This window comes from Haliotis asinina, chromosome 8 (genome assembly GCF_037392515.1).
Source record: "Haliotis asinina isolate JCU_RB_2024 chromosome 8, JCU_Hal_asi_v2, whole genome shotgun sequence".
NCBI classification, from domain to species: Eukaryota; Metazoa; Mollusca; class Gastropoda; order Lepetellida; family Haliotidae; genus Haliotis; species Haliotis asinina.
Window position 1 is genome coordinate 65,492,464 of NC_090287.1, and position 57,063 is coordinate 65,549,526.

The 57,063-nt window shown below is 42.1% G+C and overlaps 2 protein-coding genes across 2 annotated transcripts; one reads left to right on the forward strand and one right to left on the reverse strand.

Annotated features, from left to right (window-relative positions):
• Positions 1-5,564: 5,564 nt before the first annotated feature.
• Positions 5,565-37,711, reverse strand: LOC137293525 (stress-induced-phosphoprotein 1-like). The gene is made up of 13 exons (XM_067824125.1): positions 37,611-37,711; positions 28,831-29,040; positions 27,025-27,166; positions 26,505-26,655; positions 25,956-26,130; positions 25,033-25,159; positions 23,968-24,070; positions 22,803-22,923; positions 19,925-20,021; positions 19,209-19,370; positions 7,466-7,569; positions 6,663-6,826; positions 5,565-6,345 (listed from the first exon to the last, which is right to left on the reverse strand). Exons 1-13 carry the CDS (start codon positions 37,632-37,634, stop codon positions 6,273-6,275), a joined length of 1,653 nt encoding a protein of 550 aa, XP_067680226.1. The 5' UTR covers positions 37,635-37,711; the 3' UTR covers positions 5,565-6,272.
• A 3,330-nt stretch (positions 37,712-41,041) lies between these two features.
• LOC137294358 (uncharacterized) lies at positions 41,042-52,729 on the forward strand. Its single transcript, XM_067825363.1, has 3 exons — positions 41,042-41,558; positions 49,895-50,041; positions 50,730-52,729. Exons 1-3 carry the CDS (start codon positions 41,333-41,335, stop codon positions 50,876-50,878), a joined length of 522 nt encoding a protein of 173 aa, XP_067681464.1. The 5' UTR covers positions 41,042-41,332; the 3' UTR covers positions 50,879-52,729.
• Positions 52,730-57,063: the final 4,334 nt, after the last annotated feature.

A 57,063-nucleotide genomic window follows, 5' to 3' on the forward strand; every position in this document is an offset into this window, starting at 1 on the left:
TCAATCCGAACATAGTGGAACACTGGAATCCATTGAAATTCCGTTCATTAAAGATGTAATATCAGTACTCACCCAATGATTAACCTCCCTTGAGCCCCTGCATTTGCAGCGCAAACCAGTCACATGACGTCATGTCATGTTCCTCACTCTCTCCTAATACCTGCCAGGTACCCGGATTTGCAGGGAGAACCAGTGTGTCATGAGAGGACAGGACGGAGGGGTTGACATCATGAGTCAGGATATGTAAGCATAAAATATCAATTTTAATCAGAAAATTACGTGTTTTCCCTTATCCTGACTCAAGCTTATTATGCTTGCCAGAATCCGATGGAATCGTTGGTGGGTCATGCCACATCCTGGATTCTTTGGTTGTAGTGTATTTTACATCCTGTAACGCCCCATGGGAACTTGAAACGGCACTGTAGATTTGCAGACTTTTAACTTACGTTCTTGTATCTTGGGTGGACCACAATTGTCAAAACCATTTCCAAAAGTTTATCTATGACATCCTTCTGTGGTTTTAAGATACACTAGTGTCCTACTAGTTGTCTTATTGCAACTTCATCGATTGAATGAATGCAAGCGACATCTTCGGTGGCAATATCTCTGAGGTAGTCGCTGGTAAACATGGAATCAGATCTCCAAAAACAGCCCTCCACTATAGTTGATATGAGCAGTTTCCATGCAAAGCAAGTGTTGAGGCTAGGTCTCGTACTTCATGTGGGTTGGAGGCTTGTGGTGGCCCAAGCCCTGCTGCCTTGCAGACTATTATTTGTGAAAAAATAGTTCTCATCCATACTGAAATAGTATTCCTTGAAACTGAGGGTGTCTGAACTGATAGCGGGATAAATAGGCGCTTGAATTTCTCCTTGTTTTAGTCCGTTGCAGGTAGATTTTCAATGCCCTGAAGGGATACAAGGACAAATCTTGTGTATCATATCCTAAAGTTGTAATCTCCTCCTGGGTGTCACGTCTTGGGCTGACGTCAGTAGACCGAGTAAACACTACCAACTGAAAAGTGTCAACGGAGAGAGTATTGCTTGCCCTATGATGTCTTGTATTTTGTTCCAACAGTGAACAGATCTGCCCTGCTTCGTGATTATCATCGTCAGGAAGCCACTACAACAATACCATTGCCTACCAGAAGCCTTGATATGAATCCTCAAACCTTGCCTCCTCAAAGGGGTTAGTACAGCCGAAATATCTGGTCTTTCTTTTGAGTCAGCAATGCAGACAAGATCATGCGATCTTCCTTGGAGGTTGAGTCCTTGAATTGTGAGATTACTGTTTCGTTGATGGCTCTAGATCGTGCAAGTAAAACACAACGAGATTGGAAGAGGATTCTAATTCCAAACCATTAGCAATCCAAGACGGCATCCTCTTCATCTTCATAACATTAGCATGTATAAGCGATCCCAATAAGCATCTCTATATGAGTCCATATATACATATGGAAATTAATTAAGCAACACCAAATTCAAAGACACATAAAAACTTAACAAAGTTTAACGAAGTAATTTTGATGATTGATTATTCAATTTTGATGTATTGACATACAGCATGAGCTTTTCATGGGTTGATATGACGCGCGTGAAGCTTGCACAGCGCACGTGCATTGCTTTAACCTCAACTTTCGAAAAATGCACTTTTTCCCTGGGGTGTTTACAAGCGCAGGTTGTCGATTGCATTCGGTTTTTCATTCATTTCAATGTCATGGCACGTAGGAAATTATCAGAGGCCACTCGTTGGCAAATAATCGGCATGAGGAATGCTGGTATGTCTCTAAGACAAATCGGGACTCAAATCGGACGACATCATTCCATAATTTCAAAACTTTTGAAAAAATACCGGGCCACTAATGAAGTTAAAGACCTGCCTAGACCAGGAAGACCCAGGAAGACCACAGTCCGGGAGGACAGAGCTTTACTGAGACTTGTACGGCGCAGGTCCTTCGACTCGAGCTCTCGGTTGAGACAGGAGTGGCTTCCAGGGAGACCCATCTCGAACAGGACTGTTCGGAATCGTCTGAAAGCTGCAGGATACCGGGCAAGGAGGCCAATCAAGCGACCCAGACTGTCTCCAGCCCATAAGGCAGCCCGACTGGCCTGGTGTAATGACCGTTTGCACTGGAACATTGCCTCTTGGAGGAAGGTCCATTTCTCAGATGAGAGCCGGTTCTTGCTGCACATGGTGGACGGTCGTACTCGGGTCTGGAGGCAGAGGAACACAGCAATGGCTCCACGGAACATCCAGGAGACTGTGGCCTTTGGGGGAGGTTCCGTTATGGTATGGGGGTGCATTTCCATGAACTGCAAGTTGGATATCATTACCATCCGTGGCAACCTTAACGGTGTTCGTTACCAACAGGAGGTTCTTGACAGGGCTGTGGTACCTCATTTTGAGAACCATCCTCTGGCAACGAGACCCATATTTATGGACGACAATGCTAGACCTCACAGGGCGCATGCTGTAAATGATTTTTTGCGGCAAAATGCAATTGACAGAATTCCATGGCCTGCCATGAGCCCTGACCTCAACCCCATTGAACATTTGTGGGACTTTATTGGCCGTCGTGTGAGGCAGAGAGACCCACCAGTCCATAATCTCAACGAATTGACGGCTGCCCTGCATGAGGAGTGGAACAGGATCCCCCAGAATCAGATCCGGAGACTCATCCAAGGAATGAGGAGGCGTCTGGAATCGGTGGTGCGTGCGCAGGGAGGACACACTAGATATTGATGAAAGTCGGTGTGCAGACTCTCAGATGACTGTTCTTTCTTTCCATGTGACATTTGTGTTAATACACCTGACAACAACGTCTGTGGATGAATAGTAAATTGTGTCCATTTTTTCATGAATTTAAGACAGTTTTAAGAATTTGGATTTCGTTGCAATAAAGCAAAGTCTTGATACTTTTTCCCTTTAAGTTGTTTGTCAGAGATCGTCTGTTGAATAAAAAAGTGTCAAACTATATCAACCCGGCATATTTTGATTGTCAGAACACTTCAAAGTTGCTCCAATAGAAAAAATTGGGGTGTTGCTTGATTAATTTCCAGGTGTATACCTTCGCGCAGTGAATCCTGCAAGGAGAGGTCACTGCGATGATTCCTGCTTCCAGAGTTATGATGATCCTCCAAGTCCGAGGCCGATGAAGACCCACGTTTACGGTGACTTGCACTGTATCTACATGGGGAGTCGCTACCACTGCACTGTCTGGAGGTGGTTGATTCTCCCTCACAAGTACACTGAAAATTCTGCTGTCCTGCAATGCAGACTTGGACTGGATACGAGGGGATGTCAATAAGTTTTGAGCCTTGCATAGAAAAACACAAACTATTGATATGAACCACATTTATTTTTCAACATAGTCCCCTTGTGAGTCAAGACACTTGTTCCACCTTTTCTGTCAGGCGCTGATGCCATCTCTGTAGAAGGCGCCTCAAACCAAACCTCAGTAGCAGCAATAAGCTCATTATCATCCTGAAATCTACGACCACGCAAGTGTTTCTTGGGATTTGGGAACATATGGTAATCACTTGGTGCCAGGTCTGGAGAGTAGGGGGAATGCAGCAAGATTTCGTACCTGCATTCCTGGACAGCAGCGGCTGCAAGGTGTGTACTGGAGCATTGTCTTGATGTAGAAGAATACCACGTCTGATCTTGCCCCGCCCGCTTCTCCTTGATTAACTGTCGCACTTGCCTCAACAAGTTAGCGAAATATTCCCCATTCATTGTTCTTCCTTTTGGTAAGTAATCTATGTGGATGATGTGCCTTTGCTATCCCAGATTACTGTCGCCATTACCTTCAGCACTGATCTGGAGGCTTTGAACTTTTTGGTCCTGGGAGAAGTGACATGTTTCCATTCCATGGATTCTTGTTTGCTCTCAGGATCATAGCGGTGGATCCAGGTTTCATCACAGGTTACTAGCCTAAAGTGAAAATCTTCTGGATTCTTGTATCTGGTTAGCATGGAGTTGCTTATGGTGACCCTTGTTTGCTTCATGTCATCTGTAAGCGTTCTTGGCACCCATCTTGCACACACCTTAGACATGAAGAGATGTTCATGAAGAATTGTCTCGCTGGATCCGTGTGAAATGCCTGTGGTCTCCTCTAACTCGTGGAGGGGGGGGGGGGGGGTCCTCTTTCTCTCAATGTGAGCTGTTCAATAACTTCTGAGAGTAGGATACCAAAACTTATATATCACATCAGCTACACCCCAAGATTCAACGTCGTACCATAGGCTGTGACACCTGGGTATGAAAAAGGCTCCAAACTTATTGACATCCCCTCGTATGTGGCTTACTGCGCAGGTCTTCATGATCCTGAAGGTGAGCTGATCGGCTGTCCATAGCATATTCATACAGGACCCCATGACTACTGCAATCTTGGTCCAGTTGCTCCCACGTAATTGTAGATAGGAAGGGTTGCTGGCATTGAAGTGGAGCTCTGGCGGCCTTTTCTTCCGCAAAGCGTTGACTATCATAGACATCATCTTCTCTGTTAACTGCTGCATAAACAGACCCTGGTCGAATCTCTGAGCTGAAATTAACCATTGAGATGAAGGGGATGACAAACATCATGTCTGTGACAGTTGAAACTGATGCTGTCGCACTAGCAGTCAGAACAGGTTGACTGAAAACTGGAACCTTTGGCAGGAGGATGGGGATTCATCAGAAAATGTCTGCTTCATGTGACAGGAGTATCTCTGAAAAAAAGGACCTCGACTTCTGTGAAGCTTCTGTGAAGCTGACAATTTCCCAAGCAATGATGTAGACGGGTGCTTCTTCGTCTGTGGTGACGGAGACTCGGAAGACGATGATCTCTTTTAATTGGAGACGGTAGACGTCACTGCACCAGATGACTGCCCTGGCAGACACTGGGTGATTTACTTGAACTGCAGCATCAGTCCACAGGTGGTAACGTGTGCTTTTTAAGAATTTACGCTTGACATGACTTGGTTATGCCTTCTATTATAATCCTTTGCGTGCCTAAGAACAGCAAACATTTAACCACTGAAATGTTGAATAGTTAAATTTTGACAAAGGATACGTGAGTTGCAAGAGCAAACGTTAAAAGTTACAAAGGTAAACAAATTATGTACAATTTGGTAATTTTGTTACATGATGGAAATATCCAGATGAAAAACTGAATACAGGTGTTATTTAGTTGATTATAAGGCTGAAAGTAGTAAAGGACATGTGCCGTATTGAGATCCTCACGTCCGTCCTCTAGGGCGAATAAGGAGAGTGAAGAGCATGGAATGTCATATGACTGGTATGCACGCCAAATGCTCAGACAAAAGGTTACTCATTGGGTGGGTACTGATTTTACATCCGGTTAAAAGAATGGAACTTCAAGGGATTCAAGTGTTCCACTATGTTCGGATAGGAGACAAGCATAATAAGCATGAGTCAGCAAAAGGAAAACAAATATCTTTAATATACGTTTGTCGACAATTACTGAATGCACCAGATAATGAAACAATCAGCAATGATGGCATGAAGAGTAGCTATTCCACACTCATAGCATACTTCCGACATAGTAAAAGGAAAACAAACACAAATTTCAAGATTGATGATGTCCTCGTTTATACAGCATGGTTTCTGAAACAGCAGACTTTGTGCAAAAGGTTGTTTCAATATTCCTGCAGGCAGAAGCCAAGGTATTCACTTACATATTAGGCATGACAAATATAATCGTATTTGATACAGGAAATAATACACAAGACTTAATCCCCTCCAGACCGGCACAAGATGGTACTAACCCAAAATGAAGTTTTCCATGTACATGACAAGATGAACTGCAGAAGCATCGTTGAAGAGTAGCTGGTGGGAAGGTTCCCTGGGAAGGTTGTCTGCCCCAGGCCATGTGACAGCATGTCCAGCTGCCCTACGTCAAATGTCACCTCATGTCCAATTACGAAACAATATTGTACCAGAGTGTCTTCAATGATGAACTGATTGCTTTATTTTACAACATGAAAGCAAGAAATAACAAGTACAATCAAGTATGCTAAAACATAACTTAAAACAAATAACTGATTCATAGTTCCAATTTTCAGGCATGAACAAGCAGCACACATTTCCAAGAGCAATGTAACTGGCACTGATCAAGGCAGTTTTACCACTCTCCAGTCTTCCTATATACATACACATGCACTATCAAAGGCCTGTTGCGCATCAGAGACATGAAGATGATAATGAACTGAGCTCAACGAGCACAGCACCCCCTGGAGGGCATGATGGAAGTGGCAGTCATGTTAAGGCCATCCTTAGTGTATGGCAATAATACCAACTTCCATCAACTTCTGAATCTTAGCAGCAATCTGGGGGTTCTTCAGGTGCCTGAAACAACAACGTCAAAACATGCTTTTACACTCTTCAAAATGTTCTAGACACTGAAAATAATTGACATTGATAGGTTACTCTCAAGCAAAAACATCATCTCGCAGGTTCTGTTACTAATGTACCTGCTAATGAATAAGACACTGATATCATCCCTATAAACACTGATATCGCCACTAGGGACTGATACAATCACTAGAGACGCTGATATCATCATAGAGACTCAGATTATGGTCACTTGTTGGAACTTGTTGATAGCCACAGCACATGCAAACACAGGACTAAGTGACAGGATTAACTGACAATGGATCACTTACTCTCGGACTGCGTTGGGGTCTTTGGTCATCTGCTGCAGGATCATCTGCATGGCTGGATCCTGCAGGATCTGCTGTACCTCAGGGTCACTCATTGCACGCTTCTTCACTGCCTCGGGGTCGCTGTTCTCGGCAGTTACTGACTTCTTGTAGCCGTCAAGTGCTTCCTGGTATAAATACAGAATTGCACAATAGACTTATGCCAAACAGTGTAAGTCCAGGCCGACTCAGCCTGGTCAGAGTGTAGTGTTGTTTAATGCCACACTTGGGCATATTCCTGCTATATGGCAGCAATCTGTAAATACTCACGTCCGGACCAGGCATTCCAGTGAGCAGCATAAGAGCATTATTCTACACAGATGGGGTACTCTGTCAAAGAGCCTACAACCAGATCCCATTAGTCACCTCTTACGACAAGCATGGGATACTGAAGATGAATTTTAACGCCAGTTCTGAACGGGTCTTGTTTGGAATCGCCAACAACACGAGAGTGTTCTGAATATGACTGCATCCTGGCCAATCCACTGGTTGACAACTGGAGCATTTTGGATACAACCTCATCCATGAACTATGTCATTCATTCTGACCACCTAATGTGTTACATGATTTTTACAAGATGCTTCCTGTCATGGGTTCCTGAAGACCAACTGCTGTGTGGATCCCTATACTCGCCATTGACTGACTGCACTTCAAACATGTGTGACTGGAAGACCATCATAAATGCAAATATGTCAAACATCTTGGACCTTATGTCATCCATCACTGACACTGTCAAATATAGCTGACTGTAAGTCAAAACATGGCACCTGACAGCTGGGGTCAATGTCCAGAGCCTTCTGGTACCACACGGAGGCCTTGGTCGGTTCCTTCATTGCCAGCAGATTAGCTCCCTTACGTAGATAGCCTTTAACTAAAACAGAGAACTCGGAATCAGAGACAGCCTACAGGAGACATTGGATACTTTCAAGCCATCTAATTAAATCAGATCTTTTTGTTTACTACAATTACACAAATAATACCCATGTGGGGAATCTAACCCAGGTCTTTAGCGTGACAAGCGAAGGCTTTAACCACTAGGCTACCCCACTGCCCCATCTTACTCAAAGATAAAGCATCCCATTACCAAGTTATGTATCTGTTTCAAATAACTATTTCAGTTCCAGACTACACTTTGAAACAAAAATCAATTTTCTGAATAAAATTGATATTTTATACTTATCCTATCTTATGCCTATTTTGCCTATCTCTGTGTATAGATAGTGGAACACTTGAAATCCCTTGAAGTTCCCTTCTAACTGAAGCGGACGTACAATACACTCACCCATCGGAAGCCTCCCTTTCCCGCCAATACGATTACATGACCACCCATGCTTGCCACTCTATCCGAATCTCATAATTTACTGGGAATTCAGCGGGGCGGTTGGGAGGGCTTGACGCCATGAGTCAGGATAAGTATAAAACATCAGTTTTTTTCAGAGAACTACATATTTTCCCTTATCCTGACTGCATACAAGTACATCCAGAAAATGCCCCTTCACGATCTGTAACGGGTCCTGTTCTTCCAATATTCATCTGTGTGATGGAGGGAGGTATCACATCCAGTCGAACTTGTGTTCTCTTGAAACATTCACTGACAGGTATGTGATGATGTATAGATCATATAGTGTCTATAGCAACTGTATGCCTAGATTTCCAATTAAGATCAGTCCTGACCCTTCTTCATGTACAAGTATCTTCATTGAAAGTACGTGAAACTCAGCGCCTTTGTGAAACTGTTAGTTGTAGTGCCATAAGTTGCCAGTGATATCCTCCGTGGGTGATGCCCCATAATTAGTGGTTGGCAAACACCATATTTGATTTCCAAAAGCAGATCTATATTATAGTTGTTACTGAGCAGTTACCATGTAGAGCCAGTGTCGACGGCAAGGCTCTCACTTCATGTGAATTGGAAGCTTTGTAGGTCCAAAGTATAATGGCTCTCATCCAGACGGAGGCAATGTTGCAGGATACTTCCATAGGTGTCTCAGTGGGTAAGGGATGAACAGGCGCTTGAAACATTGTCTTTATGTCTAAGTACAATGGAGATATATTTTCAACACCCTGACTGGGCATAATGATAACTCCTGTGTATCATGTGGCCTGAGGACTGTAGATAATGACGGGATGTGGAACTGTCAGTCTGGTTGTCCAGGCAGTTGGTTTTGGGTGATAAAATCCCATCTCAATCCTAGATGTACATTCTCACGATGATTGGAGTCGGATTGTGTGTGAATGAAGTCCAGAGCATGTATTTCTGACATCTGTGCCACTGTTGCTAGGGTGAGAATAATTTTCTGCGTGAATAATTCAAGCGATATCTTTTCTAGTGGCTAGAAGACATCACTTGTGAGGTGTTGTAGTATGCCATTCAGATACCAAGCTGGAGCCTTAAATCTGTGTTGTTAAGTCTTCCGGCTTGAACAAGCTTAGTAAGGTGAGCAGTTCAGGTGCTTTAGTCAGTTTTATCCCTGTTTTGATGGTGATAACAGAGATGAGTGCCGCCAAGTATTTATACTTTCAGTCCCCTGATATGTCGTAGATGACATAAGTAGTCTGCTACTTGAGGACATGTGGCCTTCTTGTTGCCAACCGTATCCATATATCATTGTATAAGGTCTAGACCTACGTAGAGCTAGGCTGACTGCTTTCGCCGTTCTAGTTGCACATCAGTCTCAGTAAACTTATCCTCAGAACTTTTCGTTAGACTCCACCACTGAGTCTAACAAAACCTTATGGGAGGTTGCGTCAGGTAACCTTTGAGATTGACCAATGAGAACACAGCTTACCAAATCGCAAAAGTGGACATTCGCACATACCTTTTTAACTTTTTATCTCGAAAAGGTTCATATCCGAACGATTCAGAATGCTATTTAGTGTACAATCCCTTCCAGGTGATGCACACAGCACACGTTACAACCATGACAACGGTGAGTAAACAGTCCCGGAAAATAGTGTTTTTGGCAATATTCAAGGATGTCATCTTACAGAAATATTGGCTAATGGTAACCATGTCAACAGAACCCCCAAAGCGTATATACAGCTGGTCAAATAACTGTGTTATATACAGATTTTTGTTTGTGGAGAGATCTGTGTCGGTAACCTGAATATTTTGAAAGTTCCACCGATCCCTAAATAGTAGCCGTTGTTTGATTGGTTCAATCTATTTAACCGTCTCGCGTTTGATTGGACGCTTATAAGTAGCTCAAAGGTTACCTGACATGACCTTCTACTAGGTTTTGTTAGACTCAGTGGTGGAGTGTAACGGAATACACTGAGACTAAGTTTACTTAGACTGAGTTGAAAATCCTCAATGTTTTAAGCACGCCTTGATACAATCCACATGTGAAGTTGGAATGATGCTGGATTGCCATGTACTTGTATGGCGCGCAGATGGGTGAGTAGGTTCGTCCACTCTGGTAGTTGCAGTGTTGGTTGTCCTAGTTCCCCGATGAGTACTGGGAGTAAATCTCTTACTGGCCAGTAAGGCATGGCTAAAATCAGTTATATCAGAATAATCTGTTTTATCTTCCCAATGACTTTCGGTAGTAGTACTGGAGGGGGAACACATAAGCATTCAGCCCTTCCCACGAGATGCTGACAAAGTCTGTTGCCCACGCTAACGGATCCAGTACTGGAGATACAAATGTTGGTATCTGTTTGCTGAACCTTGTGGCAAATAGGTCACAAGGATGTGACAAGCCATCATGTGCAGGACAATGTCGAAGACTTGAAATGTACCAGTGTGTGAAATCGAGGTAAAAAGGTGCTGCAAAGCCTACACTGCGAAGGCCAGATAATCTGCTGGACAGATGAGATGCCGCAGTTGTGGTAGATGGATCATTCTGAACCTTTCTGGTTTCAGTATATAATCTCTGTTGAACTCCTCCATGTTGTATATAAGTCAAAACTTCTCCCTGGAGTTTTTCTTGGGTACCAGACGTCGATTAAGATGTAATTTTTTGATTGCGCCTCTCTCTAGCAGAGATGATATGGCGTTGACTAACTTGTCGCATTGATCCCTGGCGAGCATAAGAGTGCTGGGTCTCTTGTGAGCCTGGTGTTGCCTGTAGAGGGATCTTGTAGCTGAAGGCCAGAATGTGTTGTTGCTGATACTTGGTCACCATCTGAAAGGTTGTAGACAAAGCTTTCATGATTGCAGATATCGGTGCAATAGGCGGAAACGTCAAAGTGTCAATGCCCTCATAACACATCTTGTAAGTGTGAGCTTCGATGGAGTCCTTCAATGGAGAGGCTAAGTCAATCGGTTTGTCATCCATGACGTGATCTCTGAGTCTGAGTAGAGGGCTTCCTCTGCAGATGGAGATCGATGTCCATCTCCATCCTCCCGCAAGTGCACTTGTGAGTGGGAACCAATGTCCATGTCATAGTATTTCTCGTGTCTATATGTATCCCTGGAATGACTATCATTCTGTAAATGCCTTCCCTCACATCTGCGAGAATCTGTATTTGATGAAGACGACGAAAGATGACGACGTCTCGGACAAACAGGGGATGTAGATAGAGAATGTTTACGGATGTAATGAGATCTATGACTTCGAGTACTCTGTGAGTTGAGATGGAATGAGCATCATCCACACTGTGATGTGAAGAAACAGCCAGTGGCAATGGTTTCCACAAACGGGAGCGTGCTTACAATGCCGCCTCTTCATCCGACAGACCTAATACAGTCAGTGAACTGTCACAAAAGGCGACTGTACTTGTAGCTGCTGACTGGCGTTTCCCTTCCTCTTCAAAATGGCGATCCATCAGGTTCATCATGTGAGCGGTCAACTGTTGCATGAAGAGGATGGTGTTTGGTGCTGCTTGTGGTGCGCTTGATTCACAGAAGCACCTGACGTGTTGAGGGTAGATGTCATAGATGTCTGTGTAGACGATAGTCTCTCTGAAGGATGCAGGATAGTTGTCGAAGTTGTAGTTGAAGGTCAAGTAGACACTGATCATGACAGCTGACGATCTGTACCTCAGGAAGTAGTGGTGGAGGTTAGTAGTAGATGTGATATTCATCAGGAGGGACTATCTCATTGCTGAAGGACTCTGTAGAAGCTGTGGAGTGTAGTTTCAATGCAGATCTAGCAGTTGACGACTTAGTCTTAGACGATGACTTCAACTTCTTAGGTTGAGATGGCACATCGAAGTCTCACTGGCATCTCCATCATTAAGATGATGACTACAAAAATACTAGGGTGACATAATCCCCTGCCACAAATTATCATTTCGTGCTGAAACCTTCAAAGTGTCACAGTGACCTTGAAATCGACCTATGGGCCCTACACCATCTGTAGATGAAGCCTGGTGTCACATATGAAGAAAATCCAGTGACCAGTTTTGAGATATCTTGCTTACAAGCTTAACACGTAGGTGAACATGCAAACCATCAAATTGTCGGTGTGACTTTGAAAATGATGTGAAGGTCGCCAAAATCAACTGGATCCTATGCCCTACCTTGATGTGAAATATGAAAAAAATCCAGCCACCGGTTCTCGAGATATCTTGTTGACAAGGGTAAAACGTTAAAGTCCCCTTGTGACCTTGAAATGAAGGTCAAGGTCACCAAACCCTGACCAATACCTTTCTCATATTGTGATGAACCTAGGTACCAAATATGAAAAGAATGTAGGCAACCATTCTTTACTTATTCCATTTTGTAAGTACATATGGACAGGGTCTAATACTATATCCCCACTTCGCGCAAAATGCGTGGCACGGGATAATAATGCAAATTCTGAATCCGATAAATTCTTGCAAAGTTCACGGCAAACAGTGGAAGGACAAACAGGTTTGCATGAAGGATGTAATACATGCGGATCAATCGCCGACAGCCATAGTTTACACCAGGAGCACAATTTCATCAATTAAGACTAAGTCAAAGTTGAAGAAAACATGTCCATAACACATGAAAAATTTATGTTTTACATAATGACAATAATAATTACAATCCACAGTCCAAATACAACACAGTTTACATTATAGGACCAAAATATAAGCAAAAACTTAATGATGTATCAGAACCCAAGTATGCCTCCAACTGTCCCTGTCGGGTAATGAAGCAAAGAGTGACAAGCATGGTTGGCACTTTAATTAGAAGGGAACTTAAAGGGATTTCAAGTGTTCCACTATCATCGCATAGAGAGTGAGTGAGTGAGTGAGTTAAAATTTAATGTCACATCGGCAATATTTCAGCCATATCGTGACGGGAACGGAACATTAAAATGGAATATATGAGTATTATAACAATCAGTCGACGAAGGACAGTAAAAAACTAGAACATCACAGAAATGAATGTAAAACTAGTAGCTATGCCTAAAACAATTTATCTATAGAGGACAATACAATATAAAACCGGGCTATAGATTGCCAACAACTGAAGGTAGATCACCATTCTAGGGACCATGGGGACTTACAGTACTTTTGCTACCTGCATGGACCCTAGCTGGATTTACATCATCCCCTCAGCCGTCAGCAATTTCGGAAATCTAGCCATACAATAAAAATACACTTATACTACCATTAAAAACGTGGAAATTTAGAATTTACTTTGCATGTTTGTGGACTTATGTACCCTCTCAGGAGGACAATAATTTTACAATACTTCAACCCCATTTGAGGGTACAGCCACCAACAATTCAAGTTACTAATTCAAACTACCAGTCATTAAAATACATCTATTTACAGAAACATATTATTCAAAATTCAACCAAAAAATCAATTTCTTTTAAAAAACCTATAATTAAATGAGAATTAACGCTGGTAAAAAGATCCTTAATTGTTTTAACTGTAAAATACTTATCCCTTGTGATGGAGAATTCAACACAGTCAAGCAGAATATGCTTGACCGTGACTCTCTCATCACAAGGGATACAAAATGGAGGATCTTCACCTTTTAACAGGTACGCATGAGTGTATCTAGTGTGGCCAACACGACATCGTCGCAAAATAACCTCTTCAAATCTGGACTGACAACCCAAGTGGGTATAACCAATGTAAGGTTTTGTCTCATGTAATTTATTGATACCCACTTGGGTGTCCCACTTCTTTTGCATCAGATCACGGATATAAGATCTAATGGTGGCTTTGTAATCACTATAAGGAATAAGAAGTGGTGTCACAGATTTGTTGAGTGCTGCTTTAGCAGCAAGGTCAGCCAGTGTGTTACCAGAAATGCCTGCATGACTGGGTAACCAACAAAAGACGATGTTGTATTGGCCAGTAGCAAGATCATTATACAATTCAATAATTTCTATTAAAAGTGGATGTTTGCAAGAAATATTTTTAATAGCCTGAAGGCAAGAAAGAGAATCGGAATAGATTATATATTGTTTACGTTTCGGGTGTCTTTGAATATATTTGAGAGCTGTTAATATGGCGTTAGCTTCAGCTGTAAAAATAGAACTATTATCTGGTAATCTAGAAGATATTGTTCTGGATCCAATGACAGTGGCACAAGCCACTGCGCCACCGTCCTTGGACCCATCTGTAAATAAAGGTTTGTAATTGCTATATTTATGCTTTAATTGATGATATTCTTGTTTATATTGTAAGTCATTTGTTTCTGATTTTTTAAAAAATGTTAATGTTAGGTCAACTTGTGGCCTAACCAACTGCCAAGGAGGAGAAGAAAGAAGACGGGAAGGCAATATACTTTCCAGCTCAATACCGGCAGAAGAAATAAATGGTTTAATTCTGTGCCCAAGAGGTGGAACAAGAGAAGACTTTTTGTTATACAAATCTTCATAAAGGGGATTGAACACACAGTTATAGGCAGGGTTAGATTCATCAGAATATAATTTAGTAGTGTATTGTAAAGACAATTTTATACGACGTTGAGTAAGAGATGGTTCATCGGCCTCAACGTAGAGACTATCAATAGGTGAAGTTCTGAAAGACCCAAGGCAAAGTCTTAAGCCTTGATGGTGGACAGAATCAAGAAGTTTAAGGTTGCTGTTGCAGGCTCCACCATATACGATGGAACCATAATCGAGTTTCGAACGTATGAGTGATCGATACAGGTGTAAGAGGGTTGCTTGATCTCCTCCCCACTTTGTGTTGGAAACAACTTTCAACAAGTCAAGAGCCTTCAAGCATTTAGTTTTAAGGGACTTGATATGAGGCAGAAATGTTAAATGGGAGTCAAAGATTAGGCCCAAGAACTTGGCCTCCTTTACAACTTTGATGGGAGTGCCATCTAGAGATAGTTCAGGGTCCTTATGTGGTTTATATTTTCTGCAAAAATGTATACAGTTAGTTTTGGATTTAGAAAATTTAAAGCTGTTTTCAAGACACCATTTATTTATTTTGTTTAAACACAACTGCAGTTGTCGTTCAATAGTATGCATATTTTTCCCACGACAAGAAATATTAAAATCATCCACAAATAATGATCCATCAATTGAATCGTTTAAAACTTTTGATAAACTGTTTATCTTTATGCTAAAAAGTGTGACAGACAAAATACTGCCTTGTGGAACACCCTGATCCTGATTGTAATGATCAGACAGGGTAGAACCCACTCGAACTTGAAACTGTCTGTCCTTTAAAAAATTTGCTATAAATTGAGGTAAACGACCTCGCAAGCCGTAGTCATGTAGGTCTCTTAAAATACCATATTTCCAGGTTGTGTCATATGCTTTTTCTAGATCAAAAAAGATAGACACAGTATGTTGTTTATTAATTAGTGCATTTTTAACAAATGATTCTAAACGCACTAAGTGATCGACAGTACTTCTGTTTTTACGGAAACCACACTGTATATCAGTTATAAGGTTATTTGTTTCCAAGTACCAAACTAGTCGATTGTTTATCATGCGTTCCATGGTCTTGCAAACACAGCTAGTTAATGAAATCGGACGATAATTGGATGGATCCGTATGATCACGTCCAGGTTTAGGTATGGGTACTACTATGGCGTCACGCCATGAGGGAGGAAAGTTACCCGATGTCCAAATATCATCAAAAATATTGAGAAGAGTTTCTAGGCAGGATTCTGGTAAGTGCTTCAGGAGTTGATAATGTATGTTATCAACTCCAGTAGCAGTGTCATGAGCTTGATCAAGAGCAGTATGGAGTTCATGAATAGAAAACGTTTCATTATAATCTTCCCCATTATCAGAATTGAAATTAATAGTTTTCTTTTCTTGTTGTTTTTGATATTGCTGGAATTTTGGTACATAATTTGAAGAGGAAGAGTGTTTAGCAAGGGTTTCACCTAGTTTATTAGCAATATCTGATTTATCAGTAAGCAATTGATCTCCATGTTTGAGATGATGGACAGTAGATTTAGTACCTTTACCTTTGATTTTCTGGATCATGTTCCATACCTTGGACATGGGTGTCCGAGAATTTATTTTGGACACATAATTTTGCCAAGATTGGCGTATGTTTTGTTTAAAAGTACGCCGCGCTTTAGCATTTAAAATTTTAAATTTATTTAAATTATGTACCATAGGATGGCGACGGAAATAATGTTCTGCCTTTTTCCTTGCCTTCCTAGCTTGTTTGCACTCATCGTTGAACCATGGTTTTCTTATGTGTGGAACTACAGAGGAATTTGGTATACACTCATCAGCTATGGAATTCAGTTCATCAGTAAAACATTTAATAGCATCAGGAACGTCAATAAAAAGTTCGGGTTTAAGTTTTTCAGCACACAGTGTTTCATATAAAGTCCAGTTAGCCTTTGTAAAATTCCGCCTTGATGATGGAGGAACATCAGATGGAGTTACAGCTTTTAATATAGTAGGAAAATGGTCACTTCCACAGAGGTCATCGTGGACTGACCATTCAAATTCATTTAATAGTTCTGAATTTGTAAGTGACAAGTCGAGAGCAGAATAAGTCCCTGTACCAGGGTGTAAATATGTGTTGGAACCATCATTATAAATACATAAATCATTGTCAGAACAAAAGTCCTCCAACAATTTACCTCTAGTGTTTGTATTTACACTACCCCAGAGTGGGTTGTGGCCATTTAAATCTCCCATTATAATACAGGGCTTTGGGAGCTGATCATATAGAGCTTGAAGATCGGTTTTGGCAAAAGCCGAAGATGGTGAAATATAAAGAGAGCATAGCGTAAACGCTACATGTAAAATAATTCTCACTGCAACAGCCTGCATATTAGTATTAAGTGAAACAGGGCTTTGAATAACATTTTGTTTGACTAGAATGGATGATCCGCCAGTGGCCCTATCACCCAGAGGTGAAAAACAATGATATGCATTAAAATGGCGAAGGTCAAATGCATCTGTTTGTTTTAAATATGTCTCTTGGAGACATAACGCTGAAGGTGTGAAATCTTGGACTAATAGCTGTAATTCATGTAAATTAGTCCTCAAACCTCTGCAGTTCCATTGTACAATATTATTGGAATAAACTATCTTTTGGGGGGATTTTTTGGGGATCTACCCCGCACTCTTTTGGAGGGCGACAAGCTATGTGCCCTAGAATGGACGTTTTCAGAAACGTCCATATCTTCAAGAGACCCATATTTATTAAACAATTGAATTTTATTTTGTGACCCCTTAGGAGCTCTGCCACTTTGTTGTTTTGAAGCATCTGACTTAGGTTTGGGTTTAGTTTTAACAATTTGTTGTCTATCAGCTGTTGAATGAGACTCAGAGCGTGACTGTGAAGATGACTTATGATCAGAGGACTTTGATGTAGTAGGAAGTGATTCCTCAGTCTGGGATGATATAGCAGGGTATAAAACCTGTGGGGAGTCGGAACTGACCCAAGTCAAGGTAGTTTGGCATCCTGTGGATGATTTTGTTATTTTAGAGCTGAATTCAGATGATGATTTTGCTACTGTAGCATAACTTTCTAGAAGGTCAGATCTCTTCACCAGTTTCTTTGCCTCAGAAAAAGAGATATTTTGGGTGAACTTTATTTTGTTAATCGCCATTTGCTCTTTCCATATTGGACACTGTTTTGACGAAGATGAATGGTCGCCAGAGCAGTTAGTGCATTTTTTAAAGTCACTGTCACAATCTTCTGTTGTGTGTGTCTTCTCACCACAGTGAGCACACACAACAGACAATGTGCAGGTAGATACACCGTGTCCATATTTCTGACATTTAAAACACCTGAGCGGGTTGGGGATGTAGGTTTCAACTTGGATATTGCAGTAACCCGCCTTTACTGATTTGGGAGCATTTGGCAATGAAAAAGAAAACAGATAGGTATTTGTTTGGATTGTTTCATTGTTTTTTCGGGTGGAAAAGCGCTTCACATACAGCACACCTTGATCCTTCATTTCGCATGCTATATCAAGCTCGGACATGTCAGCAAACAACCGATCACGATCTCTGACGATACCTTTACTTGTGTTCAAGGTCTTGTGAGCAGAGACCGTGACCGGAATGCCAACAAAAGATTCAATGTTCACCAGATTGGTTGTCTGCTGTTTCTTGCCACACTCTATTAGCAATGCACCCGAACGCAAGCGTCTAATGTTCTTGACATCCCCAGCAATACCTTGAATGCCCTTAGATACTGCGAAAGGGTTCAACTTCAATGGTGTCTTGTCCGGAGTCTCAATAACGAGGAAACGTGGCCAATACTCTATCGATAGAGACGGTCTATGAGAAGTATCAACGGGATCAATTTCAAGTGGACGTTTGGTTTTTTTGGGGGGTATTTCATAAGCCATGATTGGTGTCATATGATTCATCATCCGAGCTCCCCACCCACCACGGAGTATCACAAGGACAATGCTAAAGCAAGCGGGCCTCCAGCTTGCAGCACCAAGGATACCCGGATGATATACTCCAGCAGAAGAATTAAGAGATTAATAATTCTACCAGATTGGCCCATGAGCCACCGCCTTCTGGCATAGGACTCTAGGCAAATTACAGAACAACATACTTCAAATTCAACATGTTTTAGATTATAAAGCCAAGTCCAAATTTACAACGATTCCAAATGATATATGTGCATTGATAAATATAATAATGCTCCATGCACAGGGCTTGGCATGACCAGCCGATTGGTCGAACCGGGCCTATTCGACCACCCGTCTAGGCGAAGTCAGGGCCGAAGTGGTGTATTGAGCAACAGGAACACGGTTGCAAGCTCCTATTACTCTCAACCACCAGGATCCCCTCCTCCGCCGACACAGGGCTGCAACCCACGGCAAACGGGTTGGTGGACCAAATATCCCCCCGGGTCCACTACGGGGATGTCGGCGAGCTCTTGGCGTTACCCAGCACCCACCACGAGGAGGTGGCTCGCCACGGGTGCTTCGCATAGAGAGAGGAGATAAGCATAATAAGCACGAGTCATGATAAGGAAACATTTCATTCATTTGATATGGACGTCCACGGAATTAAGTATGCATGTTTGGGGAGGATGTTTACAGAAATCGTTACATCCACAAAAACACATGTTGCTCCAAAATGATGACATGTTATGGAATGAAAGTGTTATATCTAAAACCTTCACATAAAGTCTACAAACTTACAGAATTCATGTCACTCGAAGTAGTTATAGACTTACTAAATTTGGGATCAATGTTGATACATGTATCACAATCTTTTAGCGCCAGCTCGAACTCCATGAGTTTTGTGTAACAGGCAGACCTGTTGCTGTAAAGTTTGGCGTCCTCTGGGTTCCGTCTAATAGCCTCTGTGTAGTGCTTCACGGCATTAGGATAATCACCTGCATGAAAACAAGTGAATGATGGCATTTAAACAAACTATCATAGAAACAGACCATACAGTTACTCCAACAACCTGGCATCTTCCCTGGATTTCAAAAAAAAGAATTAGTCCTACAAAATGCTGGACAGAAATCCATCTGACTAATGAAACTGCTGTATATTTAAAATTTAAATAGTTCTTTGGTTTACAGTTTCATGAAAAAGTGCCTGGGATGCTTAACAAAGAGTAGATATTTTTTCAAATAATCTGGTGTCCATACTCCCTCAGTAATTGATAAGTTGAGAGTTAGGATGCAAGAAGATCAGCAGCAACAGCATATTGAAATAACCTCACAAAGAATTTCTTGTGAGTTTGCATAAATGTATGTCATGCCTCGAGGCATCAACAATCCCTAGCATTGATAAGGTGTTAACATAATCACTATGAATCTGTGACTCAATCCCAAAATCAATGGGTTCAAATCCTGCCTACAGGATGTAGTGTCAAATTAGGACATACACTGCCCAGATTTTGAATTATGTTCATGTTTGTCGTGTTTGTGGAGTACTTTACCCTTCTTGAAGCAATCGTTTCCCTTCTCCTTTTCTTGTAGAGACAATTCTGGGTTGATATATGCCAACTTTTCTCTCTCTTTGATCAATTTTTCAACCTGACAAAACAGAAAGCTAGTTATACACAATAATATAAACAATATACACATGATATATATGATGCATACACATGATATACGATACATACACATGATATACATGATAAATACACCCACTACATACACTAAATACACACCATACCCCTGATACATACACCTGACACACGTGATGCATCCACCTGATACATACACCTGACACACGTGATGCATCCACCTGATACATACACCTGACACACGTGATGCATCCACCTGATACATACACCTGACACGTGATGCATCCACCTGATACATACACCTGACACACGTGATGCATCCACCTGATACATACACTTGACACACGTGATGCATCCACCTGATACATACACCTGACACACGTGATGCATCCACCTGATACATATAGTCGTGCCCCGAAAATTACTTACAATGAATTCATAATGTTGTAAAATTACTCACCTATCCGGAAATCCAGTGTCTGTAACCGTACAGTCATTTTCACATACAAACACTAAGTTATACGTAAAGTTTATCTGGATGGCTGAGCACTTGTATGTTTACACACGCGATTATCGAAGGTCTCGCGTGCCGTAACATGAAAAAAGTCGACAGTCTTTGAAGTGTCAGAAGATTAACTACCTCTGAGTAGCAAGATGACACTGAGTTAATTTTGAGGCGTGTCAATTTTTGGGTCACTAAAATTAATGAATCCGGATGATCAAGCAAGCCAGGACAGCTGTGAGCAAAAAGACAATTGCTAACTGCTTTCATCATGTGGATATTATCCAATCAAATGAGGACCCACAAGAAGACATGGCCTTGTCGGAACTTCGTGATGCACAAGTTGCACCTGTGACTGGTACTACCGATTATCTTGTGAATGTCGACAGTAACGAACTGACTGGCGAAAGTCTCGCTTTTCTACACAGCCAGTGCAAAAAGCTATGACTGATTTCTTCAAGCATAAATGCATGAACAGGTATGAGACTGATGCATGTATGCACTGATATTTGTTTATGTGTAATCAATAAAGATTATGTCTGATGCCTAATATGTTCGTTTCTTTGTACGTTTCTTTGTACGTTTCTTTGTACATATGGCCCGTGGTTCAGATATCTGAAAATTTGCTCATCCGGACAATTTCAATAAAAACACAAGTGTTCGGACAAACGGGACACGACTGTACAGCCCATACACCTGATAGACACACCCCACACACCTGATATATATACCATGTACACCTGATAGACACACCCCACACACCTGATATATATACCATGTACACCTGATATATATACCATGTACACCTGATATATATACCATGTACACCTGATAGACACACCCCACACACCTGATAGACACACCCCACACACCTGATAGACACACCCCACACACCTGTTATATATACCATGTACACCTGATAGACATACACCATACATGTGACAGACACACCCCACACACCTGATAGACACACCCCACATACCTGATAGACACATCCCACACACCTGATAGACACACCCCACACACCTGATAGACACACCCCACACACCTGATAGACACACCCCACACACCTGATATATATACCATGTACACCTGATAGACATACACCATACATGTGATAGACACACCCCACACACCTGATAGACACACCCCACATACCTGATAGACACACCCCACACACCTTATATATATACCATGTACACCTGACAGACATACACCATACATGTGATAGACACACCCCACACACCTGATAGACACACCCCACATACCTGATAGACACACCCCACACACCTTATATATATACCATGTACACCTGACAGACATACACCATACATGTGATAGACACACCCCACACACCTGATAGACACACCCCACACACCTGATATATATACCATGTACACCTGATAGACACACCCCACACACCTGATATATATACCATGTACACCTGATAGACACACCCCACACACCTGATATATATACCATGTACACCTGATAGACACACCCCACACACCTGACAGACACACCCCACATACCTGATATATATACCATGTACACCTGATAGACACACCCCACACACCTGATATATATACCATGTACACCTGATAGACATACACCATACATGTGATAGACACACCCCACACACCTGATAGACACACCCCACACACCTGATATATATACCATGTACACCTGACAGACATACACCATACATGTGACAGACACATCCCACACACCTGATATATATACCATGTACACCTGATAGACACACCCCACACACCTGATATATATACCATGTACACCTGACAGACATACACCATACATGTGACAGACACATCCCACACACCTGATATATATACCATGTACACCTGATAGACACACCCCACACACCTGATATATATACCATGTACACCTGACAGACATACACCATACATGTGACAGACACACCCCACACACCTGATAGACACACCCCACACACCTGATATATATACCATGTACACCTGATACACATACACCATACATGTGATAGACACATCCCACACACCTGATAGACACACCCCACACACCTGATAGACACACCCCACACACCTGATATATATACCATGTACACCTGATAGACATACACCATACATGTGATAGACACATCCCACACACCTGATAGACACACCCCACACACCTGATAGACACATCCCACACACCTGATATATACACCCATACATCCCATGCACCCGATACATACACCCGAAACACCTGATAAATACACCCCATACATGACAACCATGGACAACATACCTCATGGGCTTTCTTCACTACGTCAGGAGCTCGATGCTCTGATAAAGATTTGTTGAAAAATGCCAATGCATTTGTCAAGTCATCCTTTTTTAAATATGCATTACCTATACGAGAGCATGCTCTGAAAAATAAGAAAAACATACAGTCAGTGCTACATCTGGTACACACAACATATCAACAAGACGTTTATCTCCAGGCCAGAGGCTACTACAGGTTGCAGTTTCTGATTATCAACTTCTACATGCCTCTCAAGAACCTTGTTGTTTCTATTTATAAGTTTCCTGACAATAGGGGGCTATCAATTTCCAACATTCATATACTTGGGTGATGTTTAGTCTTTTTAAATCAAAGTTAGCCAGGAAGCATGTGATTCATGAACATTTGTGTTGGCATGAATCACCAAAGTTGCCACTGATGTATCTAAGTCCCTTTCTGAAAATAATATTTTTGAAGATAACAGGACAAAAGTATTATCACATCTCACAATTGAGCTGATTCAGAAAGCTTCAACATTCAAAGAAACATCAGACCTCAAATAGAATGAATGGTTAGCTACCTGCTGCAGACATGGCACAATGAAACTTGCACACTGACAAATGGCCGTGTTATCTTGTAAGTTTCAATATACCATTACATTTCCTAACCTGCGGTCTACAGTGATCCAGTTGAGGACACTGGAAACAATGGTGATGTATGGACCAGTTGTTGCTAGTGTTACCACTGTGCTATGAAGCTGAGGACACTGGACACATGATGGTGATGTATAGACCAGTTGTTGCTAGTGTTACCACTGTGCTATGAAGCTGAGGACACTGGACACATGATGGTGATGTATAGACCAGTTGTTGCTAGTGTTACCACTGTGCTATGAAGCTGAGGACACTGGACACATGATGGTGATGTATGGACCACTTGTTGCTAGTGTTACCATTGTGCTATGAAGATAGGTTTAACAACCATTGCGACAGTAATCTGGTAGCATCTGACATGGCTGTCAGTGTATTGAGGGAGGAAAGATGGAAGTGAGGTAGGTTTCAGACATTAAACAATTCGGCCCCAAACCCAAGAGAACAACCAAAAACTAGAGATCACAATAGAACTGGAGATATAGTCCTGCTGAAGAAACAACCGTATTACTTAACCAACGCAATCTGTTGTGTCTTACTTGGCTATCAGTTTATAATCAGCTCTGTGTTCACGCCCTAGATCGATGGCTGCCTTACATTCCTCTATACACTCGTCGTACTTGGCTTGTTCAAAATACACGGCTGGAACAAACAAGCAAGGAAGGTTCAGGTCACAGCACACAACATCTCAGGTTGTAGTATAGACATTCTACAAAGACATAATACATATTTACTTCCTAAATGTCTGAAATAAGATAATTTATCCAGATGATTGATGAACGACTTCAGTATGTCATTGTTGCTGCTCACCACATCCCAACATGAAATCATAACAATCACAGAGCACCAAACAAACAGTAGCCTCAATGGTAACAGGGTGTTACGAGGTTCTGTTTTCAGGGTTCATCAGTACTAGTACTGATTCTTTAGGCCCAGTATAGATTCTTCAGAGCTGATGAAGGTAAATCAGAGCTGATGAAGGTAATTCAGAGCTGATGAAGGTAAATCAGAGCTGATGGATGTTCTGTAATGCCAACGAAGGTTTGGCAGCGATAATCAAGGTTCCTCAGACCAAGGGGAGGTTCATCAGGCACAAAGAGAAGGTTCATAAGGGCATAGATTGGTTCATCAGTTCTAGAGGAGGTTCATTAAGGCTAATGGAGGTTCTTCAGTACTACAGAAGGTTAATCAAGGCTAATGGAGGTTTATCAGTACTAGAGGAGGATCATCTGGTCTAATGGAGGTTCATCAGTTCTATAGAAGGTTCATCAGTACAAGAGAAGGTTCATCTGGGCTAATGGAGGTTCTTCAAGGCCAATAGAGACTTAACAGCGGAAGGTAGGAGGATCAAGCAATCAATCATCATTTACATGGAGAGTCATCAATGCTAAAAAGGCTCACAAGATGAAGTACTTTATTACTATGGCAAGTGGATGTTCATCTTTACTTGGCGGCTCATAACAGCTAAGAGATGTTCATCTTCAGCTCTTGGTTTATCATGGCTCGTGGAGATTGATCATAACAATAAGCAAATTGTTCTGACTACAAAAATAGTCATGTTACACTTCTAATCTGTTGCTCACACATATGTTAGTCAGACTGACCTGCCCTGTTAGTGAGGATTGTGATGTTTGAGGGGTCCAGTTCTGCAGCCTTTTGGTAGTGCTCAAGTGCAGCAACAAAATCCTTCTTCTTGTAAGCTGCATTCCCCTTTTCTTTCTCTTCCAAGGCCTGAAACAAGTCAATCATGTAGCCATACTTATCCCTACCTGCCTTCTTCTTTATCTTCCCTACCATCATTGTTACCAACTTACAGTGACAGTGAGAATGGCTTTACACTTCTCTCAGCAATGTGTTCCCATTTAGCCTGTTGAGACAGTGCGAAACTGAGCATGTTTAAAATTAACAAGAGTCATCAGATGGTGACATATCCCCCCGGCCCCCGCATATTTGAAAGGACAAGTCATCTGACAGTTACTTATTGTGTTTTTAGACCAAGTCTGAATTGTTTCCATGGAATTCATGAAAAATATAAATGCCTACATCTGTAATCAGAAAAGTCACCATTTCAAGATCTGTCTCATATATCTGCCAAGATCTTTTGAAAGATATGAAATGGTTTTCGAGTTCTGCTCCAGAAACGAAGTCTGAAATGTTGCCATGGCAACCGAGAAAATAATAAATCACAAAAACCTGTAAATACCAAAAGGCACCACTTTGGGGTCTGCCACACATATCTACCAAGTTACACTGACAAATATTAAGAAGTTTTTGAGTTCTGCTCCGGAAACGAAACACACCTCTCACTTTTAAGACAAATTCAGAAACGCTTCCATGGTATCGAGAATCTAAGACATCACAAAAACATGTAACCAGCAAAAGGCACTATTGTAGTTTCTGATTGGTTTTGCAAAATAACAAAGAACCGATTTTGACTTCTGCTTAAACACACACATAGCAAGGGAAGTAACTCCTGGAAAAATGTTATGGCACTATTCTTTCAACCAGACATAATTAATTTTTCCACCTGTTTTTGCTCTGAGGATAAAGACTTGTCTTCTGATTTTGCTTGCTGTTTGTTGCTTGTGGGAGTAGATTGCTGCTGTTTCCGGGGTGGCACTGGATCGTCACGATCATCACCAATAGTTTCAAATCCAAACAAGACACCAAGTGTTGCAAGGATACGTGGATCTTGAATATTTCTGGAAATCATGTTGAAATACAGTAAGAACAAATCTGTTGGCAACTAAGCAAATACACAAAAAGAAAAAGACCTTATAATGTGATGCTGAATGTCACAAAACTTTTTGACTTCACATAATCACTCATCTTTCATGCATACTGTTGTTCGAAGCAGTTCAACCTCATTGTATGTCTTTTGTTCCCTAAAGTTAAAAGCAATCCCTGTATAATGACATCACTTCCATTTCTTGGAGACGACACCCCCAATTGCAGCACCACCTGAAGACAGGAAATTTGTCTGATGTTGCATCACGTCCAAAGCAGGAGACAGAACTTCAGCAGATCTACTTAATTTTTTTGCACATGGGCATTCTACCAGTTGTTGAACACTCACTGTAAACTGTTAGGGTTCTTCTGTAGGGCTTCCATCATCAGTCGGTAGTCCGGCTGTTTCAGGAACTCACGTGTCTTGGGATTGGCTTCCAGCTTTTCAAACAAATCAGGCATTGCAAATGGATTTGTCACTGGCTGACTACCTGCTGGGCCTGAAACAAAGGCACAGGTGTGACTGATTGAACTGGGAGTTGGTGGTGACACCAACAGGTGTGACTGATTGAACAGGGGGTGAAATCAACAGGTTTGACTTGTTGAACAAGGAATTGAGGTGACAACCAACAAGTGTGACTGATTGAACAGGGAGCTGGTGATGAAACCAACAGGTGTGACTGACTGCACAAGGAGTTGAGGGTGAAACCAAAAAGGGAGACAGACTGAACAGTCGTGACTGATTGAACACGGCACTGAAGGTGAAATCAACTGGCGTGCTTGGCTACAAGGGAGTCAAGAGTCGAAATGACCAATCTAGGGCTACATCAAGGTATGTTAATGGTGGCACCAGTCAAGACCCTCCTTACCAGTAAGATGCCTCTTGGCATCGTCCAGACCATCTAGAAGCTGCTGATTTTGGGGATCCAGCTTCAGGCCTTCTTCATAGACCTCCAATGCTTCCTGATACCTCTCCAAGTAACATAGAGCAGCACCTTTACGTGAATAGCCCTGAAATCATACCATTAAACATTCCAGTATTTTACACAAAACTGCAACTACTGGCACAAGAAATTATCAATAATGAGAGAGCTTCAAATGAAAACTACTGTCTGACTCTAGGCCCTTGCTTGAAGCAACATCCAATCTGTGACTTTAGGTTGAGATGTACCTTCAGTGTAGAGGCAGAAATGCAGGTGATCTGCTGGCAATTGACAGAAGCTGACACAGTATCCTGCTACTGTCTATGCTAATAGTCATGGGGTTCTTTTCATGAAGCAACCTTTACTAAGTTTAACCTTAACACTCGTTCTCTGACACTGCACTAAGGTTACCCTAGAGACTTACGATAACCATAGTGCTTTGTGAAAGGAAGCCCAGATCCCCAGCAAGGGGAGTAGCGGCTATAAATTATGAACATACAGTCAACATGTGGCCTGTGCGTCTCCAGTATTTTAGATTTTGACAGTACTTCCCCTCAGGCTTCACTGTCAGTGGTTTTGTAAACAATGTACACTTTGCCGTGGCTGGAGGAAATTCCCTTTTCAATGCACTAGTTTTTTGCAAGGCTCCAAGTTCTGACAATCAGGGTAAGGCAGCAAAGGAGACCTTCTGGGCCACATTGCCGTGCAAGGCAAGCACAAACAAAGTAAGCTAAAATTACCAGACATCATCTTGATTAATAGCAGCAAACTTCACACCAGTATAATTGCTTGTTCTTAGTCTTCTAATGCACATTGTTTAAGAAGTCAGGGATATTAACATCCATACGAAACATAATCATCATAAGGCTTTTGATGTAGAAAACAGGGCATAGCTGTACTCCAACAAAGACACAATTCTAACCTCTTCATACAATTTAACTTTAAGGAGTACTTTTCATCTTGTACTCCAGTGGATAAACAATTGTTTGGAGCACTGACAAGTACAAAAATTCCAGTAAGATATCTATGGAAAGCTAATCTGCAGAGTGAGATTTCATTTCTATTCAGTATTTGCACAGTGTGCTACGCTGCTTATAGGTTTGGCTGCACATCACAGTTTGGCTGCAAATCTTTGTGCTTGTATAACCAGTGACGCAGAAAGAAAAATTTTACTAATACTCACTTAATCTCCCTCAAAACACACACTGACAAGATGTTGGAGGATTTATTACTACATGCATATAGTGAGTGAGTTAGTTTAGTTTTATGGCACATTCAGCATTTTTCAGCTATATGGTGGTGGTCTGTAACTAATCGAGACTAGACCAGACAATCCAGTGATCAACAGCATGAGCATCGGTCTGCGCAACTGGGAACCAATGACATGTGTCAACCAAGTCGGTAAGCCTGACCATCCGATCCTGTTAGTCGCCTCTTACAACAAGCATAGTCGCCTTTTATGGCAAGCATGTGTTGCTGAAGACCTATTCTACCAGTTCTTCACAGGTCCCACCTGCATGGAGTGCAATCTGTAACTGAAGGTAATCTTAACCAGCCATTTTAAGCATGCAGATCGTAAGTAGCGACCTCCTCTGCATGAAGCATTCATGGTGCCTTGGACAAGGGCTATCCATTTCCTCCTCCTGCACAGGAATTACCAAACATATCAGTAATATAAAGATAAATGGATGAAATAATGCTATCTTAGACAACTGACAAGTCACACAGAAAATCCATGAAAAATTTGATCACCTTTCCCCAGTCAGGTTTGAGTTCCAAAGTTCGATCTGCATCTCCCAGGGCCTCGAGGTACTTTCCACACTTGAGTAGCGCTGCCGAGCGGTTACTGTAGAGGACATGGTTGCCTTCATCCAGCTTGATAGCCTCGCTGTAACATCGTACAGCCTCCTCTTTATTCCCCTGCTCCAAAGCTTTGTTTCCTTGAAGTTTAAGCTCTGCTGCCTGCATTGGAGAACACAGTGACTGTAGTTTGTACATTTTCACACACTTCAGGTAAAACATTTTCCACAAAAGGATTTTGCCAATAATCGAAGATATGCTTCTGTTTGGCACTGGCACAATTCAGACATTCCTTGTTGGGCCCAAATACTGGCATCAACACTAACTTTCACATGTGGGACTACAGGAATATCTAATCCAAGAAATGACAGAAAGCATGATTACATCTTCAGATCAGTTTTCCATGTTTTCAGAAAGGTAGGGTACATTGGTCATCTGCCATAAGTTTTTTTTATTATGGGGAGTAAAAACAATCACATCAATTGATCACTGACAATATTTCATTATAACTGTCTCATGTTCAATCTCAGGAGTATGTAGTCATTATTTTTACAATTAAGAAGTGATGGAAAAGTGAAGGAAAAACTTAAGAGAACATTTAGACTACTAAGCTGAATTTAATGGAGTACCAGTAATTCTTTGTTTCGTTTCATATATGCACCACAACATCGTTATGCTTGAGTAAACATGTCAAAAAACAAAAAGAAAAAACAATACTTTTTCAGATAAAGTCTGTAAGACCATACACCATTGCTGTGATGCATATCTGCTATGTTTTCTAAATAATCTTCTACCACATCATGCATGTGTCTTATTAACCATGCACATTCTCACACAACTTGGATAAACCTGTTGAGGTTTCAAATTCTGTGAGGAAAATCATCCTTGGAATACATATAATAATACATTAATAATAATAATAAAATTATTCACAGGGTGTTTGACAAACCTCGTGTCATGTTACTGCTCTTCCAATGAGATAATTTACAGGGAGCAGAAGGGGGCGAGAAAGGGATGTTGGGGGTGCAAGGATCAACTTCTTGTACAGAAAATGATTTTGGAAGAGGCTAAAACCTATCACCGCAACCTCTCCATGTGCTGGATAGACTACAAAAAGGCATACGACTCTGTCCCTCACGAATGGATTCTGAAGTCTCTTCAGTGTATTGACCTCCCTGAGCGATTACTTGATTTACTCAAGTCTTTAATGAGTAGCTGGTCGACTCAACTTGAGATGTACTCACAAGGGCAGGTGCAGACTTCGGAATCTATTCCAATTAGAAGGGGAATTTTCCAGGGGGACTCCTTTAGTCCTTTGCTTTTTTGTCTGTCTCTGAATCCTTTGAGTTTTCTGCTCAATAGGGAGGAGGGCTATCATCCCGGACCTCCTCAGCACAGATCCCCAACACCTCTTACTCATCTCCTCTACATGGATGACATCGAGCTCCTTGCCAAGGGAGAGACCAATTTGAAAGAACAGGTTCTCCTTTTCGAGTCCGTCTCCAATGATATAGGCATGACGTTTGGACTCGACAAATGTAATACTCTTCATTTGAAACGTGGCAAGGTAACTAATGATGGTTCGGTCAAGTTACAAGGGGGAGGAGTTATTGAGCATCTTGTGGAAGATCAGGCCTACACCTATCTTGGAATGCAAGTTCGAGACAAGCTCCAGAATGCCCTGATTCAAGATAAACTTCGGGCCGAGTATAAATCTCGTTTAAAGAAAATCTGGAGTTCAGAGCTAAATGCTCGAAACAAAGTAAAAGCCACCAATACTTTTGCTGTGCCAGTCATCTCCTATTCCTTTGGAGTAGTGGATTGGACAAAACAAGACATCCAGAGTCTTGACCGCCTGACCAGAAGGATCATGTCTGATAACAGAGCACACCACCCTCGTTCCTCTCTTAATCGTTTATATATGCCAATCAATTCAGGAGGACGGGGTTTGATTAATGTGGAAGCTCTTCATGACAGAATTTTATTGTGTACTTTTGCACATATTTATTTGTCAGATGATCCTCTGGTGATGCACGTCAAGATTCATGATGAAAGCAAGGAATTCCACTGCTACTTTAAGCGTGCCAAGGTTGTTGGACACAATTTGAAATTTGACGTTGATTTTGTTGATGGCGATGTACTGCTGGACTGTACAGTGATGGGAGTAAACCAGGTGAAGTCTTTCACCAAGTCTGCCCAGAGTCGGTCCTTTGTGGAGAAGCTTTCGGAGAAGCCATTGCATCGTGTTTACATGCAGTGTGTGGAACAGAACAGCAATCCAACCGACTCCTTTGCCTGGATGAAGTCGGCTGGTCTCAAATGTGAAACTGAGGGCTTCCTTTTTGCTGCTCAGGACCAGTCACTTCCCACTCGCAATCGCCAGAATGTTATTCTTAAAGAAAATATCAATATGAAATGTCGTCTTTGCAATGAATTTACAGAGACTGTCCAACACCTTGTCAGTGGATGCCCTTCCTTGGCACAAACTGCATATCTCAAAAGACATGATGGCATGGCTCGCTGCTTTTATTATTGTCTCCGCCATGCCTGTGGCTTTGACTCCGAGGTCCATCCATGGTATGACCCTGAACATGTCCAGGGCGTCCTGGAAAATGATGCTTTTAAACTTCTCTGGAATAGGCCAATATACAGCCTGAGACGAATTCCAGCCAACAAACCTGATCTTGTCCTTTTTGATAAAGCCAATGAAATTATTTATATCATTGAATTTTCTGTCCCTTTTGACAGCAATGTGATTGGCAAGATTCAGGAAAAGCATGATAAATATGCGGACCTCGCCTTTGAAATGTCTCGCTTGCATCCCAAGTACACTGTCGTCAGGCTCCCCATTGTTCTCGGTGCCCTTGGTTTGGTACCTCCTGATCTCTTGGCGCAGATGAGGAGAGTGCCCGGGTTCTCCACCGGGAGCACAGCCCTTCTGACAATCTGGGTAATGCAGAAGGCTGCAGTGTTGGGGAGCCTCCATATTCTCCGGAAAGTTCTTGGTGGGTTCGACTAGGCAGTGTTTCCTGGGAGAAGTCCCATTCGCTGTCTGGGCTGCGTGTAGAGGGGGCGAGGGCCCTGAGCTGATGATGAGCTTGACCAGCCTGACTGTGCCAGGATCACCCGAACCCTCTCTGCTGCATTTTCATTCTAATCTGTAAATAATAATAATAATAATATGTGGGTTGTGTCAATGTTTTAATTAAGTAAAACAATTAGAAAGCCTTTCTTATCTATTATATGGCTGTATCATCATTCCTTCTGCTCTCATGCATTGTGATCACACGTCTTGCCTGTGCTGACCAATTCTAGGAATCTCGGAGTCAGATGCTGAAAATGTATATTTGTACCCCAAGGATGAGACTATTATAAAGAATAGGTAACACATAAAGGAATTTGCAGCTGCTCCCTACAACAGAAACAGCCTGTTTACAGCCAGTTCAGCACAGTTTCCTCAAAATAGCCTCATGTGAAACACTTCCAGCCCAAACACCTTACTCACTGATCTTGACAATGACATGTTAAATACAGCTTGTCAAGACCCAACATTTATCCAAGTATAAAAGTAACTGATACAGAACAGATGATACAACAAAATTTCATAACAACCGTATAGAATGACCATGACCTTTCATAAGACACATAAAAAAACTCAAAACTCAAAAAGTTTACATGAAAGCATTAGTCCAGATGTATGCTACCATTATGATTCATGCCTGTGGAAGTAACCATGACAACCGCCATGTACCAAAACTTGAATGCCCACCTTAACCTTTCTAAACAATAGGTAAATGCATCAATTTCTTTTAACAAAGTCCAGTCACAATCCTGTTTGCAACAATTTTTTCTACCCTTGAAGGGCTTTGAAAATTTAGAATGCATGCTGGTGCAATCTGAAACTAACTCATGTGCAATGCAACTTCTTATCAATAACAACTTGTACATACATTTATGTGTGTTAATATTTATATTTTTTTCTGAAAGAAAACAGACTTTAGAAGAAAAGCGAAATTATGAGGAACAAGAATGGAGAAGTGACAAGAATAACAATGATTCAATGACATATTGCTTATAACCATGAATTATTATGAAACAATAAGTAAGATAATATGATCTTACAAGATCCAGAATAATTACATCATAATGTCTACTGGAATCCACATATTAAAATATTAAACAAAAAACAAAATAAAAACAGCATTAAGTTTTATATACTTTTGAACAGCAAAGGCAACCTATTTTTGTCAGTGCAACAACGTTATTGCCTTAGGATGCAGTGGGTCTAAGTAGATTTCATTTCCTTTAATCAGTTAATTGAGCAAACCAAACTGTCTCATGACATTGACCTTTATGTAAAAAGCATTTCAATAGGACCTTGTTTCACAATTGAGTGAGTGAGATGTTTTATGCAACTTTTAGCCATATTCCAGCAAAATCACAACAGGGGACACCAGAAATGGACTTCACACATTGTGACCATGTGGGAATCAAACGCAGGCCTTCAGCATGACAAGCAAATGCTTAACCTCGAGGTTACCCAACCCCCATTTGATCCACAAGGTGGACATAATGATAATGAAATGACAGCAACAAGTCTATGTAATAGTGTTGGTATTATGAACACCTGAGTGCATGATAGCTATGCGGAACGGACACCAGGGCCACTATCAAACAGTAGTATGTTAAGTATTTAGGCAACTATATTCCTGAACACGATACATCAGTCTGGCTGATGTCTTGTCGGTCCAACCGGTTTAAGCCACCTATCTTCAACAACTCTTGTAAAGTGTTTATCTGTGCCAGTGTTTGCATTACACAGACAAGTCAGACCAGTCATGTATGATCAATTCATGTTCAGAACAGTTCATATATGACAAGCATCACTGCAACAGTAAGTCTCAAAACTCTAAGTAGTGCAGAACTGTGGTCTGAGAGTGAGATGTCACAGTTGGTTGAGCAGTTTTATGTGCCTGGGCTCAATTCTTCCATTAGGATATTAGGGCCATAACAATGCACTGAACTATCGATGGACTGCAATTTATCAATGGTAGAAACAAAGAATTATCAATGCTCAACAGTGTGTGTGTGTATGTTGGTAGTTTAGTAATTGATATATGTGCACCGCAAAATACAGGAAGTACCATATTCATTCACTTTGACTTAAAGAGTTATCTGCCCCTGTTACCTCTTGAAAAAACATGATATATGTGGTGTTTAAGTTTCTTGTCAGTTATTAACAGAGACTGAAAGTAATTAACCTTGTTTCTTTTTCATATGAACTATGTAATCATATGTGAATTGATTTCAAATGAGAGAACTGAAGAAGAAGAAAAACTATTGCAATGGTTGGTGACAATTGCATGTTGCAATAGACTATCAATATCACACCAGTTGTTTCCTCCATACTGTCACCCCTACTCCCTAACCAAGATGCTTCTGCGTTTGCCAGCAATATACCCATGCTGATATGTTTCAATCCCTGGTCAACATCCAAGACCTGCTTCCTTCATGCTCAAATCCCACACACAGTTCAAAGCCTGGGATAAGATGACTACAAAAGTACAATACTTCACGCAGCAGTGCCAACAAAATGGCTTCACTCATGCTGTTTTCTTATCCTTTCTTACAATAGCCAAGGCTAAAATGTTGGATACAAATTGAAAAAGCATAAAAGTAAACAAAACAGAGAAATTGCTGAATGTAAACACAAAGCTTACGTTTCTGTCATACTTTCATGTAAAACCAGTCTACTCCTAGAAATGGGAGGCACCAAAGGGTATGTCCTGCATGTTAACATAGATAAAGTTTTATAGACAAATTGAAATCCTTAACTTAACCCTTGCAATCAGTATCAAAAAGTATGTTTTGTACATATAGGGAATCTCACCCAAGTGTGTACTGATATCAAATATATCAACACGAGTTGATAAAGTAACAAATACCCAAGGCTTGTCGAGGATATTTTTGCCTTTATCAATGAGTGTTCATATAATTGATATCAGCAGACATGAGGGTCAGATTCTATTAATCATCCAAAATCATTCTTCTTTAGTTTTCAACGAAAAACGTACATCTCTGAACACAGCACTAGCATTAGATTTTCAGTGCAACTATGTCATAGCATTGTGACATCATCAAGTTCATGACATCATAGCATTGTCAGGGCATTATGCAAAATCTACTGTCAAAGCGATATCTCCTTGGAGAGATCGTCTAATCTCACACAAGCGATATCTCCAGTGGAACACAGTTTTAGATGATAAAGGCCAATCCCCCATAACTTTACCCATAGCTCACACAATATATACAATGGAAAAAGTAAAAACTATCTACATGTTGTATACACTGCATTTGTTTTACTCCAAGTGAGCAAAAAACATGTTTCTAAATGATACTACATAAACAAAGAACATTTGAAACAATGGACAATATGTTTAACAAGCTTACACTAACGTGTCATTGTAATCTCTTACAACTTTAGATGGTTAGACTGAATTTGGCTGAGTGAAGATGGAAGAAAATTTAGCCATGATCTCATCAAGTAAAGGTTCATGCACATGAGATGTCAATGCATTGCAAATAGTAACAATATTTAGCAAAACAGAATCCCTGCTGCACCACATAGGGCTATTGACATGTTCACTGATACAGACAATGTGTTCAGAAAAACAAATTTCAAAGCTAAACTTGGTAATAGAGGGAATGGTTTACATCAGGTAAATATTTGAATGAAAGTTACGCAGCATAATTATTGAACAACATAACCATATAATGTGAATCTTATCTGGTTCTTCAGAATGACAAGCCAATGGTTTAATCACATGGTCTACCCTACCACGTCTCCTGAAAATGAAAGTCTTCAGTGTTCGAAGATAGATAACCTTTCAAGCACACTATGAATTGCAAAATGGACTCTTCTTGGACTACTCAACTGTCTAGTAATTTGGGCTGGAGAACATTTCTGTATGGCCTACCTTTAGAAAACAACACTATAAACTTTAAAAATACTTCATTATACCCTTGTGCTTAATTTTAGATGATCTTGTTGGAAAGCACATTCTTGAAATAATGCCCTGTGATACCACCATGGCAACAAGGTAGTCTACCACAGCTAGTGCATACAAGCTCTGCTCACTGTTGTTTCATCTCTTCTGGCTGTGTCACTGCATAAGCCTAACAATGTTGAGAGTTTCCAGTAGTTGTTTACCGACAGAACTAGTTTCACAAGAACCAGTTTAAAATATTTTTCTTTTTTCACTAATACACTCATATTTATTTGCAGTACCAGGTGCAGACATGTTATTTTTTGAGTATTTTCGTATTTTGTATTTTTTTAATTAAGTAAGAGCGTGTTACATTCTGCCATACTTTATTATTTGCAGTTTTGGTCAATTCAATTATTCAGATATAATTAATATTTCGGTTTCAACATAACTAATCCGACTACATGAATTATAAAGGAGAACTAATGTACGTACATGCCCTATGACGAAATGCCTACTTTCTGTCAAGGAAATGATATTTAGATGTTGCAATATGTTTTTAGACCCCTGGAATGCCACTGCTGATCGAATTGAGCCCTGTCGATGTGGCTGGAATAAATAAACAAATTTAAAAGGTGAGTTTTAGCTGTCTTGAGTGATCCATGACTCTGTCATGAAATTGCAGAGGTAGCTGTTTTCCATGAGTCACAGCGTATAACTTTTGAAATATGATACAATTGTGACCATCTATTGCTCATATTGTAGGGAAATCATCTAGCTTTCAATCTGTAGGCCTCAGCTATGCCGTAAGAATATTTCATGCAGGGAAATCTAACTTTGATTGAGGAGGGGGTGGTTTCATAGCTACATCCCCTCCTTTCATATGGAACTAGGGAAGGGTCCATACACCAGTGTGAATTTCTAATACTGTTCCTAAGTGATACAAGCCCTTGTGCATTTGCTTGAATCAAACCCCATCTGTAGTTGAACTATAAATAGACTTTAAATGAGATTGTAGATCTACATTTTCATTTTGCATAGCCAGTGGATATTGGGAACATACACTTGGGTAAGAGTTCCGCCTGTACCCTCTCCCCCTCAAAAATCAAAATTACAAACTGACATGCATATCTCAGTCTAAATATACAGTGAATAAACTAGAATAGTTATAAAGAACAGTTATGAAGAACACTTAATGAACTTATTTCAGTGCTGGACTACAGTATTACAACAGGGAAGGAGCAAATTTACTATGTAAGAAGAGGGTGTTCGGGCTGAACTTTTTCCTACATTTGTATATATACTACGCAAAAGTCTTTTTTACAGATATAATTCAATATTTAACGACAGACCGGGAACGAAAATAGTTTTAGGATGTTTCTCTGGAGCAAAGAAATAACGCAAAAAACACTCGAGAAAATGTCCATTTCAAGTCGAGAAAGAGCTGAGATGGTATGAGATAAATACACATCAAAGATAGAACGGAAAGTTTGTACAAATTGAGAGATGGAGGTGATGTTTACTCCTGAACAATATCCGTAAATCTGAAATGTCTTGTAATCACTGATGCTAGGTTCAACTTGAAACTGTCCAAGAAAAGGTCTTTATGAATAGGCACGTGGTTATTGACTGCTCTTTTAATAACCTATCAAACCGTAATTTGTTAATCTAATCAAGACAATGCTGTTTCGTATTGATATCAAGCACGAATAGTTAGTTTGTCCTATGATTAGTGTGGAGTATTACCTTAGCCTTGTTGTCGTCCGCCATCTTGATCGTTGATGAAGAAACTTCTAGCAAACCACGCTTTCAGATACATGTAGGAAATTAGAGTTACCTCCCCTCTTGTGCGATAGCTCCAAGCGTCAGGTCCTTTCCAGAATTTACGTCAACATAAACACGTAACGCGTTTCACTGGGATACACAAAGTGTTTTTTCATTCAATATATCTATATGGGAACCCCATAAGTACTTAAATTATTGCTTAGAATGGACTATTAACAATCAGCAGTATTTTTTTCCAATTGCTTTGCTGAACTGAGTTTCTACTTTTCTGCTGCACTTCTTGTACAATCTACAATGTAGATATGGCTATCTGACAGGCAGGAACATGTTAGCACGTCAAGATATATTTCATTTAGATTAAAATTGGAAATTTCGTTTTCGGTGGATGAGTTGAAACACCAAAACAAATCGCCAAATATACCACTTTTCAATGACCTGTGTCCGCGTATGAAGGAATCCTCAACACAATCAAAAAGCAATGCCAGCATGGGTGTTTGGTTTAAATAGATGACTAGGACAAATCTGTCTGTTTACCTAGACAGAAGTTACACTGTGACTGATTGTGTCTCACCCTCCGATACGATGGTGAACTCTGTGACCCGCTTGTGTGGCATCGTACTCTGATGACATGGGATGGTAATATATTCATGAAACACTGGTCTGTTTCCCCATCACAATTTGCTGTCTCGCTTTAGAAGGAATATCAACAACGAGTAAACAAAGAAATGTGGAATGAGGCGAAATGATGCACAATCTAGGATCAGCATATGGTACCGGAATAAAGCAACTACATGGATGTATTGTTTGATGTTATGCCAGTTTTGTATTAAAAAAGATAACACGATCTGTGGTGTTTCCCTTAATCACTGCATGTTTTACTGTTGACCATCCTCAATAGTCTTAAGCCTATGCGTTACTGTATATACCCTGGAGATTGTCGGGGTTGACATGATAATATAGAAATCTGTATGATTTGACACCAGACATCGTGACACGCCCTGTGTCGTGTAATCTCACACATTCAGTGTCGCGTTACCATTGGTGTTGATGCAGGCATGACAACAACGACAGCATAAACGACATTATGCGATTGAAGACAGCTGTATGGTGTTCCATGTCTGAACTAAAACTTGTCCCAACCCAGCTAACGCCAATGACTGATTCTGGGCTTGACGTAAACGTCTCTCCATTTAGTCCCAAGAGTTATATGGGACAGATCCGGAGAAACAGTTGGCCAGAAGAGCACCGGAACGTTCTGCTTTCTTAGAAAATCCGTCACAACACGAGCGAAATGCATGTGGACAGGCATTGTCTTTCTGATGCATGGAGTTACGTCTCTGTTCTGGGATGAACAAGATGCACATAACGCCTAATGATCTCATCCCAGTATCACAGACCTGTGGGACAGCCATTGACAATGACACGTTGTCTCCGAACATGAGATGTGACGCGATGTTTCCCCGTCACATTACACCTACCAATCAAACTGTCAGCGCTCCCGTTCACCTCGCCGTATGTACATCGCTGCTCTATTACCATCCGAACTGTCCAGATGAAATCTAGACGCGTCAGTGAAAAAAACCCATCTCAGTCTTGTCTGCGGTACCGTGCATGCGTCGTTGACGTTGCGTTAAGTTTGGACGTATTGCAGGCCCTCATGTGTTCTTATAAGCAGGCATATTTCTTCCCTAGTTGCTACCAACGGACCACTGGACAAAAATATTGACAAAAAATATGTTACCAGAGGTATCTGTAATATTGTCTGTAATTAAAAATGCATATCCAAATTAATATTGATAAGGGGAGATAACTCTCGCCCAGATTTACCTCATGATAAATGTTTGGGTGGCCAAAATAGCATGAAGTATGATAAGAAGCAAGACAAAAGCACATAAGTGCGTAACATAAATACGCGCTCTTATTGCCACGACCCGATCTTATGGAAAGGTGCAAAGGAATAGGGCTGCTGACGAACAGCAGATTCCTGAATGGCAAAGGGAGGCAACTCTGTTCTTAAGGTATCGTTGCATTAACTCCAGGTTTTCGGTCATGATTACATGTCATGCACCTGACATATCTACCTGGTGACGCTACTGTAGAATTATTGTTGCTGAAGACGCGTTGGGGACTGCGCCATTGATGGGCTGTCATGAATATGCTTGTTTAGCTATCATAACTCATGTATGATGTAGCAGACGACGATTCATGAGTTATGATACATGTCGACGATGCAGCCAATAATGACTCTTTAGATTTAATATGCATACGTAAATGGCGATATCCACATTGCTTCTTGTAATATACAACCTTGACGAAATCCAACAGCTTCTCTAGCTACGAACTATGCCTGAGCGACAAGCCGCAATGCTGCTTCTGCGATAACATCCCTTTGTTTCTCTAGCTACAGAATATGTCTATGACGCAACCAATGAAGCTGTGTTATCTGCAACACACGAGTGTGGCGAAATCCACAACGTTTTCTAGCATTAACATACGTCTGTAGCGAAATCCACAAAGTTTTCTAGCATCAACACACACGAACACATGTCTATACCGATATAATATCCACAATGTTTTCTAGCATCAACACACACGAACACATATCTATACCGATATAATATCTACAATGTTTTCTAGCATCAACACACCCGAACACATGTGTATACCGATATAATATCCACAATGTTTTCTAGCATCAACACACACGAACACATGTCTATACCGATATAATATCCACAGTGTTTTCTATCATTAACAAATGTCTGTAGCGAAACCCTAAACGTTTTCTAGCCTTCACACATTTTTATGGCGAAAACCACAACGTTTTCTGGCTTGAACAAACGTTTTGGCGAAAACCACAACGTCATGAGGCAATTTATATACTATTCATTATAGTTATAAAAGGAGTTTACCAAGGCGCAGCCATTGTGTTACTACTTGCAACTTAGCATTGTGCGTTGCTAGTTACAATTATTAGGTTACAGTTATGTGTAGAGTAACAACTAGTCTCTGAAATGAACATATTTTACTGAAAAAAGTTCAAAGTAAAAATAAAATAATATAATGAAATGGAGCCCTGAGACTTTCTTCATTTCCAGAAGCTAAGGAAATCTAGACTTGCCACACTTTCTAGACTTGTGTGGCTTCCTTGGATATATTTGCTTCAGGGTCTGTACCACACACTAAATTGTATCCACCTAGGCTAGAACGAAAGGACCAGGCTTGACAACCCCAGCTCTGTCCAGTTGGATAGTTCTTTGTATTTTGTAGATTTAAATTTTGAAAAACGAAAACTTTATGTTTTCGGACTAAATGCTAATGTAACAGCACTACTTTCGCCGACTACAAGTACTCGTAGGTGTTTCGGTGGAAGACTTGGGCACGACCACTCTGTCAGGAGGGGCTGGGTTGTCGGATTGAGGAGGCAAGTGGAGAGGGGGGTTCGGTAGAATTCGACCTTGGCAGCTGCGCTGTGCTGATCGTACCATGCATCGAAACTCATCTTCACAGGTTGCTATGGCAACTCGCGCAATTCCGGTAAAAATAGTAAACTGTGCTCGAGTCCTTCTACCAGAGGGCCCACACATACGCCCCACAGCTAACTTAGTCAGACAGCTTCCTTGAACCAGTTAGGCGGGATTTGCTGCCTCTCTACTCGACACTTTTCACTTACTGCTAGCAAGATGGCGAATATTATGGCTGCATCGATGTATTTGAAGATTGCTTTGGTTTGTCTGCTGGTGGGGCTGATATTGTATATAATCGGCTTCTCCACCGTGTCCTGGATGGTCGCCGCTTACTCCAAATGGGAAGCCCGTGGTGTATGGCGAGTCTACTCATGTAGAGTAGCTGCGTTCTGCACCTATCTGTCCTACGGTGCGTGGGATTACTTTGGACGCAGTGATCTAGGTGGGTAGAGCATTTTACTTACTTCCCCAAATCTGATGATAACTGATTCTTGGCCAATTTTTTTCTTGCATGTGGTTGGAAGAGAGTTGCATTAATGTTTCTTTAATGCTCAAGAGCCCCGATGTTTACAAGCACCATTTCTACACTAACGTGCATCTTCTTATTAATTCATATATTTAAGGAACACTTTGTCTGCATTTATTCCTCAATGCCAGTATTCCATCTGGCAATGTTTGTAGACGGCCTGGTCTCCGCCCGGCCCGACCAGCATTCTTCAGCAGTGGTTATCAATATGACGACCCCTTCCCCCATCCCCATCACGCCCCCCTCCTCTTCCTCCTCCTTCCGTTCTCAGTTCCCCGGATTCCACGACATCTGATACTGCTGTGCCGTCTCATACCTTATACAAAGGCAGCGGGGGTTGCCGAGTTCAGGTAGTGCCGTTGAGGGGTGAGATGCGGAGGTCGGGATTGCTGTAGCAATACTAGGTTTGATTCCTACACAGTTTGTCTTCCTACACAGGCCTTTCTTTATTATTTAAATGAACTAATACACCATGTATGGCGTACTTCTGTGTTCTTGCTGACTTTGGGCTCTCTCCGGAAGCAACAGTTAGTAAGGTTAACCTTAACTCCCATCAGAGAAATAATCTATTATATGGTCTCTATTCCCATTCTGTAGCACTACAGTAAGGTTACCGTAGTAACGACCCCCTCACTGCTTCGTGAAAGAAGGCCTTGTTCACTGTATTGCAATACAACCTTCCGTTACCGTGGGTAACGTCGTAATTCCCCAAACGTAACGCCCCGAGGGATGTCTTTCTCATGGACACTGGCCGCTACGGGACTGAACTATGTATGAAGACAATGTATATATTCGAAAGAATAGCTGACCTTTGTATTTGGCTTTTTGCTCTGCGCCTAGCCATACCTACATACATATCCCTCGCTCATGTCTACGTATATAGCATGTATATCAAATTAAAAAAATATATGTTACTGAAAGGAACCCCGACACTTTCTTCATTAAGCTGTGGAAATCTAGATGTGCCACATTTTCTAGACTTGCATGGGCTTTCATGGATATATTTGCTTCAGGGTCTGTATGACAGATTAATCACTGACGCACGTGTGCAATATTAACCTATTATCAATGCCCTGTATTGCTCATTAAGACTAAGTAACAGCTGCTATTAACACTGGCAATTTCCGAAATGTCGCTGGGACGTTTGAGTGTACAAAATCCGACAGTAGCGTATACTCAGGCTGGTTGGTTGGGGTTGCGATCCATATTGTGCAAAATGTTCATGTCCTCCACGGAGGTCTGTGTCTTTACTCATGGTTGGGGAGGGTGTGTGTGTGTGTGTCAATATATGTGAGACTTTTACAAACTTAGTTAAGAGAAGCCCGTCTTGATCAGATTGTCCAGGTCTGCGTCAGACAGTGCGAAGCCGCTGTGACCCCGAACTGTAGTGTCAGTGAGTAACTAAAGTTGTCCTCCAGTCTTTCCAGAATTCAACAAATATGGGTAAACGTCCACGCACTTTCTTTCTGCATGGCGAGGTAACTGTTTGACCAGCAGACGATCAAATCACCCTTGGAGTGACATGTTATGAATCAGAGGAATAGGAATATGGATTAGGCTGGTGTGAGTATTGATCGTCCCTATGTGGGCCAGTCGTTACGATAACATTTACATTCCAAGATATAATATGATGATTACATATAATGTGAATCTGCAGGAGATGCTATGCATGACAGATTCCATCCACTGTTTCGTGTGCTATTCCATCCCTGATCCCAAACAGCGGGGACATTCACAGCGTCTCTTGTGCTATTCCATCAGTGATCCCAAACAGCGGGGACATTCACAGCGTCTCTTGTGCTATTCCATCAGTGATCCCAAACAGCGAGGGCATTGGTGTGCTCATGAGGACAAGCTGGTACCAGCTTGACAACGATACAAGAATCTGTATCGAAACGTTGTCGAGAAGATGTTAATCCATGAAGCTTGTTCTTATTTTACTCCCCAGCTTCTAAATAATGCTACTCAAAGAAGTTGAAAGATGGTGGACAATTTGAGTTTGTAGGATCGATTACTTTTCTAAATAAGATATGCAATTGAGTTAAAAGTTAAGCTGTTTCAGACTGTCAATCTCAGTTTGAAATTTGAATAAAAAATTAAGTTTGTTTCGAGAAATCGGGGCCTGATTACACCACTGTTCTCTGCACCTTTGCACTGATAACCGTGTGACTTGTATACGTTCCGTTCCTCTCCACCCACGGCACCGTCCCTCGTAGTGATCGTAGTGTAACAACAATCGTAAGTCTATGTTAAAGAATGTGAGTTACGACTGTCGTAAGTCTATGTTAAAGGATGGGAGTTACGACTGTCGTAAGTCTATGTTAAAGGATAGGAGGTACGACTGTCGTAAGTCTATGTTAAAGAATGGGAGTTACGACTGTCGTAAGTCTATGTTAAAGGATGGGAGTTACGACTGTCGTAAGTCTATGTTAAAGAATTGGAGTTACGACTGTCGTAAGTCTATGTTAAAGAATGGGAGTTACGACTGTCGTACGTCTATGTTAAAGAATGGGAGTTACGACTGCCGTACGTCTATGTTAAAGAATGGGAGTTACGACTGTCGTAAGTCTATGTTAAAGGATGGGAGTTACGACTGTCGTAAGTCTATGTTAAAGAATGGGAGTTACGACTGTCGTACGTCTATGTTAAAGAATGGGAGTTACGACTGTCGTAAGTCTATGTTAAAGAATTGGAGTTACGACTGTCGTACGTCTATGTTAAAGAATGGGAGTTACGACTGTCGTAAGTCTATGTTAAAGAATAGGAGTTACGGGGTTCTGGACTGTCATCTGTCATTGTAAACTGTATTCGATCCCTGTACACCTTCCACTGCCAATGTTCTACCTAAACTGCCACGTCTGCATATCTGTAACGACTGACTGGAAGTTCTAGGACAGACGCGTCTGCTATGATCATCAGGACACAGCCCTGACGCCCACAGTCGGAGGAAGCAGGTGGATTTCGTCTAGCAAGAGATACCTGTCTCTGAACCTGCCGATATGTGTGCGTGTAGAGTTGCCGGTGTTTATAGACTGGTTCGTGCCTGTCGACGGCTGCTTGTGTAACCTTGACACAGCAGACAGTGCTGACAGCCCTCGCGAGAGTTTGGGGCGTGGCAGTACACGGGAGGCAGGTAGTTACGTAACGAGTATGCCATCTGCCGTAGAGTCCCATGTTAATGGACCTCTCGTTGTGTAATACTTAATGGCGATGCTTGTATTCGTTTGGCCACGTTCCATCTGTGAGAGCAATAATTCTGCAAGTATACCCTCTGACTCCCAGGAAGCGTTCCTGGTATGTGGGTGTCAAGTAGGTTGAAGGAACAACACAGCGTGCCTGTTTGGGAAATCTTAATGTACGCTTCAAGTCTCACGGGGTGTTTGATGAGTATACGGACATTATATGACTTGTATATGACCCACAATGACAACATCGCCTCAGTGTTAACCGGTCTTCATAGAGCTGATTGGTGAAATGGCATGTACTGTCGATTCAGGCGTATTGCACATATAGAGTTTCTGGCTTGTACTGGTGCGGTCTAACGTAAACATTATTGCTCTAGCCTCACAGACACACGATGCAATACTTAACATGGATACGCCAGAAAGGAAACTGACATATTTTAGAAATTGAGATATATTTGCTTCTATAGCTGAGCATCAGACTGACATGTTGCCTACCATCTTTTGACAGTCGGTGGAACTTTCACAGCTTAACATGGGCGTGGTCATTTTGAATGCCAGTGCGCTTAACATGAAATCCCGTGTTGGGTGATGACTGTGTTAACAACGTGTCTCTGAAATGAACATATTTTACAGAAACAAAGTTCACATTAAAAAAGACAATATAATGAAAAGGAGCTCTGAGACTTTCTTCATTTTCAGAAGGTGTGGAGATTTAGACGTGCCAGATTTGCTAGACTTGGGTGGGCACTCTTAGACATCTCTGCTTCAGGGTCTGTATGACCGACTAGGTGATGACATACTTTGTGGGTTAGTTTATGGGCCAGGGAAGCTCCGCTGTTCTTTGCTGTCTGGATTGTGTTCGGGAAATTTTCGAGTCGTGTTCAGGATTGATTTGTTGAACAATAAATTGTAATGCCATAATTTTGTGATGTTTTAAGTTCAGTGGATAATCACTAGGTATGGGCGTACATATTTTCACAAAGGCACACCTAAACTCACTGTGTGGTGCCACTGTGACATTTCCATCTCTGGACACATCTATCTTCATGTAGAATGTGGTTTGTCACGTTTATATAGTAACTCCACAAGCAGGCCAGGTGTTTGGGTTTTTCTGAAGAAACAGTGGTAGAACTCGTCACGTCAAGAAGCCCCGCTCATTAAAAGCCCAAGGCGGTTATTCTGTTTCGAGGGGCGGCAAGATAGCTTAGTGGTTAAGGCGTTGACTCACGCTGAAGACCCTGGTTCCATTACCCACATGGGCACAATGTGTGAAACCCATTTCTGGTGTCCCCCGCCGTGATACTGCTAGAACATTCATAAAACTACAGGCGACGTAAAACTACACTCATTCTCCCACTCACTCACTCACTCACTCACTCCTGTTTGTAGGTGCATGCGTAATTGTTTAGCCAAAGATGATAATTAATTCCTAGAAAGGAATATTTTCGAGGAGGTAATGCAAGAGGATAGTGATTTAATCTGGCATTTGCACTGATGTGTATACATACCGTCATACCAATGTATCATTATGTCAAGTGGTTCCGCCCTTCCTTCTTCCTTAATACGCCCGCCACCGCCACGATGTGTTATTGTTGTTACAACTGCACCAGAATCCCAGTCGAGGAATCAAGATGGGCAAACTGACACCAGAGGGCGTGGCAATGAGTCATGCTTCCTGTATAAGTATGGCATACTTCGTCTATTTCTGGAAATATATCTTTGTACCGGTTCTTGTGGAAATACGTTACATGCATATTTTGGAGCATTTCGTTTGGCATAGATATAGGTATCGCCGATTCTTTCGGACTCGATTCCTGGCCTAGCGACTAAATACTGTTGGGCAAAGTTCAGCCACTCTGAACACCACTCAGTCTGGTTTCTAGTCTCGTCCGCTTGTAAGAGGACATTAACTTAATACATAATTCTGAAAAATACCAGACGAGAAAAGTCTTCAATGCCATCATGAGCAACCTGCCATTTCAGTTGGCAGTGCTTGTTGTTAAAGCAAGGAAACCTCGTTTCCGTTTCACTGTTCTCAAGTGTTCAAACACACTTCCAACCTTGGGTGGAACGTGTTTCTAATATAGTCAAGTCAGCTAGAAGCTTTTTGAGAACTTGAGTCAGCTAAAACACCAGTCTGGGCGGATGTCGAACGGAGGACATTTAAAAAATGCCGTTATGTTTTACCTTCGTTTTTAGGAGACATTGTTTTTACGAAGAATAACTTTCTGGAAGGGAAGAGTTTCTCAGGAGTATTCTGTCCAGGAATATTATGTTGAACGTCCCTAGGAAAAGGAAAAGACATAACACTAGGCTGGAGAGTACACAGCCCAGCGAAGGAAATGAGAGTGAAGTGTAGTCCGGCTGGGGCTGGGGGACTAGGGAGGAGCGTAGTCCTGCTGGGGCTGGGGGACTAGGGAGGAGCGTAGTCCTGCTGGGGCTTGGGGACTAGGGAGGAGTGTAGTCCGGCTGGGGCTTGGGGACTAGGGAGGTGTGTAGTTCGGCTGGGGCTTGGGGACTAGGGTGGAGCGTAGTCCGGCTGGGGCTTGGGGACTAGGGAGGTGTGTAGTCCGGCTGGGGCTTGGGGACTAGGGAGGTGTGTAGTTCGGCTGGGGCTGGGGGACTAGGGTGGAGCGTAGTCCGGCTGGGGCTGGGGGACTAGGGAGGAGCGTAGTCCTGCTGGGGCTGGGGGACTAGGTAGGAGTGTAGTCCGGCTGGGGCTGGGGGACTAGGTAGGAGTGTAGTCCGGCTGGGGCTGGGGGACTAGGGAGGTGTGTAGTTCGGCTGGGGCTTGGGGACTAGGGTGGAGCGTAGTCCGGCTGGGGCTGGGGGACTAGGGTGGAGCGTAGTCCGGCTGGGGCTTGGGGACTAGGGTGGAGCGTAGTCCGGCTGGGGCTTGGGGACTAGGGAGGTGTGTAGTCCGGCTGGGGCTTGGGGACTAGGGAGGTGTGTAGTTCGGCTGGGGCTTGGGGACTAGGGTGGAGCGTAGTCCGGCTGGGGCTTGGGGACTAGGGAGGTGTGTAGTCCGGCTGGGGCTTGGGGACTAGGGTGGAGAGTAGTCCTGCTGGGGCTTGGGGACTAGGGTGGAGCGTAGTCCGGCTGGGGCTTGGGGACTAGGGAGGTGTGTAGTCCGGCTGGGGCTTGGGGACTAGGGTGGAGCGTAGTCCGGCTGGGGCTGGGGGAATAGGGTGGAGCGTAGTCCGGCTGGGGCTTGGGGACTAGGGAGGAGTGTAGTCCGGCTGGGGCTTGGGGACTAGGGTGGAGCGTAGTCCGGCTGGGGCTTGGGGACTAGGGTGGAGCGTAGTCCGGCTGGGGCTTGGGGACTAGGGTGGAGCGTAGTCCGGCTGGGGCTGGGGGACTAGGGTGGAGCGTAGTCCGGCTGGGGCTTGGGGACTAGGATGGAGCGTAGTCCGGCTGGGGCTTGGGGACTAGGGTGGAGCGTAGTCCGGCTGGGGCTTGGGGACTAGGGTGGAGCGTAGTCCGGCTGGGGCTTGGGGACTAGGGTGGAGCGTAGTCCGGCTGGGGCTTGGGGACTAGGGTGGAGCGTAGTCCGGCTGGGGCTTGGGGACTAGGGTGGAGCGTAGTCCGGCTGGGGCTTGGGGACTAGGGTGGAGCGTAGTCCGGCTGGGGCTTGGGGACTAGGATGGGGCGGGTATTAGGGTAACACAGCAACAGGTACTCTCCGAACTAAACATGCAGTCCACACAACATGGTTTCACGCTATACATCCAATTCCCACCCACCAAATTCCCACAAAACATACAGTCCCATTCTCAAAACCTTTCAGTAAACATTCAAATCCTGATTCCAACACGACTGGCAATACGGACATAGTGCCCCATGAAGGGGAATCGATATCGCAGGCCTGACGATATGGTGCCTGGTGGGGGAAGTGCGATTAATCCCCTCACCAAACACATGGCTCATAGCACGCGTGGCGATTGTCAGAAACCAGTCTGGCGTAACAGTCACAGTACTGATGTGTGGTGGCCCTGCTGGGCAGCCATGTTGTAATTGGGGTTACTCTTTCCCACAGATTCTAGTACTCTTGTTAGGTTTAGTTGCATTCAGGATTCGAACCCTCACTCACTGAGTCACGTCAGCTCACAAAGTCCAATCTAATCCACTCATCTACCAGAGTGTTAAACCCAACAAAGCTACAGAATCTGTACTTCATTGAGAAAAGCTAATCCCAAATACAACTAATGTTACATGACCAATTCCTTAATGACAGTGTGTATTCGTTTCAAGAATCATTTAAAAAAACCTAACTCTTTATTGGGTACAACATAAGCCTAGAAAGTTTCTAGGAATCACCATGTACTTGTGATGGTGTTTTCTGCCGCACCAACACAAGACAATTTGCAGCGCTTGTCCATGGAATGTATAGTGTGTGTGTTACAGTCCATCCTTGCACAGTATCGAGTCAGGTTCCCAGGCCACATGTTTCCAAGCACAACATGTTTGTTCGACCCATGTTAATCTTTAATTTGTATTTTATCGTTTTTCCTGGTTTGACAAGATTTGATTGTATGTTATCAATGTTATGTTACTAAATTAAACGCCAATGTTATTAGGTGGCGATCACACTTCACATTCACGTGTAATATAGACAGTCATGTACTACAACATTCCCCCCGGAAACATTTGCAGCGTTCGTGAGTGTATGTATATGCTAAACCAAATCATTTCAGTTCGTTTGAAGAAAGAGCGTCCCCTGAGAAGTACGGCAAGACCGTAGTGACAACAGTAAAGAGTGGTGAAGCCAACCCACTGACACCTCTGTTGTTTCTATTTCACACTATACGTGCGAGCTACCTGACACCTGTGCTCCCTCTGTTTTAGACGAGCTACCTGCTGACACCTGTATTGTCTGCTTCAGACTAAATCAAGAGCCTCCCGATGACACATGTGGTCTCGCTGTATCAGACTACGTGCGAGCTGCCTTTTGACACCTGTGGTCTCTCTGTTTCAGACTGCGAGCGAACTGCCATCTGACACATGTGGTCTCTCTGTTTCTGACTACGTGCGAGCTGCCTTCTGACACCCGTGGTCTCTCTGTTTCAGACTATGTGCGAGCTACCCAGGCGCTGGAGTGTATTGGCTTTGTCTTTGCCGTAGTGGCCTTCATCGTGCTGATGCTGTACCTCCTCGTGGATAGCTGTCGGCGCAGGAACGCACTCATTGCCTTCCTCGTTTGCGTGTTTGCTGCAGGTCAGTCTTGGAACGACTGAGTGAGTGAGTGAAAACGAGCGGCTGGGCGAGTGAATGAGGGGTTATACGAGTGAGTTAGTGGATGAGTGGGTGAGTGGATGAGTGAGTGAGTGGATGAGTGAGTGGATGGGTGGGTGAGTGGGCAAGTGAATGAATGGGTGGAATGGTGAGTGAGACCGCAGGTCGCAGAAGATTTTAGACAAATTTGTCTGATTTGTTTCACTAGCATTCACAAGTAGACAATCTGAAGACGTGAGAGTTCTCACATCTTGACCGACTTTGTTATCTGCAGGTGGCGATGATTTTGATTTCTTCATGCTTGGAACCATCATGGCAATATCACAGGCCGATAATGCACATTTAGGATTGTGGGACCAGGACTTTTCTGCCAAGATTTACTCTGGATCAATGCATAATATTGACTCCGTCTGAAGCGGGAAATAACGGGCCTCTCTAGACATTATCGATATGTCTGATAATTCAGATTATGGAAACATTTGCTGACCAAATATTATCTCACTTTCTGTCATTCTATCCTGTATGTACCTTTAGTTATAGTAGTATCGGGTGTAGGCATCCAGCACAGCGACTGAACGAAAGCGGAGTGAGTGCTGTGCTGCAGTCGGATTGCTAAACCATGTTGCTTCTCAGTATGCAAATATACAACTGGTGTCCGTTGTTGTTTCAGTGTTCTTCATCATTGTCGGTATTGCCGTGTTCGCCACCAAGCATCCCAACTTTTACCGAGTCGGCTGGTCTATGGGCTTCGCCATAGTGGGCACCATCTTCATGTTCGTATCCGGTATCATGGGCATCCTGCAACTGACTTGTCGGTAGTTTAGTCACATGATAGACATTTTAACCAATCAGGGCTCGGGGACATGCTGTGGCGGTCACAGGACGGGACTGATGGTTTGCTCGCTCATGTCATTTGCTTTGACGGTGTACTCTGAAGCAAGGAGAGGAAAGTGCTCTTATAATCTTCTTCCGTCAACCACTATTTTACTATATTTATACTTTTCCTGTTTTTCTATTGAATTTTATCTTTGTAGGCATCTTTTTATATGTATTGTTTTATCCAAAGATATGAAGTGAAAATAGTATAAGTTGCCAGTTGAAGAAACATCGTGGATGTGAAGCGGGTAGCAAGTTGAGCCATGTTATTCTTCAAAGCATATGTGACCGTGAAGCCAAAACAAACTGATTCATTTGTCGGAGTTTCAGGACATTCGTTCACTGGTCTCGCTGCATGATAAATGAATCCTTTGGTATAGATAAGTGTTATTCAGTCAGCGACACAGTGAACGTCTTTGGTTTTGGATTGTCTAACTTAGGGCCAAATGTCTAAACGGTAGAAATGGATTGCGGTATAATTAAATGACACATGTGTTTCTGGGAAGAGCATGGTGTGTTGAAAACAGTATGCCTTTGTTTGTATTTCTTCCAAAATATTTAACAATGCCACGTCAGATTCCTTAAAGGGGCTGCAGTATTGTATGAAGATTTTCAAAAGCGCACGCACCGTCACGTATAAATCGGAATACTATTAAATGGGTTTTTAAACTATCAGTAATGAATCATTAATGTTTTGAAAAACGGTTCTGATGTGATTTCAAAAACCAGCACGAATACAATGGTACCCGTTTTCTAAAGCGCACACATTATCATAGGTAAGTTTGAATGTTATAAGATGATTTACCTGATTTCAAAATTCAACGCGAATTAAATATTCATCTGTCTGAGGACTCGGGGACCCGCGTCGTTCAAGAAACCAGAATTCACTGTTCGGAGTTGCCTCCCTTTTGGCACACCGGATCCCTATGCTCGTAGGTTCCAATCCCGACCAGTTCGCACCGACTATGTTTCTAGATCTATCCGCATCAGATCAGTGACCGAGGTTTACACCAGAAATGTCAGAGACCAGCATGGCGTCCAACATTAAACTCAGTTTATAACTGAAATACCCTTCACGTTTTACTGCTGTGTGACGAGAACGGGAGGCCATTAACAAAGACGTTAACATAACCATGTTAATCCTCTGTGTATGGAGGGTTACAACTAGTCTTAACACCAGATGTGCTTTCGGCTGTAACATGCTGATTAGTGGAGACTGTTTCTGTTTGTTATAATTATGTACACATTTTCACCGATCTTCTTGAAAAACTGTTGTATTTTGTATTGTTACATAGGATGTATGTTTTTTTCCCGTTATATCAAGTCTGTTTGTATACTTTGCAATAGGATTTGTTCTTCTATACATTTATAACTTGTTATACTCTGTCACTATACAAGGGGTGTTTCTACTCGTGATCTCGGTTCTAGCGCTTATTATTCTGTACTAGACGTTGTCAATATAAGACGTTGCTAGTACTAGGCGTTGTTAGTACTTGACGTTGTTAGTACTACACGTCGTTAGTACTAGAGGTTTCAACGACTAGACCTTGTCCGTACTAGACGTTGTGAGTGTTAGACGTCAGTACGCCACGTTGCTAGTATTAGACGTTGTACGAACTAGATGCTGTCAATACTAGAAGTTGTCAGTACTGGCCGCTGTCAGTAAACGCAGATGTACAATCGGAAGTCGGCACTTGTCTCTCACCTTGCCGTAGTTATTTAGATGTGGTGTTGATTAAAAGCAACTGCTGTCCTAACATTTGTGAGTTGAATAAATGTCTTTTGTAATAGTAAGCAATTTTGGTTGTGTTTTGTTTTGTGCTCATCCCATTCAGGTGAGTGAGTGCATGGCGAGTTGTCAGTCTGTTGTTTCTCATGATTCTGCCCTTGGATTGTCACTTTCGCTATCTCCAAACAGTGCGTCCATATTTGAAATATCAATTTTTGCCTAACACTTTGTGCCTTTTCCTTATTGCCATATAAACTGGACAGAAATAACTAGGCATATTTGTATATTTTGAGATGATGAATAATGATCCATATATTCATTGACACACTGATGAAATATCAATCATAAAAATACCAATATCCATAACTTATTTCGTCCAGTATATCATTATGACACGGACATTCAGCAAGTGTCAGACCATATACTAATTACTATACTTATTTATTATCTCTATTTCACAATGATTTAACATCTATGTTTTATCATAGGTCAGGTTAGGTTCACAGCCTTGCGATTCCCAGTTTGGGGCTTTCAATATACCTGTCTGACTATGTCAGGAAAGCTATAAACCCTGTGTGGTCTTGATGCAAGATGAGTAAGCTAGCCCATGTAATTATGTAAATAAACCAGCAATAGTGAATGTAGAGCCAACGTTAGTAAATAAACCAACCAGTAATATCAACTAGTGATCTCACGTGCATATAAAACCATCATGTAATGCCTGAGCACTGACTCCAGCCAGTAGTACTTGTACGCTAGCCTCACGTGTATATAAACCAACCCGCAATAGTTGGATGCTGATCCCACATGCATATAAACCAACCAGCAATAACTTAACTATGAACCAACGTCACTACCCGGTGCACACGAATCACCGCTTTCACTGGGAAAAAAACAATGATTGTCAATCACTGTTCAGATGGGTGTCAAAGACTTTCTATCTCTTACATGCCCTTCTCAAGCGGGAACAGCATCGCAAGATCAGACCAAATACGGAAAAGATATCAACCTACATTGGGAATAAGTTGGCAAACTGTCTGTTGAGCAGACAAGTAAACGATGTAACCAAACATCTGTGCACACAAATGGATATACGGTGTATCCTTACACCTGACCGAGCTGCTATAAGGAGCAGGTGCCGCTCAACCCGAATACAGTCAAAGGGACATAACTCCATCCAGCTATATTCATCACGACCCAACCATCAAGACTGGTATCTATAGTGCAGTCAATAAGTTTACTTTTTCCACGTCTGTCTCTACAATTTATGTTGTTCATATATGGCAGAGTGGAATATCTGTCAAACCATCTTCGGCCTAACTACAGTCTCAGTGGTAGGGAGAAAGGAAACGTAAATAAAGGACTCTACTGACGAGAGGTTAGTCCATGAATGAGCAATGGGCATATTGTTCAGTCCAAAGAGACTTATTTGGTTTTTTGCAAATTAGTGTGCGAAGATATTTCGTATTACAAAGGACACTTTTTAAATGCCCATTTTGAAGTGTGACTTAGTTTCATTACAAACGATAGCTGGCGTAAGAAAAATAATAACTTGCTTGCTGAACTAAGGATGTAACGCCATGGAGTCTCACAATCACTATTAAAAAACCGGTAGAAGGGGTCGTCGTAAATGCAATGCCAGGACGGGTGGAGTAGACGATGGTTGAGGTCAGTTTAGATATGATAATCCTGTAGGGGAATTAAACTGGGGCAGTACAGGTGCATAATATATTTTGAGACATAACACGATTCTTTTCTGTGGATATCAGGTATCGTTCTCCCTTACATATCTTAACAAAAGTTTCATGACAGAAAAACACGTAAGATGTTAATCAACAGGCGAGGCATATTTAACATACATGAAAAGCAGTGTAAAAGCACCAAATAGATGACCCCTTGTGCCAGTAGACAGCGCATGCATTTCAGGCCAGATGAGTCGACGGTCCTTCGCCATACCTGGCTGAGCGACCTAACTGCCATCTACAGTCTCATCCGTTACGGTCTAACCCGTGGCATTTTGAACATTTAGTAGTGCCGATCGGTAGAATCATGCTTGACTGGTCCTGTGCTAATCGGTCGATTTTCAGACCGTGTTAACATACTGAAAGTTCATTAATCAAAGGGTCGACTTGTATTGGATAAGACTACACGAAGCAAGGCCCTAGCTCTTGTCTCTATCTACCCACTTACTGAAAAAAGAATATAAATATTTATCACAATCATCACTTGCTATGGAAAACTATTTATATTAACTTGATATTTTATAAACTGTAGGGTACCCTTGACACACTTACTATTATCTTCTCAATCTCCCAACATGGTGAAGTTTATAAATCTATTGCCCAAAAATGAAGTATTGACTTTCAACTTAGCCAAATTTGCTGATCATATGTTTCATGGAAAACCAAACTATAACTTGAGTTATCCTTGAAAGTGCATTTTCCTTTAAGTGCTATCTTATGTCAGTAGAGGTATTAGTACAGCTTGAAACTGATCTGAAGTATCTCTTCTAATACATACACATATCACATTACATTATATCACATGAGTAGACAAAGATAAGGGACCGTTCATCAGGAGGTGTTGTGGGGAGGGGAGAGATTTTTATTGAGTTGCATGTACGGAGTGAATGACTACTCACACCCAATAGGTACCCCCCCCCCCCCCCCCCGACTTGCCTGTCATGTAAAAAATCAACAAACTCCTTTCCATGACATGTGTACAAAACTGATGACTCACCACCACCACATACCCCCCACCCACCCCCTCCGCTCGAACAAAATGGGTGACCCCTCTTAAAATTCTCGGCAGTATTCTGCAGTTTTCAACTACAGTTGCCAAACACCTTATGCTTGAATGTCGATCTGTGTTGACTGTCTGTGTTTTCGAGCCCACTGGTTTCCATGCCGACGTTAATGATATCAGTCACGTTCTCCCTGGATGTGAAATCCGTTACGTGAATGAGATGTTAAATAATTTGTCATTTGCGCAGGTCGGTCGAGAAACCAGTTGGAAGTCTGTATTTCTATGCACTTTGGTTGGGTCTGCATCTGTTGAAAACTAGGTCAGCAGATTCGTCATAGTACGCTAGCAGTTCGTCACAGATTATCTACAGTTGAAACCATATAGTGACTTCATAGCTGAACAGCTCTGACACCCTTCATCTCTGACTGTATTCTCACATGAAGCTCACACTGCCAATGGTAACATGGTTCTGTAATCGACAAATTCCCATGACGTCCAACAGGATGCTGTGGTCATCTAAAGTACACAAGAATACAATGTTAAAAAACTAATAAATCATGTTTACCAAACAAAAAATAATCTCACGTGATAACACCTCTACATTCGCTTTACTTCCAATCCAAATCTGGTTTGTTGGTAACCTATGTTCTTATACCGTGAACTTTGCTATACTCTATACTCTCCGGCCTCGTGTACAACTGCTTGAGTCCATATACAACAGGACTATACTATGCGGTCTCGTGTACAACTGTGTCCATATAACATGGCTATACAACGCGGTCTCGTGTACAACTGTGTCCATATAACATAGCTATACTATGCGGTCTCGTGTATAACTGTGTCCACATATAACAGGACTATACTACGCGGTCTCGTGTACAATTGTGTCCATATAACATGGCTATACTACGCGGTCGCGTGTACAACTGTGTCCATATAACATAGATATGTTACGCGTTCCCGTGTACAACTGTGTCCATATAACATAGCTATACTACGTAGTCTCGTGTACAACTGTGTCCCCATAGAACAACATCACATGTCTAGACTACGCGGTTTCGTGTACAACTGTGTCCGTAAAACATGGCTATACTACCCGGTCTCGTGTACAGTTGCGTCCATATAACATGGCTACACTACGCGGTCTCGTTTACAGCTGTGTCCATATGTAACATCATCACATGGCTAGACTACGCGGTCTCGTGTACAACTGTGTCCCCATAGAACAACATCACATGGCTATACTACGCGGTCTCGTGTACAACTGTGTCTGTAAAACATGGCTATATTACGCGGTCTCGTGTACAGCTGTGTCCATGTAACATAGCTATACTACGCGGTCTCGTGTACAACTGTGTCCATGTAACATAGCTATACTACGCGGTCTCGTGTACAACTGTGTCCATATAACATAGCTATACTACGCGGTCTCGTGTACAGTTGTGTCCATATAACATGGCTATACTATGAGGTCTCGTGTACAACTGTGTCCATATAACATGGCTATACTACGCGGTCTCGTGTACAACTGTGTCCATATAACATAGCTATACTACGCGGTATCGTGTGCAATTGTGTCCATAGAACATGGCTACACTACGCGGTCTGGTGTAGAACTGTGTCCATATATAACATCATCACATCGCTATACTAC

Excerpts from the sequence above, each read along its gene's own strand:
- LOC137293525 (XM_067824125.1), bottom strand. The coding sequence starts at position 37,634 with ATGGCGGACGACAACAAGGCTAAG. Across the intron at positions 22,924-23,967 it reads GATTATAAACTGATAGCCAA|AGCATGCTCTCGTATAGGTA; the intron begins GTAAGACACAAC and ends CTTATTTTTCAG. Across the intron at positions 6,827-7,465 it reads ACATTGACCCCAGCTGTCAG|GAAGCACTTGACGGCTACAA; the intron begins GTGCCATGTTTT and ends TATTTATACCAG.
- LOC137294358 (XM_067825363.1), top strand. The coding sequence starts at position 41,333 with ATGGCGAATATTATGGCTGCATCGATGTATTTGAAGATTGCTTTGGTT. Across the intron at positions 41,559-49,894 it reads CTTTGGACGCAGTGATCTAG|ACTATGTGCGAGCTACCCAG; the intron begins GTGGGTAGAGCA and ends TCTCTGTTTCAG. Across the intron at positions 50,042-50,729 it reads CGTTTGCGTGTTTGCTGCAG|TGTTCTTCATCATTGTCGGT; the intron begins GTCAGTCTTGGA and ends TTGTTGTTTCAG.